The sequence below is a fragment of the Pholis gunnellus genome (genome assembly GCF_910591455.1).
Source record: "Pholis gunnellus genome assembly, chromosome: 1".
Classification (NCBI taxonomy): Eukaryota; Metazoa; Chordata; class Actinopteri; order Perciformes; family Pholidae; genus Pholis; species Pholis gunnellus.
The window spans coordinates 17,301,494-17,373,421 of NC_136528.1; the positions used below are offsets into that span (position 1 = coordinate 17,301,494).

Genomic DNA, 71,928 nt, shown 5'->3' on the forward strand with positions numbered 1-71,928 from the left:
ATATTTATTCATAATATGACAAATTCATACAGTATGAAACTTCCTGGAACTGTTGGGCAGAGACAGGATTAATGAGTACTTACAAGGTGTGTAATTTAATTTAGAAAGTTTTATATTCACTCCAGACAGTGGCTATATGTACTGTGACCAGTTCCGTGGCTCTAATTAATTTACTCTATGGTTAGTATCTGATGCATGCATTTGAAATGACACACGCTGTCTTCAGTGACATTACCAGAAGGATGAGATGTTTGACCCCTGGTGGATATACAGGATCCTGTGAAGACACACGGATACAAAAAATGAATACATTGGTACTTACAAGTTTTACACATAATTAAACTTGTTGTTGTTGTTTGTGTTTTTTTTAAGAAACACTGGTGTTTTTTTGTATTTTTACTCGTCTGATAATCTTTTTCTGCCTTTTGTTGGTTTTAGGGGTTTTTCAACACGTAAACAGTGAAGACGGATCGCAGAACTCAAGCTTTATATTTGATTAGTTTTCTGATTCACCATCTGGTTTAAATATATTAATTGTAGATCTGGGCCCTGTTCCTCGTACGTGGCTAACTGAGTTAGCCGGATAATTTTCAGGATGAGATTACATAAGTGAGGCTTTTCGGTTCCTCGAAGCAAGTTTGGAAAAATCACCATAGCAACACATCCATAAGCCTGAACCTGCTCCAGAGCAGGCTTGAGCTAGATCCGCTGGATAAACTGCCACTCCCCCGGGGAAAAGTGTCAGCTCCCTTCCTCAGAGATCCATCGATGAGGAAGCGATATTAGTCAGATTAGCGTTTTATAGGGAGAGAGTTCTTCGAGATCGCCAAGATCCGTTATCACATCATGATGACTTCATGTACGAGCGCTATCGATTCTGCCGACAAGGAATCATTTATTTAAAGACCTTCTCGAGCCGTACATTGAACACCACACGCCATCTACTGTCTCACAGACTGGATGCAGCCTCGCGCTTTTTTGCGAGTGCTTCATGTTTGTACAGTGTCGGTGATGCGGAGAACATCGGGAAAGCCGTTGCATGCCGTGTTGTTCATAAAGTTTATTTGGCGCTTAATAAACTTATGGATGTGTTCATTACATCACCATGGCACATGTTGTATTGACTCACGATTCTGAATAATGTTTTTGTGCTTAGTGTTTACTTGCTCCCGTGTCCTCTTGATGGCTGGTTGAACTACATGATGGTTGAAAGCACTCATAATGATATGACAGTATTATTAGTACACCATAGCATTTTGTCTCTCATAGTTGAGGTATACCTATGATGAAAATTACAGGCCTCTCTCATCTTTTTAAGTGGGAGAACTTGCACAATTGGTGGCTGACTAAATACTTTTTTTCCCCACTGTACATGCCTACACAAGAGCAACAGACAGCTCTCACTGACATCATTGCACACCTTGAGAAACAGCACACACCACGTGCACCCAACATGCACACTTATGCTAAATTCTCTGATGGTTCATTCAAAAACATGCCTTTGACCACAGTTGTAGTTAGCGGAGTAGCATTGTCATTTCTTGTTGATTCAGGGGCTACTCATTCGGTTATCCAACAAAAGTTCTTCCCTCATCAAAAGATGAGCGGCAGATATGTGTATTCTCAAGGGGCTTCAGGTTTAACTGTAACTGAAAAATTCACGGTTCCACTGACAAGTGTTCACATTGACGAAACAGATCCTATTCCCGAGGTCAGAGTAAAACACTCTTTTTACTGTCTCCACTGTGTCCAATAAATCTGATGGGGAGGGATTTGATGTGTTCTTTGGGGATAAGTTTACTCTCTACATCAACAGGACTACAGGTAGTCAGACAAAGACAGGGGTTAACTATGACTTACCTACAGACTGACTCAGACCCACTTTTTGTGTATCAGTGGAAAATCCCCTGCATACAAGCCTTTCAACTCACTCAGACTGTTACGAGCTGTGTGTCTCCACACGCTCAGCGCATGCGTTCAGACCATCTGCACTGCACATCACATCTTTCACGCGGTCCAGACAAACCATAAGACAAAATGTTTTTTGCTGATTTAAATGACAAACTCGTCTGTTGCACGTTGTTCTGGTCTACACATAAATCTGCTGTGTCTGTCTCTCTCACTCCAGGGCAGCAGCCTTCCTTCCTGATGGCTGACTCTTACCCACACATCTCACTGTCGAAAGCCTCGACTGATCAATGGAGAGACTTGGGTCCCTTTGTCGCCACCTGTGAACGTTTGACTGACTGGCAGTCAACAGCAGATCTGGCAGTTTTAAAATCAAGATCTACGGGTTTCTTTAAGCGCTCCTGTGTTCTTACAACACCGGCATTGCGCTCTGTCTATGTTTTTGACACAGATCATTCAAATGATGAACACACTGACACATTTGTGACTGACGTCTCCTCTATTTCTCCTGCCCTCGGCTCCGTTCCAGCGTCGTTATGGGCAGTGCATAAATATAATGTGGGACTCATCAACAACTGTCAACCTGTCGTCATCACTCCAAGGTCTGATTTCCGACCTCACAAACATCAGTATCCACTGCGACAAGAGGCCGTTGACGGTATCACACCAGTTTTTGACTCACTGCTTAAAGCAGGTGTCATTATTCCATGTCCTGACCTCTTGGACACCCCTCTGATCAACTGCAACATGATAATGTATGTAGATGGGTCTGCCTCTCGCGATCCATCAACTGGGGAAAGTAATGTGGGTTATGCTGTTGTCTCGGACTCTGCTGTGCTGTCTTCAGGTCCTCTGCCATGTCACCTCTCTCATCGCACTAACCAAAGCATGTAAACTCGCGGAAGGTAAAACTGTCACAGTTCACACTGACTCTCGCTATGCATTTGGGGTGGTCCATGACTTTGGCGCTCTTTGGAAACATAGGAATTTCCTTAAGTCTGACGGTAAGCCAGTCTTGCACCACACACTCATTGCTGAACTGTTAGAATCCATTTTGCTGCCTTCAGCTATTGCTGTGTGCAAATGTGCAGCACACACGTCTAACACAGATAACGTGTCATGAGGAAATGCTCGTGCAGACACAGCCGCAAAGGCCGCTGCACGACTTCCTGTCTCCACTTCCTCTGCTCTCATGTTTTCATGTGTCTCACACCCTTCTTCTCTTACAGCAATGCAGTCTCTCTCTACAACAGAGGAAAAGTGCCGTTGGTCAGCATCAGGTTGTACCTACACGGACGGACATTGGTTGGGCCCTGATGCTAAACCTTGTCTGCCCTCGCATTACTTCGGTCACTATGCTAAGTTGACTCATGGGTTAGACCATGGGTGTGACCCTGGATGACCAACTGTCATTCACAGCAAGTATTGCATCGGTTACACGCTCCTGCAGATTCCTGCTGTAAAACTTCAGGAGGATTCGCCCCTTCCTCACTGATGAGACGGCGCAGGTGCTAATCCAGGCTCTTGTCATCTCCCGCCTGGACTACTGCAACTCTCTACTTGCCGGAGCCCCGGCGTCGGCCATCAGACCGCTGGAGCTTGTCCAGAAAGCTGCAGCTCGCCTGGTGTTCAATCGCCCCAAGTTCTCCCACACAACTTCCCTTCTCCGTTCTCTACACTGGCTCCCTGTAAGCGCTCGCATCCAGTTTAAGACTCTGGTGCTAGCCTACAGGGCAGTGAAAGGAACAGCTCCGGCCTATCTCCAGGCCATGGCCAAGCCCTACACCCCCGCCCGACCACTTCGCTCTGCTGCTTTGGGGCGATTGGTTAATTGCCTCGTCGCTCAGAGGTCCCTGCGGCCGATTGACCCGGTCGCGGCCTTTTTCTGTCCTGGCGCCACAGTGGTGGAATGAACTCCCCACTGACATCAGGACAGCAGAGTCACTGCCCATCTTTCGGCGCAGGTTGAAAACTAAAAAAATATTTCTGATTCATTCTTGTTACATACGTATGCTTTAGTACATTCAATAAATTAAAAATCTGTGATTCTATATTGAAATACTGTTTATGTGAAAATTCATTCTAACTAAATAAAAGTTCATAATTTATGTAATGCCCCCTGTTGCTGGTGTTTTTTAGGTCAGTGTGTTCTGAGTGACATGCATGTTTTCTGAATGAGAATTTGTTGCCAGTGATCGGTGGAACGAGCTTATTTTGAGACGTGTATGAAGTGTTTTGTTGGTCTGAGTGAGTTTTGGAGGTTAGATTAACTGTTTGGCCAAAATGAATCTTGGTAATGCAGACTGTATGAAGAGTTTTGCAAATGTGGTTTCAGTATTGAACACTGCTTGTTAGCAATTGAAAAAAACTGTAATGAACAGCACTGAATACGTTTCCCATATCTGACTCAGGCTCAACGGTAAATGTGCACATTCTATATATATCCTTTGGACATTAATTTTTACATCCCCTGGATTGAAATGGAGAGAATAAAACACATTGCCTTCACTAACGTTACTATGTTGTGGGTGGAACATTACTTGAATTCTACTCTTCCTGTGGTTCAGTGTTAATTATTTAGTGTATTTTGACACTATGTTCTCTATGTGATACAACTGCTCCTTCTTTCAAGAATAAATATCCTGATTATTGATTTCACACTTGGTGTCGAGTAGAATTTTTCAGCCTTTTATTTCCTTGATAGTAGGTTGTGGTGTAAAGTAAATAAAAGTCTTACCCAGAAAAGATGAGAAGACCGGCAAGACCTCCCAAAATACAGTTCCTTGTGATGAAGTGCAACATATCAACTCTGTGGATAATTTATAATCTATGTTTGAAACAATATTGAACAACAGAAAAACAAAATAAGAGACTAAACTAAGAGCACTGTCCATACGCTTATTCCTGTAGTGTAAAATAGCAGACAGTAGAGTTGGTGTTTACGACACCTGTTACGACAGAGGGCGAGGTTCTACTGAGCATGAAGGAAGATCAACGGTGTGACGACTCTCATGAATGTAATTTCCCTTCCTGTTTTATTTTTTTATTCACTTACACATGTTTACTCAGTTACTTTACTGCCTTTGTCTAGTTTCCTTTGTCTAGCATATTCCATTGTTCCATATTGTTTGTCCGTGCACAGAAAACCCCCCTAGTGGTGAGATAGTGACACCTGCTGGCCGTTTTAACTATAACACACGTTACAAAATAAAATTAGTTCGTAAAAAATACACTTATCTCACATTTGCGTACAAGTGCTTTGACAATAAATACAGTTAAGCATCTAACTAAATGTGTAGGAAGTTTGAATGTGTATAAATGTGTGTTTATGGCAGCATGTGAGTGGTTTATAACTAGAAAAGGTCAAATTTCAAAAGAAGCGTGCGTCAGCAGGGCAATATACCAGCCTAAAGAATGTCGTATTCAGCCAGGAGCAATAGAAAGTTCAAATTTCATGTCTGTTCAGTTGCAAAATTACATTTCTTTGTGTTAAATAAAAAAATTATAATTTCTATACTCTATTTAGCTATGAAAATAGATAAAAACTCATTTAAGACAAGAGACAAATGTCAGCCTGTGGTCATAACTGATTTTTCCATATTCAGAGAACTCGTTTGTTCATTAACATTTCCTCCACTTTGTACAGGGCTATTGAACCTGGATAGATGATATATTCACAGCAATGTAGTATCGCTGTCCCAGTTGTATAAACCGATAAATACAGACATTTAAAAAAAAGACGGATTTAATTGACAGACTGATTCTACCTGGTCACATGCAATCCTTTTCATTTATTTGTGGTTCATTGGTATTGCTTGTACTCTTCATTTATTTTCTGTTTAGTAGTTTACTTATGTAGTTAGTTTAATAAATATTTCATTTATAAAGAACTTGATCATTTGATTTGTGTGTATATAAAGTAACAGGTCCCTGTAGCTACACCTTGAGAAGAACTCCGTACCAACCCTGAGATAATGTTAAACTCTGTTAGTTAAACTAAATGTGTTTTATGGCGTAAACTGAGTACCATCATTGTTTTATACTACTTTATGGGTTTATAAATCTTTATGCATAAAACACATCTTGATATTAATTAATTCTTATTTATTTAATGTGCTACCAGCAACAATACACAAATCTAATCTAATCCAAACTAATCGAATATAACTTTTGACCCATTTTTACTCCTCATTGTTATGTCACTGTGACCCTGCTTGATCTTTGTTCGTGCTCAGTATTAACCCATAAATACATAAATGAAAGGAATAATACTAAAACACATTGCTGTAAATATATCAGAGTAACCAAAAGAACCTTGCAGGTTCCCGTGGATCCTGGTTATACCTGGACCATGGTCCTGCCTCCTCCCGTGGTTCTGTCATATGCATTGAATGTGGTATAACTCTGTTATGCTGTTCATTCTGTACACATTATAAAGCCTTTACTAATAACACAACCAGTAGATCATTCTGATGTGTTAATGTTGCTGTCACAGAGATGACAGTTGTGATGTCACCTTTTTCTTTTATTAATTTAAATTGAAATAAGGCATCCATGTAAAGGATTTCTGTGTGAATTCGTGTATATTGTGCTGCGTAAATTATAAAAAAAAGAATGTGTTACTGCAAGTAAACAGGAAGTCCTCTGTAGCGTAGGCCGTCTCATTTCGGTCTAGCCCAGTGATTTTCTGTGCCGTGGGGAAATGTCCAATTTCACTTAATGAGTCCAAAAAAACATTATTTAGTTGTTGCAAATACCTTGCCATTGTTGAGCATCTGAGCTGCAATGTCTGGCTATGTAATAATACTCTTCCATGCCAGTGGGTGGCAGTAGGTAGCGCAATAATGACCTTGTTCTTTTAAGACAGTAGAATTAAATGACGCGCGGGAGAGGTTGCGGTGACAAGACGAACAGCAATGGGGAAATATTTGAAAAGGAAAAATGCAGACTCTGAACTGGGCCCTGGACAAAATAACCCAGATGAAAAACCTAGTAAGGATCAACGCATTGAGAGACTTGTCATTAAATTGTCAGCATATATCCGGTCCTTGACGGCCCGCCAGAAAATATCATTGTTTATCATAACTGGCCCGCAACACCACAGAGCTCCGGGACGAAAAGTGGCGATGTTAGCTGGCTTTTTGTGCAACATAACGAAGCATCTCACTGCGCTAAACCTCCAGCTTCAGGGACGTGTGATCACAGACATGTGTGATGCAGTAAAAGTCTCCACCGCTGTGTTCCCGACTGCGCATTTTGCTGATAACTGGGCGCACTTGGCACGGAGTTCATTCGGCGATTCAGAAATTTATATTTTAACTGCTCAATCCGTTTGCAGTTGAAGTGGAAAGAGCACCTGTGCACATCCAAATGGAGCTGATAGACCTCCAGTGTAATGACACACTCAAGGCAAAGTTTGACTCTGTGGGCGCTGCACAGTTTCCAAGCTTCATCCCCGAAACTCCGCCTACATGCTGCTCAAATGCTCTGCATGTTTGGAAGCACATACCTGTGTGAGCAGCTTTTCTCTGTGATGAAGATGAACAAAAATCCACACAGGAGTCGTCTCACTGATGCACACCTTCACTGCACATTGAGGGTTTCCACAGAACCTAACCCCAGATATTAATAAACTGGCCAAAAAAATATGCCAAACATCTGGCTCTGGTAGCCTATGTATGCATAAAATAATGTAGCCTACCTAAACATGTATTCTTTTTGCACTTTGTCTAATAACCCTTCTATCCTGTTTATTAAATGGTAATTTATTTGGCCCTCTCTGAGATTGAGTTTGACACCATGGCATATATGCCGTATTATGCTAAAAGGTGTCATTTTGTAACATTTTTGGTTGTTGGTGTACCGCGGGATCTTTTTAATGTAAAAAGCGTGCCGCGGCTCTAAAAAGGTTGAAAAACACTGGTCTAGCCTACGCGGTCCTCAAAGGACGCGGCCCACGTAGACCGCGAAGGCTGGGTCCTCCGAAGGATGCAGCCCCTGAATTGAGACAGACAGCTTGTGTCTGTGCTGTGGGCGACCTGACAAAGTTTTATACAGCTGGGCTCGTCAGCTGTTCGTCATTGGCAGGGTTACTGTGAAGGCAGAGACGTGTAGTTATATTTTTCTTTACATATCCCAGTGGGTTTATTGCATTTGTGCGTGTGGGCAAAACAGCAGCAGGCCCTGGTCGGATCCCGAAAGACAAGCCACTACTCTTCTTCTCCTCTGCACTGCTTCCTCCATGGAGGAGGAACTCGCTCAGTTAAGAGACTTGGTCACACAGCTGCAAGCTGAGAATCGATGGATGCGTCAGGAAAAGGGAGTCAACCAGCCTCGGGCCAGCGACTCATCAAGTTCTTCTAAACATGGGCACCCTTCGGTCCAAGCTCCATTAACAGAGAGACTGATATATTTCCCCAGAGACAGGGAGTGCCCCATGTTTAGGGGTAGGATGGGTCTAAGCATTGTTGAGTGGGTCGAAGAGGTCCACTCTTGTATACATGCTCGGCATCTGTCCCCAGCTGAACAAGCACTTTTCATATATGATCATTTCGAGGGAGAGGCAAGGGAAGAGGTTAAGGACCGGTCTCAGGAGGAAAGGGAAGATCCTGACCAGATTCTGGCTATACTGAAAGAATTGTATGTGCGGCGAGAGGACGATGCAGATATAGTTTACTTGGATATTAACCAATCGTCAGAGCACAACAACGCCACCTTAGGAATTTCACCTATAGATTAAGGTTTGCCCATATCAAGGACTCAAAAGACACTCAGGTTCATTATACAGATTAGGCGGAGACGTGGTTTCAAAACAAAACAATTAATCTTTACTATACAGACGATGGTTCACAGATCATTTAAAACAACCTACTCATAAATGAGCCGGTATTTATTCATAAAAGGGGGTGTAGGGCTGTGGCTTAGCAGTGGGTGAGGTGGACCAGCAGGTGAGGATCCCAAAAGAGAAGGCACCCCGATCACACGTGTACACAACACTCACACACACAACCACACGTGAGGGTTTCGAACCAGGGGTACACCGAACCACACAGCACATAAAGGGAGACACCACCACCCGGAGTCACCAACCCCACCACCTCATATTGAGAAAGGTCCAAAGTTAGCATCCTATGCTGATTTACGGAAAGGGTTCATAAAGGGCTCAAAATGTCTGCGAGAGAGCCCTCAAACACTCGATGATTTGACAGTGGTCATCCCTAAACCCTCACGGACTTCGCGGGAGCGCGCCTCAAAGTCTGTGAGTCCGTAAGGGTGGAGATTGGGATTGGGCCATTGAGTGTTTGAGGGCTCTCTGGCAGACATTTTGAGCCCTTCATGAACCCTTTCCATACTTTGCCAAAGGGAATTACCCACAAATCATTGCAATGTGACGTTAAACACGGGGTAACCAGTGGACGCATGAAGACGTAAAAAAAAAGGTAAACAAAGAGGACGGCTCACGTGTGTTCAGCCTGTCATATTAAATTGACTCAGAACATGAAGGATTAAAGATGGAACATAAAAACATCCCCATTCCTATTTACACTATTTCAAGCCCTCACAGTCTTTCACACTCAATCACTTACCAGGTGACGTCAGTAAGTCCTTGAGGGTTCAGGGTTTGAGGGTGTAGGGTGGACACTGGGATTGGGCCAGTGACCCCTGCCCGAAACCCTCACGGACTTCGCGGGAGCGCGCCTCAAATTCCATGAGTCCGAAAGGATTGAGATTGGGATTTGGCCATATAGTTAAACATTAGCCTCCACCCCACAAACCACAAGATACCACATTATCCTTTGTAACCATTTTTATTCAGATACTCCTCTCAACGCAAAATAAACAAGAAATCAAGAAAAATGTGATTACATTTCCAGCCATCAACAGATAATACAATACACACAACGTGATGCCCTACAAAATATAAAAAGAAAATGAATGCAATAAAAAGGCAATATACTGTAAATCCCCACAAAAATATATGCAGATGCACTAAAACAACAGTGTTGTTGCACAAAGTTTACCATCAAAGTCCAGAGTATGTGCACACCTTTAAAAAAGAAAGAAAACAGTTGATACAAAGTGAAAGCTGCAACAGATGCTGAGGTGGTCTGACACCGATAAACAAATAACTGACATGGTGAGGTGAGGTGAAGAACTCCACAAAACAAAGCACATTGTAATACCTGCAGTTCAATTTACCTTGGTTAAACTGTTATTTGGGGGAGACATCTGCCAACCAAAAATACTAAAAAATGTGGTTTGGTTTAAGTTTATTGAAATCCACTTATTTTGATTTAATAATAGATTTGAGTACAGAATAGACAAAGCAACCTATAATAAATATCCCCAGCTATCATTTTTAAATGTAGTTTCATAGTCTTAATGTCATTGACTTGACATCAGTGTCCACCATTGGGCCGCACTTCTGCATAGTTCTTGACCAACTGAGAGATCCTGACGACTTTAATCTCTGACGGTATTGCATCATAGTCTGACCACAGGTACTCTGCAGACAGCACCTTGGTTGGCTTGTTGTACAGCAGGTACCTGCAACACAGAGAGACAGGTAAGCAATGTATATTCAATATCCATGTGTCTAATACTCAAGATGAGATTCTTCAAAAGTCTAATGAATAAAAGAAATGTGATGAAGACTGGCAGATAAAAAAAACATCAGAAATGAGCATATGAGCAGGTTGGACTCTCTTGAAACTTGTTCCTTAAAAATAAGAACAGTAAATTCATTGAAAATGAGGGGATAAATTGGGACACATGTACCTGTTGAGGTGACTCTCTTCCTGCCAAACAGCTTCGATGTTATTCTTAGCATCTTCCTCCGACTGTGTGTAACAGTATCTGATGAAACAAAAGAAGTAGAAGAAGAGTCACTGTAGAGTTTTATTTTGTTTTAAAATACATTTTAACAAAACTTGGTAAATTAGTCATGGCAATCATCTCAAAAACCTATAAGAGGCTTAAATAATGGTCACATAGGTGGCGAAAGCTCAGAAAGTATATTTTTAATATATATAATATATATATATATGTATATATTTGTAATTGTGATTTATGTTTATAACAATACTCCAGATGTTAAGGGCAATGGGTTTTACCCACCCAGTGTCTAAATGTGTACCTTAATGTCAGCTCTGTCCAATCATTACTCTCTATCAGTACACTGTCCTTTAATTTAAAAAGCAAAATGAAAATAACTTTAAAAATAATTAGATTTTGGTTACTTGACGAGCTTATACATGTCCTCCAGGTATCCACACCAGATAGCAGCAGTGTAATAGTAGTCTCCTGCATCAGCAGGAATGAAGGCCTTGGATTCGGGCCGGCGCTCATAAGGAAACTCATTCCTATTTGAATGCTGAGAAAAAATAAACATTTTGAATTATGGAATAGGAATGAGAGCCTATTGCTGTTACCTGTGACGGCAGTCAATGCTGTGGCTGATCCTGCATAACACATGGTGTAATCGGTGAATCAATGAAAACATACAACAAATCGATCACATAACCTTATTATTAAGATAAAATGATAAAAACTTCCATTAACTTGGCATGCATATAAGGTAGGAAACGGAGTAAAACCTTGTAGCCACGGTGAAGCACAGCAGTCAGCCGACTGAAAGTCTCGGCTCCAACCCTGTTGTGAAAGATACTGTCGATGTCCATCATATAAAGATAGTCTGCTTCATTACGGATCTGAAAACATTACAGTTGAGATGTGAGATTGACTGCACCACGCAGAGACTCAACTGCGTGACCAAAACATTTGATTTAAGAGAACCATATTATATTTTGTGCCCCTCAGTGAGGGATGGCACTAATGACAGAGCTGTTCATGAATCCATATGTTGTTGTTTTTCTTTTGTAAGAACTAGTATGATCATTAAACAACTAAGCTATGAAAATTTGAAAGCAATAGCTACTGACTGCAACCATTTTGTGCATTTCACTTCTTACCTGTTTGTCGATGGTGAGGGTGGCCCATTTCATCCTACCAAGCACTACTTCCTGCCAGCGCTTGGCACTAGGGACAGTGATAACTGAGATATTCCGGCCCTTACCCAGTTTAATCTGACAAACACAGACAAACACACAATACTTACATGTGTATTTGTGTACATTTATTTTTGGTTTGAGTCTCATAAATATGAATAGTTAATCAATATGAAAACACCAGTCTTAACCTTTAAAGTGGCTTATTTGTCCAACGGTTTCTGGATCACAACAAAGTAACAGTGAACTAAAAACGTTATTTTGCAGCACAGAATTTATTGTTAAATGGGTATCAGTTAAGCTGTGTAGCAGCCATGCACAACACTAATTTAAACATAGTAAGAAACAAAAACTCACTGGGGGGACATCTCCTTTGTTGTCTGTGAAGATGTAATAAGTGACCCTGAAGTCAACAAGAAAGTGCTTTTCAGCCGACTCCAGGAAGCCCTTTAGGAAACGTGTGTATCTGTTTGGAAGGAAAGAAGCGAGCCGTAAAGATTAACAATTAGAAAAGGCAAAACAAGAAAAACAACACCATGCAAAAGATAGTAGTATTTACAGTATGTGAAGTAGCTTTACATTTTCAGATTTAGATGTTATATTTCAGCCTGAAGCAATGGGTCATGTCAAACCTCACTCCTATAATATCCTGTGAGAATATCCTGTGTACCTACTTGCCAACAGCAAATAACACCACAGCAACTCTTGGGTCCATTTTCTTATAGATTGAATCGATAACCACTGGATCAAAGGTTCCCTCCCAAACCAGAGGAGCATTCCAGTTTGTCACTGAGTTCACATCAGTACGTCTTGGGAGAACAAATACATTGTGGATTCAGACTTTTGTAAGCATTTCCAGGTCTTAGTCCAGCTATGATCAGTAGTTTGTCTCTGTATGTTCAATATTCAATAAGTTGTGGTAGAAGATAAATTATCACTTTACATCTCAGCATATATACAATTCATTAAAACATGCAAAATGTTGGGTTTCACCAGTTACAATCACATAAAATGGCAGAACATTTTAATAAAGTGAAGTCTGATCTTTGACTTTGTGAAGGAGATATGTTCATCATTGATTATTCTATCAAATGTTATCATGTATACATTTTACACAGGAGAATAATGTGATGTGTGTTTTTATTAGCTTACCCGATCTGTGCTGGCTGAGGATATGTAAGTCTGGAAAAAAGAGCAAAGATTAATTTCAATGTATCTTTACTATTCCAAAGACGACATAAATACAGTACAACAAATACAAAAGATCAATACAACAAAGATAAACATCAAAAACAACCATAAGGAAACAATACCAGAGGACCAGATACTAAAGATATACATTGTCATGTCATGGTGCTGTGTCAAACCAACTGATGTGTGCTGTGATTCCAAACTCCTGATGAGCATGCTGCAATGTTTTTGTTGTGAGGTAAAAGTACTAACCACTAATCTTGTGTTGTCCTTGTAAAATAATACCCAATAATGTGTTTCACTGCTGTGTTGACTGTGGGAATTAGCAATTGTTGATTACGGTTGATTACAGTTAAAGCCTAAAGTCCCAGTGTAGTCATTGTCTACTCTGGGGCATAAAACTATCACTGAAAATATGAATCTGAGCTGATGTGAATGTAGCACAATTAAATCTGTGTTATTAGAAATAAAAACTACGTTTGTACCTTGACGTGAAAATATCTAGTTCGAAGTTGATCTGCATTTTTTCCTTCCTTATGTATTTACATAATCCCAGCCAATATTCTTAGGTACAGCCACACAACAAGCAATGATCTTGATTTATTTACTTAAGTGGGAATAGCCATGAGAAGTAAACCATAACACTACAGGTGTTGTGGGTTGTGTTGGACCACATCAACCCTTCTTTCAAAAGTTTCCCGGGACATCAATTGAAGAATGAGACTTTTACAGTCTCAGGCCAACCTGATAAAGAGGAATTGCTCATCCACTATACCTCTGAAGTAGTAAGTGCAGTAGCAGTAACAGTAATCATGTATGTTTATACATATGTACTGGTCGATTCTGATACTATATATCCTGGTCTCTGACTGTACTTTATATCTGACTGTACTATTTTAATTGTATGTTTTACAACATGTATTTATATTGTGTTTTGTCATTTCTGTGGATAGAAAGGACAAAACATGCCAAGGCGTCAGCTAATGGGGATCCAGTTAATAAAAAATAAACAATAATTAATCACCCCACTATTTAAACTATCTTTGAGGAAACCACAGGTGTGGCATGCGGTTTGAAATAATTATCTTCACAAGCAACATTTTCAGAAATGTGGCTTGCAGAAAATACTAGTTTTGCTTGATCTACATAATACAATTAATTTGACTTTACTTGCAAATGTGTTTTTTTTTATATACAATAAAATAAGTATAGTTAGATTACATTACAATACAGTCATTTAGCAGACGCTTTTATCCAAAGCGACTTACAATAAGTGTATTCAACATCGGTATTCAAGAGAACTACTAGTCACCAGAAGTCATGAGTGCATAACCTTTGCTAAACAAATATTTAAGAGCATAAACCAGAGCAAATATACAGTGCAGAAACAGAGTTACATTGAGTTACAATCTCGAAGATCTTTTGTTCCCTTTGGCCGCACCTAAATAAGCTGTTTTTGCAGTTCACTTCCCAGAAAGAACGTTTTTTTCAGGGCCATGACGTGAACCAGAGTCTTATCAAGTGTAAATGGAAAGCCGTCTTTGAGCGGGCAGTTTTCTCTCTGTTGGTGAAAAGAAAAGTTCATCCTCACCCAGATTCCATTTTGAGTTCGCCGATCTTCCAGCTGCCATTGTCCGGGCAAAGACTTAAAAAATAAACACACAATATATATTCATAATATTAGATATTCATACAGTATGAAACTTCCTAGCAGTATGAAACTTCCTAGCAGGATATTTTTATTGCATACCAGCAGCAGAGGCGCGATAAGTTTAACATATTGTTACGGCAAATACCAGCAAAGGCTGGAAAGCATGTTTCTCTTTCATATTCTTTGTCATCTATTTCGAGTTACAATATCGAAAATTTCTGTTTTGTTCACCTTGGCAGCACCTATGTAAATAAGCTGCTGTGTAAATAAGCTGCTGTTTTGGTTGGTGAAAAGAAAAGTTCATCCTCACCCAGTTTGCTCTTTGTGGTCTTCGATCCTCATGCTGCCTTTGTCTGGGCAACGACTTAAAAAAGAAACACACAATATGTATTCATAATATGACAAATTCATACAGTATGAAACTTCCTGGAACTGTTGGGCAGAGACAGGATTAATGAGTACTTACAAGGTGTGTAATTTAATTTAGAAAGTTTTAAATTCACTCCAGCCAGTGGCTATGTGTACTGTGACCAGTTCGGTGGCTCTAATTAATTTACTCTATGGTTAGTATCTGATGCATGCATTTGAAATGACACACGCTGTCTTCAGCAACATTACCAGAAGGATGAGATGTTTGACCCCTGGTGGATATACAAGACCCTGTGAAGACACACGGATACAAAAATGAATACATTGGTACTTACAAGTTTTACACATAATTAAACTTCTTGTTGTTGTTTGTATTTTTTTTAAGAAACACTGATGTTTTTCTTTTTTTTTCACTCGTCTGATAATCTTTTACTGCCTTTTGTTAGTTTTAGGGCTTTTTCAACACGTAAACAGTGAAGACGGATCGCAGAACTCAAGCTTTATATTTGATTAGTTTTCTGATTCACCATCTGGTTTAAATATATTAATTGTAGGTCTGAACAACAAAAGGACTACAAACAACGTTCTTCTTATATTAGAAAGATTTGTCTTTTCATGATCTGATATTTCCCTCAATAACTTTTATTATGGATACAATTAAAGTCAGAGAGAGCTGGAGAGACATAACACTTTTTACATACTTTATTATCATTTCATTCAGTCACGTGAGGCTGATCATTCCTGAGTGTCAGGTTTGATGAGTTATATAATTTAAGAGAAACCATAATCATATTCTGGGTTATTTAATAATGATGTCACAATCACAATTTCAAAACTTACAGATGCCAATATGTCTTAAATAAGTCATACTGCGCTTATAAACAGAAAACGGTTTGTTAAAGAGATAACAGGCTACAGAAAACACTTCTACTCTGACAGTGATGATATGTCAGAGTACTGGTATTACCGGTGCGAAAAAAAAATGGCGTGACGCTGCACGGTTTATTGCAATCAAATCACAGCAAAATCTGTTTGTTTTGTGTTCATACAGCAGTGAATACACCTCGATACAATTCACGGAGCTCCTCCGGACTTATGAACCAGACAAGACGGCGTTTAGTTTCCCGGGACATCTGGGACTTCCACAACAAGTACTAAGCATAAATACAGGTTATGTTTTCCATGGGTAATGGGGGACCGTTGAACGGCTTTTAGGGCGATAAGCCACGACCCCTCTCCGGCGCGTCTAGCGCAAATGACCACAAATAGTTGCAGGAGGTAGCCTACTGCAGGGGGGTCGTGACATTTTTGGTTGATTAGACAATTTTTCATATTTTTTTCCACACATTTAAATGTCTTTAAATAATACACATGTTACGTGTTGTGTGTTCTCCCCTCCTGCCCTTCCTTCTTTCTCTCTCCCTCAGTCCTATCATGTCAATCAGTTGACTGGGTTCCACCTGGAAGGGCCGGCCGTGCTGCTCGGTGGGTTGCACCAACTGCAGGCTGGCCAATCGGCAGAGGGGGAGCCAAGACTAAAAACAGGAAGCCTCAGCATTTCAGCTGGTCTTAATACTGTTTTCTGTCGTTGCTGAGCGTTAGACTTCATGTTAATGTTTGTTGAGAGTTTGCGGCCAGTAGTTGAGTAACTACACGTAGTTGATTTCCTGTGTCGACATACACTAGGCTTATTGTTCGTTGCCCCATCTGTTTTTGGTTTTGGTCAGGTACATTTAGAGAAGATAGAGAAGCCATTTTTTTATTTTCAAAGGTAGATAGTTGGGCTTAGTTTTGGTTATATTGATTTAAATTGTTTGGCCCGACCACACCTGTCCCATCCTCTCCCACTCGGTTTAAAACTCACTTTTGTAAAAATGGTTGTGAGTGAAATAAATATTAGTTATGGTTAAATTCCATGTTGGTTTATTTGTGTTTTGTGCTCGTCCCTAATCATCCCCTGGACCAGAAGAAATAGGGACGTAACAATACACATTAACATGAATCAAACATATTGTAGCGAATGGATAAATGGAGGCAGAAGATGTTGTCTTTCAGTCAGAATTGCACACATTCAGCGACACACAAGAGCTATCTCAAGCTTGTCCCAGGTTCACTCACAGCGCGAGACGAGCCTGGACCTGTCCTTCAAGCCTCCCGCACACAAAGAGGAGGGCCCGCCCCTATCGCTGCTGTGCTAATCACGAGGCCGCGTGTTACGTGCTGGCTCTGTCAGGTTCGCTGTGATTTACCGAGAGCCTATTCAGTCAGCAGCTGACGAAGATCCCAGACACAACTTCGCCCAAAAATCCTTGTGCAATCATTTTTGCAAGATATACCTGGCTAAAACACTGCAGCTCCTATCCACAACAGCCAACTACTGAGGCCAGTATATTATTATGCCAAGTGAATGGACATTGCTATGAGCGAAAATGGATCGTTTTGTAACTCGACCAAAAAACATGAATCTGTCCATTATTTTAATAGTTCAGTATTGTATGCAAGATAACGGGTATGTTTATGCATAGCAGTGGCACTAATAGGCCATCACTAATTTGTTGTTTCCACATTTATGTTTAAAATAGAAATGTCAATTTGAACTTCATGCAATTAATGTTGATATTGGTATCGGTTGACAATGTATGTTTTTAAATGGCAGTGGCACGGCCACCCTACTCACTGTATCTTGCACATGTTTAAAATAAAAACATGAATATATGAACCTGTGTTATTGAATAGCTTAGTAGTGAATGCAAAATAACAAGGTATGTTTATACATGGCACTAGGCCCAGTTTAATATAAACATGTTTTATACTATATATATATATATAGTAGAGGGTCCCTGCTCCACCTATCAGTTTGGGGGTCCTTGGCCTGAAAAATGTTGAAGACCCCTGGTCTAATACATTCTGATTCTACCACTTTGTTATCCATTAAGGAAATGTAAGTCTGGTAAATAATTAACAGCACTGAATAAGTTTCCCATATCTGACTCAGGCTCATTCCATATATAGCCTTTGGACATTAATTTTTACATCCCCTGGATTGAAATGGAGAGAATAAAACACATTGCCTTCAGTAACGTTACTATGTTGTGGGTGGAACATTACTTGAATTCTACTCTTCCTGTGGTTCAGTGTTAATTATTTAGTGTATTTTGACACTATGTTCTCTATGTGATACAACTCTGCTCCTTCTTGCAAGAATAAATATCCTGATTATTGATTTCACACTTGGTGTCGAGTAGAATTTTTCAGCCTTTTATTTCCTTGATAGTAAGTTGTGGTGTAAAGTAAATAAAAGTCTTACCCAGAAAAGATGAGAAGACCGGCAAGACCTCCCAAAATACAGTTCCTTGTAATGTAGCGCAACATATCAACTCTTTGGATCATTTATAATCTGTTTGCAACAATATTAAACAACAGAAAAACAAAATAAGAGACTAAAAAACTAAGAGCACTGTCCATACGCTTATTCCTGTAGTGTAGCAGACAGTAGAGTTGGTGTTTATATAACCTGTTACCACAGAGGGGGAGGTTCTACTGAGCATGAAGGAAGATCAACGGTGTGATATCATAAATGTAATTCCCCTCCCTGTTTTATTTTGTCATTCACTTCCCCATGCAAACTCAGTTACTTTACTGCCTTTGTTTAGTTTTTCACCTATTTTGCATTTGCTCATCAGATACTCCCTGTTCTTAAACAAAAGCTGTACCAGTTGTCAGATTGTCTGAGTCATTTCGTTAGACGAGTTCTCCAGTGCAAGTTTATATCCTTTCCATTCCTTAAACCGTTTTTTGTGCTCCTGTGATAGCTTGTAGTGTTGTTAATCTTTTGGATCTTTGGATCATTTAATATGTGAATTCTGCTTGATTCCTATCCTGCTTTGTTTGTTTTTGAACTGAGCCTCAGTAAAACTTAGATTTTTTGCAACTTTATTCTCTGGTCTGTTCACTGCGTTTGAGTCGTACTCTGTTCATCACAAACAGGGTCTTAAAAGGTAACATAACAATGAGGAGTAAGAATGGGTCAATTGTTAATAAAATACAGAAAATTAGATTAGACATTATTGCTATTGCTTTGCGTACAAGTGCTTTGACAATGAAATACATACAATCTAACCAAATGTGCAGAAAGTTTGAATGTGTATAAATGTGCACTCTAAACAATTTCACCGTAAAATAACAGTAACTTACTGGCAGCAGGGACGCCAGTAATTTACAGGGTTTTTTTTACGGTGAAGCGACCGTAATTTATTTTTACAGTATTTACCATATACTGGATTACGGTATGTGATAGTAGGATAACTGGGTTTTACGGTGATTTTACAGTATATGCCAGAATATTACCGTTTATTTACAAAGGATAATGAAACCCAATACTTTTGCATTTAATTCCCAACAAATAAAAGAATAACAATAGACATTCAATACATAATTGTTGCAGTTCAATACATACATACAATACAAGACAAATAGTAAAGGGACATTTGTATTACATCACAAAACTCACAATGTACTGCATGTTTAGAAGAAAACAAATAAAATCATAAAATCTTCAATAACCGGCTTAACTGAACTCATGATAACCTCAGGCCAGTAGCCCCAAGATCAAAAAGTGGCCGATGGTATGTTACTGTTGTTTAGCGGTAGGTACCTATCCCTGGAGTTGTATGCTGTTGTTCAGCGGTAGGTACCTATCCCTGGAGTTGTATGCTGTTGTTCAGCGGTAGGTACCTATCCCTGGAGTTGTATGCTGTTGTTCAGCGGTAGGTACCTATCCCTAGAGTGGTATGTGATGAAGAATACACATTGGGGCTAGACTTCCTAACCAAATGACGCCTATGTGCTACTTCAGGCCCCTGCTGTGTTGGCCCCTTGATTGACCCAATGCCAACTGTATGTCCTTCCTGCAAGTCTGAATGTGAATGCCCCCTTCCTGCCCTTTTGTCATAGTCCCCCCTTACCTCTGTCTTCTAGTATTTACATACAGTCTAACCACTGCTCTGGCTCCCTGTATAAGATGCTTCTTTCTTCATTTGTTCGGGGTCAACCTACCGGGACAGATCTACTCTGTGTCGGTGAGGTCACCAGTTTGCCGGCATACTATAATGAACTCACAACACCACAGCAACTTCTGAACTGGACTTGAATGATTTCAACAATTTGGTGCCGTGACCCGGATGGCAACAGACTTCCATGGAGCCTCCTCTTTCCAGACCAGCAGCACACCAGTGACTAGAGATTCCAAATTATTCTAGAGGTAAGAGGTGCTTTTGAAAACCTAATTATTGTTGCTATATGCTGTGGAGGTCTGTCAAGTTTATATCCTTGCGATTCCTGAAACCAGTTTTTGTGCTCCTGTGATAGTTTTTAGTGTTGTTAATCTTTTGGATCATTTAATATGCGCTTGGTTCCGCTTGGTGCCTGTCCTACTTTGTTTGTTTTTTGAACAAAGCCTCAGTAAAAACTTAGACCTATCCCTGGAGAGTTATGTTACTGTTGTTCAGTGGGAGGTACCTATCCCTGGAGTGGTATGCTGCTGTTGTTCAACAGGTCTTATTATTTTTGGTTCTCTCTTCTTCTCCTTCAGTCTTTTATTTTACCTTTTGTTATTATAAGAGCTTTGTTAGAAAAGCCAAAGTACATAGTGGGTTCCTGACTGGAAATCCAAAGTTGACCCACAAAGTCCTTACAACTCTGATGGCAGAGGTTTCAGCTATCCTAAATGCAAGACCACTCGTATCTGTCTCTTGCGACCCAGAAGCACCTTTTATTTTGACCCCTTCTACTCTTCTCACTCAGAAAAAAGGAGTCCCTGAAGTTCCTCCTGGAGATTTCACCAACAGTGTGAAATGTTCCAACACCAGTGGAAGAGAGTTCAGCTCTTGGCTGACATCTCTTGGGCTTGATGGCGGAAAGAGTACCTGAGCACGCTTCAAAGCCGCCGGAAATGGTTTCACAACTGGCCAAACCTTAAGTAGGGAGATGTTGTTCTGATGAAGGACAATCTAGCAAAAAGGAATGAATGGCCGATGGGTGTTATTGTGAAGGCTCTACCAAGTGAAGACCAAAAGTAGAGATCAAAGTAGTCAGAAACAAAGTAATTAAAACCTTCTTCAGACCTATCACAGAGTGTATACTCCTTCTGTCCCCAGAAGACTAGATTGGTTGGCATCACCACTGATGCCGGGCGGGAGTGTAATAACTTGTATTTTATTTGCGCAATTACTGTCACCTAGTGTTAAATTAAGGTGTTACGGTTATTCCCCAGTGTTCACCTACTATGTGTGGCACATTTGACAGGAAGTAGCGTTGTATTCCTTTTCCTGGTTTTGTAACAAGATGGCTGTTGTACTCAAGTAATTGTGCAATATTATCTTCATCCATCCTGCATTTTCTAGCCCTCTGAGTGGCAATGCCAGTGAGTATAATTTACTTTTATAGCTTTAAGTATTTCTGAGGGTTTGTTGTCAGTAGAAAGAGGTTCATGACATGTGCAACATGTAACTGATCGAATATGGGTAGATGGCACAATAATTTGTTTCCATTATTTTGTATCTGTTTAGTGAAATGAATAAATTACTGTTTTGTAGTTTCACACTTCATATTAAACCTGTCCAAATACAACACGCTGGTCCGTTCCATGGAGGAAGAGTATGATGAAGAGTTTAGCTGGCTGAAAAGCCCAATACAGGACACAGAGTCGACATTAGGTCTGAGCAGAACAGATTGTATCTATTTTATCTCGTCCATTTTCTTGCTTGGATATATGAAAGGCTTTTAAAATCACAAAAAAGTTATTTAGTATTTGCTGATGTGCCCTGAAACTGATATTATGGCCATACAGAGTATATATCCTACATACAGTATATATGAATGGCATACCACTCTGATTCAACGGCATATACCACTAATATGAACTTTCAGGCGGCACCTACCTTCAGGAAACGGTGTGCTGTTGGAAAAGTACTGGCATATCACTCTAGGGATAGGTACCTAACCCTGAACAACAGTAGCATACCATCGGCCACTTTACGATCTCGGCGTCACTCCCTCAGACACTGAATTAAAATAGTATCAAGAAGAGTGTAATAGAACTGCATCACAGTCTAGCTTGTTAACAAGTCTTATACACATTTATAGTTAATTTCAACTGCATGAACTCACACATGAATGAAAACAATAAAGAGAGAGAACACCTTAAAAAAGGACTTGACTGCAGAGTCTGGCTGGTATCCTCAATCTCTGATGACGAGTGACTGTAAACAAACAAAATAAAAACTTTAGAAACACAATGTTCTGAACTTCTATTTTGTACAGGGCTATTGAACCTGGATAGATGATATATTCACAGCAATGTATCTTAGTATCGGCTGTCCCAGTTGTATAAACCGATAAATACAGACATTTTAAAAAATGACGGATTTAATTGATAGACTGATTCTACCTGGTCACATGCAATCCTTTTCACAGAGGATGCTGTATGTGTACAGAAAGCCCTCTGAGGCAAATTTGTAATTTGTGATTTTGGACTGTACAAAAATAAATTGAATTTAATTTAATTGAAAGACAATTTTTCCTCTGTAGTCCCTGGACAATTGTTGCATATAGTCACTCTAAAAATATAAGATCATAATGTTCAAAAAGCTATTGAAAACATTTTATAAGTATACAGAGATATATGTCAAAGAGAATATTAATATAAAGATGTCTTACAGTACACATACGTATTTGTTTCAGTAACAAAGTAGTTACTTCTGTTACTTCTTGTTTTAGTTCTGTGATGAAATGGCTGAGCCTGTGTGGTTTTCACGTAACTTCCTAACACAACATAACTTCTCTGCCTGTGCATAGTGTGAGAACACAAGATGTCACACAGGCCTTCTGTAATAAAAAAACAAAAATAAAATGCAGAAAGTAGGTCTTCCTTTGACACCTTTTCAATTGCAAGTGAGTCATATTGGTTTTGGACACCAACAGAAAGAGGGTGTCCCAAAATATGAGTGTAACATGTCCCTGTTACCATGGGGTTCTTAGAGGCACAATGACGCCAGCACAGTCAGAGAGCGGTTCTTAATGTTTTTATTTATTCACCGCTCACGCTGGTCTCGGCCGGGCGCTCTGCCGCCGTGGGTTCCAGCGCCCAGCTGTGAGCGATCCTGCCCGTCGGTCTCTCGCTCCCAGCGTCGCTCGGCCCGCCTGTGTGAGACCCCCGCCTCCGTCCCAACTGATCGTTTTAACGGGGAAAGATACAATTAGTAATTGCCTACAGCTGAGGCTGATTACTCCTCTTACCGGCCCCGTTCCCTGAACCACTCCGTCCCCACACTCAGTCCCCTCTGCAGCTGAGCCCAACCACGCCCACGCCACCACAATGAGTTTTCTTCTCTTTGTTTTTATTGTACATATTACTTGTTTGGCCTTATCCTTGAATGACTTTACTTTGTATTTCATGCAGGTACTTGATGGTGATGATGTCAGTCCAACAGTGAGCTTATTTTAAAACAGTAAACTAAATACGACAGGACCCGGATCTGTGTGGGGGCGCATGTTTGTCACTGTGTCCGGTTCCGTTCCGGTTCCGGTTCACTGTGCCATATCATGCATCCTCTACAAATATTGTATCTTTTTTTTATTCAATTGGACATACATTGTGTTCCCTTGAAATTGTTTTGTTTTGTCTTACATCCATTTTGTTCGAATTTTCTTACATTTTCCTTTCGAAAGTTTCAGCAGTGCTGTGCACACCACTCTATTGCCCATTTATTATGTGTGAAGCCTTGTGACTCTCATGTATATGATCTTATAAAATTATGTTAGGACATTATACAATGTCATTCATTATTGGCTTATCTTCTTTCTCTTCTTTCCTGTTTTTATATCATGTTTATGCTGTCTACACTGATGTTGTGCCGACTGTCTTTATGTGCAGCAGCGTGCATAAAGACCTTTGTTGGAGTCAAATGTACATTTTACTTTACTTCAAGCATGTATTTTTGTGAATGTACACAATGCTGCCATAGGCCTTCTTTGTTCTTATGAGTTTAATATACCCTGTTAAACTACAACTTTTTAAACATGAAAACACACTGTTGAGTTTGACAGCTGTGAATATGGTAATAAGCCATGACTTTACCATCAAAGCTGGGTTCCTGTAAAGCCTTAATTTGCTTTATACTATGTTTATTGTTAATCGATTTTTTAAAGATTTTGCATGGATTTTGAGAAGGATGAATACACCCAAATTGAGTCTCAAGCTTTCTCCCATACAAGTGGATTATCCCAATATGCATTGTCTCAGTATATCAATAGTGCCTCTACTGGCACTCTATATCTGATTCATTGGCACCAATATCGCGCATGTTCTGTTGTGATACTAAGAAATACTAACTTAGAGAAAACATTTGTACTAAATTGTTTGTTGTGCCAATGCATCCGTTCACAAGTTTATAGCACTTCAATATTCAAATCATAGACCATTTACACTTTGTTACACACTTGCTTCATATTGACTATCTATAAAACTATTACTGATGGCAAAACAGAGTGAACTGAATTATAAGTTACTGTGGGATCTTTAAGCATGCCCCCTTAACAAAAAAGATATATGAAAATTTTTTTTTTGTAAATACAGCAAACAATTTGGGTAAGCCTTTTCAATGTTTCAGTGAAAATTGTTTAATGAGTGAATTTGGTAACTAATGGATATTGCTTACAATAAGGTTATGTAAAAACAACAAACTAAGTTTCCAAATGACCTGTGCGCCATCTGCTGGGAAGTTAGTTATCGTTGTTACCGTGTCGATGTCGACGGCAATACATGTGTTTAAAGAGCATTGTGGTTTGTACTATAATGAGTGTATCAAATGATAATAAGTTGAGCTTGTTTGGGTGAGCTGTCATCAGCACCACTCACATTTTTACAATAAGTATTGTTATAAAATAATTCATTATTTGTCAAATAAAAACAACAATTAATTGTATTATTCCTTTTAGTTATTCTACGGAGTGAACAATTCGCAGTAATTCATTTTGGACAGTAGCGTCTTACGTAAGCCTAACTAAGGTTCTTGCTTGTCTATCGCTTCTATTTCTATGTCTGGCTCGTGAGCACACTTCCTCGCGAGTCGCAACCTTGCGCGTTCCTTTCCATCCGCGTGCCCGTGGGTTGTGCTGCGTGTCTACACTGAGGGGTTCCAACAGGGGAGAAAAATGCCGACAAAAATCATCTTTGAAACTGAAGATCAAGCCATGGATGACGGCGTGGACACTGTCGCGGAGGCTAAACCCAGAAAGGTGAGCAGCGTGACTCTCGTCGCCCTGGACAGACTAAAATAACCGTTTAGCTCGTCCTACGTCTCGTCCCCGGCGACTCCATTTTTTAACAACATGTGGCTCAACGTGCTAGCCCTCGTTTAACCGGCCAACTAACTGTTAGGAAACCAACGTAAGATAGGCTTATGGAGCGATACTAGTAGTGAAATGTTATAAACACAGTGTAGTGTGACAGTGTATGAATTAAGAAAATGTACGCGATCCACTGCTAAGTTATTGTTAGCATGCATTGTTATCTTAGCCCAGCTAGCCCCGCAAGTGAGCTGATCTGTAGATCACATGGACGTACGGGTGGGACAACGTGGACGCCTTTTAACACCAACTCTGACTGTGTTCGCGCTGTGGGCACGGCCTGATGACGTTTTATACAGCTGGGCTCGTCAGCTGTTCGTCAAGCAGACAAAACAACCGTCTTAAAAGAGTGAAGATTTCAGCCCTGTTGGATTTTCTTCGAGATTGCCACTTTAATTACAGCTGCTACTAATGTTAACTCAAGCTCACTTACAGTAAGAGGAACTCTAGTTGGGATTGTCTCCAATAATTATCTTTGATAAATAAATGTGCACGCTACTTTATATAGTGTCAGAACTTATGAAAAATAGTTATATTTACATACAATGTCCTATGAATCACCATATGATGTGATTGGAGAATGATGATCATTAAATTAGCTTATTACTTGTATTGTATTATGTGGTAACAGGTGGAAATGTTGACACATGTATCTCTAGTGTATGTGGCCATATTTCTCAATTAATCTGCTCTTATTCCATTAACGTGCTTATTACATAGTTTAGCTGCAAAAGTACCAAACTGGATATAGCGCTCTCTGAAATACACGGTATTCTTTATTTGAGACTTCCTCCGTCGCTTCACAGGAGTGAAACCAGCTTTGATATTAACCGCCCATCTCTAATTAGACCGCACCTAACCTTAATCAAACGTCACAATTGAAATTGCAACACGATGAGATAACTCCAATTTAGATTTTACTCAAGCAGCCAACATTTTTCTCTCTTAAAACGTTGAGTAGCTGCACTGTATTTGCACAGGTTTAACTGAATCCTATTTGTCTTTATTAACCAGACCAAAGAGGGCAAGAAGCTGAAAACCAAGAAGAAGTTGGAGGACCAGGAAGAGCAGGAGGACCCAGACTGTGAACCTCCGGCACCAAAAAAAAAAAAAAAAAAAGACAAGATTGCGGTGGACCAAGTGACCGACTTCATAGAGGCAGACATGAACGGCGTCAGTTATGGTGTTGACACACCAGAGAAAAAAAAGAAGAAGCAAAAAAAAGCAACGGCAGAGGCTGAAACAAACGGACATTCCATCCCAGACACCCCCGCACAGACACCGGCCCAGTCAAGTGAAGACTCTGCCAGCGACGGCGAGAAAGAAACGGTACGACTCACGGACTGATGTTTTAGTTTCGTTCCTCTCAAGAGGAGTTGAACATTTGTGTTGTTGCTGAATGTGTGATGACTCAGCGATGTGGTGTTTAGAATAAGTGGTGAAGTGTGACCATGAAAACTGTTACTGAATACTTCTTACATTTTAGTTTAATTATATCGAGGAATTGGCCATTCTTTAGTCTTTTATGTCCTCCTTTTACTCGAAGCGTAGCTGCTCGTATGACATGTCGGATAAAAGTTGAGGCGGTGCAGTTAGTGTTTGTTACCAACAGCGGGCTGGCCTGCAATATGGGAAGCTCCCAGAACATCGTGAACATATTTTAGGATTAAGTAACAAAACAACCACGACGCAACTGCAAAGCAACTTCTTTCACCACTCGGCACGTTTTCAAGCAGCTACAAGTTTCTCAAATGAAATTGCTCCGGTTAATTTAAATTGCCTGTTGTCCTATCGTCTGACTTTGTTTATCTGTTTAGGAGAAAACAACAGAGCAGAAGGAAGGGGCCTTCTCCAACTTCAGGATCTCCCAATTCACCATTGACAAACTAAAAGGTAAACATCAAATATTTACATTTTCATACCTTAGTTTTTACCAGAGGTGAACTGATGCTTATAACATATTAATTGTTTCTGAACTGCTTTTTTAATTATAGAATACACATGTTTTTTAATATTGAAATAAATGACTAATTCATACAGACAACACTTTTTGTACTGAAAATGTACTTTGGAGTGATAACTGAGCTTTGGTGCTGCTGCACGGCTTTGGGGCGTCATAAAAAAACATCTTCTGCTCCTCACTCTCTGTCACCACTCTCCCATTTTCTCAGCCCGGGGAGCCACTTACCTGTTTGACATTCAGGTGAAGACATTCAATTCTGTATATGATGGCGAGGACGTCATTGCCCAAGCCCGAACAGGAACAGGAAAGACTTTCTCGTTTGCCATCCCTTTGGTGGAGAAGCTCCAGACAGAGTCGGTGGCGTTCACCAGAGGCCGGGCTCCCAAGGTACACACACACACACACACACACACGGAACCACCTTCTCACCGATCACTAAAATAACCAGCATCAGTCAAGAGTCCCACTATTCATTTGTTCTCTGACTACGTTTGTGTGTGACTGAGTGTCTTTTCTGTCTGGCTGTAGGTCTTGGTGTTAACTCCAACCAGAGAGTTAGCTATCCAGGTCGCAAAGGACTTCAAAGACATCACCAGGAAGCTGGCTCTCACCTGTTTCTATGGAGGCAGCTCATACAACCCACAGCGTAATTATTTTAAGAGTCCATTTATTTACATTGATGGCTTCTTTATGTTTGATGTTATTAAAATGCATAACATGACCATGTAAATACCAGCTCCTTATTTGTATTTTGATGTGGTTTTTCCCTTTCTGTCTAGTTGATGCGATCCGTAGTGGAATCGATATTTTGGTCGGCACCCCCGGACGCATCAAAGACCACCTGCAGAACAATAAACTCGACCTCTCTCAACTGAAACATGTTGTCCTGGATGAAGTAGACCAAATGTTAGACATGGGATTTGCAGAGCAGGTTGAAGAGATTTTGTCTTCATCATATGAGAAAGGTAACGTGAATCTGTGTTGTTGTTGCGTATATATAGGTGTCCTTGCTTTCTGTGTGTTTGTGTTCATATTTATGTATGTGTATATGGTTGAGTGTTAGGATTTTGATTTGTGTATCATATATGTAACAGGGCTCCAGACTAACTTTTAGTCTTCACTTACTTTACTCCTTTTTTTCGTCCTAATTTCACAATAATCGCATAATAATGATCATCATACACTTCCACACTGACGACATGGTGTGTGTGTGTGTGTGCGTCTTTTCGGCAGTATGAATTGCAAGCCTGTAATTTCAAACTATTGCATGAATGCGTCCACGTGATTTTTTTAAGCCCACACACTCAAAAAATTAAAAAAGATTGCAGTCTGGAGCGCTGTGTTAAAGTAGATTTAAAGATTGGTATAGAGTGGTCATGTATGTAACAGTGTGTGTGTGTGTGTGTGTGTGTGTGTGCTCCTCTCCAGACTCCGACTCCAACCCACAGACTCTTCTGTTTTCGGCCACCTGCCCTCCCTGGGTTTACGAGGTTGCTAAAAAATACATGAGACCAGAGTGCAAACATGTCGATCTGATCGGCAAGAAAACACAGAGAGCTGCAACAACTGTAGAAGTAAGTGTGTGTGCCTGTGCGGGTGTTGGCAGTTGCAATTTAACAAGCTTTCTAGCATTCTTAATTCTTAGGCTTAGAGCTTTTAAAGTTGCCTGTAAGCAGGGACAGTTACAGTAGTTGAGACTGTAAAATACGTTTGCATATATCTCCATCAGGAAAGCCCAGAAAGTAGAAAAATTGCTGTATTTGTCATCATCAACACCAATGGAATTGTAATCAAGTTAAAGTCTGCCAGCTGTATACATGAAACAGTCTCTTCTGTCACTCCCTGGCTTCTCTCACCTTGTGTCCGTCTCTTCGTAGCATCTGGCCATAGCGTGCCACTGGTCACAGCGTGCAGCTGTAATAGGAGATGTGATCCAGGTTTACAGCGGCAGCCACGGCAGGACCATCGTGTTCTCTGAGACAAAGAAAGATGTCAACGAACTTACCGTGAATGCATCCATCAAACAGGTAGACACGCTCGCACGTGCAACAGTTTACAGAATATCCAATTGATACAGCAGCAGTACAAACTGCTATGAAGAAGCAAGGAAATGTGTAGTGTTAATTTTCTTTGTATGTATCTTGTCAGAGTGCCCAGTGCCTCCATGGTGATATTGTTCAGAAACAGAGAGAGTTGACGCTGAAGGGCTTCAGGAATGGGGCGTTTGAGGTTCTGGTTGCCACCAACGTTGCAGCCCGTGGATTAGACATCCCTGAAGTCGACCTGGTGGTCCAGTGTTCTCCACCCAAGGTGAGATGCGTTGCCAATAGTAAGAATTTAGCAGTGAGAGTTTATCTCTGCATTTATCGAATGTGCCATTTCTATGTAAAAGTTATATTTTAGATCTACCGTCTCTGAAAATGTTTCTGTCTCTGTGGATGGTGTCAGGATGTGGAGTCATACATCCATCGTTCAGGACGTACGGGCCGAGCCGGCAGACCTGGAGTCTGCATCTGTTTCTACCAGAGGAAAGAGGAGGACCAGCTGCGCTACGTAGAACACAAAGCAGTACGTGTCCTTTTTTTTTTTAAAGATTCAGTCCAAGTGGAAGGGGACGAAAGGGCAAAGAACAGCGACAAGTTGAATTGTTTGAGGAGCTGTGAGAAAATATACAAAACATAGCTTGCAGTCACATATGTGCTACACATGGTATGGAATAAGGACAAGAAGGAAGGGGAGAATCAAAAGTAGTACATAAAAGAAGAAGAGGACGAGTTGAGGGTGGTGCAGCTGCGCTACATAGCAGCCAGACTGAAAGCCACCTCATCCCTGTAGTCTGAAATGGTGTTTTTAAAATTGCACAATTTTATTGACAAAGAAATTCCGACATTCAGTGCAACCTGTTTGACTGTACTTCAGGTGGTTCCATATTGAGTGTCAACTAAAATGCATTGTGTTTGGTGGTTTTCCAGGGTATCACATTCAAACGAGTTGGCGTTCCCACTGCCAACGATATCATCAAGTCCTCAAGCAAGGATGCCGTCAGGTAGATCATCATAGTGAGAGCCGAGTGTAACCATATGTATTTTGTTTTGGATGTATGAAGCTACTGTTGTTGATTACTGTTTGAAACTTTGGACTGTGTCAGCCACATCATTTGGTTCATGAGCTCAATTTAGAGGCATGCTCAATGCAAACAAAATGTATTAAAGCAAGCAATGAAGTTTTGGATTGTTATGATTTTTTTTCTTCTGTATTGTGTCTAGGTATCTGGACTCTGTTCCAATTACAGCCATCGCGTACTTCAGAGCGTCGGCTGAGAAACTGATTGGGGAGAGAGGAGCGGTCGATGCTCTCGCTGCTGCCCTCGCACATATTTCTGGAGCCACAAGTCTCGAGCAGAGGTCACTGCTCAACTCTGATGCTGTAAGTTTGCTTTTATACTCGTTATAAACAACCTATACATAACACACAAATATAGTCACAAACAAAGACACACACAAACGCGTACATTATAGTAACACATCTGGGCACACTGCTGTGTAACGCACTAAAAACATTGCAAGGGTTTCACAAGAACTGCAGGATGATTTAAACCGCAGCCGTCCTTGGACACACACACACACACACACACACGTGTGTTATTATTCTAGGTGCTGTATAACCCGAATTCCACCTAACTGGTTGTTTGTGTTTGTTTTTGCAGGGTTTCACCACTGTGCAGATGGTGTGTTCCCAGGAGATGCATAATCTGGGTTACGCCTGGAGATCCATCAAAGAGCAGCTCGGAGAAGAGTTTGAGAACCAAATTCAACGAATGACCTTCCTCAAAGGCAAAACAGTACGTAAACACACACATGTGTACATATGGGAGGTGCTGCTGGGGCTTTTAGTTGGGGCAACTATTTATTCACAGCAAGTAAACAACAAAACATCTGTTGCCAGAGTAAGTGTGTGAAACCTTTGTGTAGGTGTGACCTGACCTGTTGTGGTGCTTATTCTGATAGCACAGCACTCACCATCTCACCCTTTATTGTGTTTGTTACAGGGAGTTTGTTTTGATGTCCCAGCTGACAAAGTCAAGGAGGTTCTGGTGAGAACAACTGCAAAAACTCAAAGTCAAGATAAATAATCTAACATATAACATGTTTGTTGCTGAAGTTGACAATCCTGCTAACATCCTTTTCACCCCACTTGATCCTTCAACAGGAGGGCTGGAAGGACGGTCGGCGTTGGCAGCTGACTGTAGCCACAGAGCTCCCAGAACTGGAGGAGAAGCAGTTCAGTGGTGGTGGTGGTGGAGGAGGAGGAGGAGGAGGAGGGTTCAGAGGTGGGAGAGGGCGTGGTGGAGGGGGGTATGGTGGCCGTAGTAACGGGTTTCGGAGCGGTGGCTATGGCGGTGGCGGCGGCGGCGGCGGTGGCTATGGCGGTGGCGGTCGCGGTGGCTTTGGCGAAAAAAGAGGGACACACAAACGCAACTTCAGTGACGCTTTTGATTATTGAAGTGCCAACCTGTGGACTGATAAGACTGCCTGCCACTCATCTGGGCTGGCAGGGTTTTTATTGGCTGTGAGTGAGTGGAATCAATTTCCATCATCAGCTTCCAGATATTCAGAAGTTTCATATACAGTACATTAAATGACCAACATCCCCTCTTTCAAAATAAAGTTCCGTGATATCTGAGTAAATTACATTTATTTCTAGCCATTTCCTGCTGGTTTGAGATCAGACTTTTCTGTGTGCAGTTTATTTACACAGGACCACTGGCACTGTGTGTGCTTCTTTTAGTGACACATAAGTGGAAACTCAAGAAGTGACATTACTACATATATTAGTGCATCATTCAGTTGCTATGTCTTGAATGGCATAGGATCAAAACCATTGGGATAATCAATCTATAGTAAAAGTGTAGCATTACATAATGACTGAAAACTCAATCAATGTGTCATTCATTGAGTTTTATGTAAAAGTGTTTTTGTACTGGGTGTTTGGGGAACACTGGCAGTAATCAGACTTGAGCCTTTGTCCAGAAATGGAAGGTACCTCATTCTGACCGAACAACTTGTAAACATGCTACTTGTTACATGACTACACTCTGAGTAGTACTACAAAGGTGCACACAACCTTTACGGTTGTGCTCAGTGTCGGGTTGCTGCCTCACCGTCAGCTGAAACTCTTCCCCAAAATATATTGGATGATTGCTTTGCAATTGCCTCTATTTAAGAACTGTATCTACTGCTTCCATTCATTTGAATGAAATGACTTCTTCATTAAAAAAAGGTCAACTCCGGTTGTGTTTATTCTTTTTAAAGGGGTGTGAAATAAGCATGTATAGATTTGAATGTGAACTGATTTTGGGAGCCTGATGCTTAACGTTTAACTTCAGCTTGCCTTTAAGAAAATATACAGTAGGTGCAAACTGGATCACTAACAGTTTAGTGCTATTAGGTTGAGACTGCCAGACTGAGGAGAAGCTATAAACTGCTTCACCTGACGTCCAATAAGCACATTTCTGTAACAATTAGAAACATTTATTTGAAATCTTTATCATATTGAGCATGTTAATGAAATGAGATGTGTTGGCTGCTGATATCTTTATTTTACAATACAAGGAGACTGTCCACTTATTTCATTTAATCACTTCAGTAGTTTCCCAGGGACTTTACTAAAATCTTTGCAAGAACATGTTATCCTTGTAAAGTGCATTGTTACAATGATACCGTCTTGACAACATTTTAAAAAGCAAACTGTAAATTCCATCAGACTTTAAAATTTTAACAAAAAAAATGTTTGAAGTATTCCTTACAATATTTCATGTGCAAATGTTGCATTTACAAATCTTCGAAGGACTGTCACTGTTTCTTAGGAGCAACACATTCAAGTATTTTATTATTTTAACTTGAATTGACAAGGAGCTCATAAAAACATTTACTTGGACAAATGGAAATGATTTGCTTCCATCTACATCTAGCTCATTGTGATTAATAACAGGTTTTGGTGCAGACACATAACAACAACAAAATCAACAAATTACACAGATTTTTCTGTAGAATCAGGTTGTGTCCTCTACAAGGATTTTTTTTCAAATCTGCCTAAATGATTGTAGACTTCAATGAGATGTGCGGTCTGTACCACATAACACCGTCTATCTTCAGACCCTCGATTTGGATCAGGACCTGATGCATTCAACCACACTTCAAATACAATAAATATAAGTCTTAAGAGCGGATACATTCAAACAAAACACTTGATCATTAGGAAACACTATCTAAGAACCCATTATATAGAACATGAGCTCACATCTTAACAATTATTCAGTTTAAGTTGTTGAACAAAGCCTATTTAATCTGTTATAAATGATTTCCCCTGTGCCACTTGCTTGGAGGCAAAACAGCTGCTGCAGAATAGCTGAAGATGAGACGATTTCCTGTGACACCAAGATTAAGACATCGCCTGTGTACAAGGACTCTATACTGTTCAATCATTAACTTCTACTGTATTTAGTGCAATGTCATAGCTAAATGGGGAGTGACATGTTGGCACTGGTGATGCCAATGTGTGCTGGTGGCTGGGTTTCACTGGTTCCAGTTGGTTGTTGTGGTCTACAGGTCATCACTGGTAAACTCAAGTCCCTTGGCACTGTGGTTCTCCAGAGTCAAGCCATCCTCATCATCCTCATCATCCTCCAAGGTGACACACAAAAAATACATGTAAATGAAGGGACTTATCCTAACAGAGTTTCTGTGTTCCAATATTTTGTCTCTGGCTTTAAATGTTACACCTTTTTCTTGGCCATGTTTGTTGCATCTAGCTTTTTTACAATCACAAAACCAATCATCAAACATGGGCGTCTGCGGTAAGGACTCAGCCTTGATTCATGGTGCACATGCTCTACCAGGTGAACTACTGGGGCGCCCAATCAGCACACATTTTGATTATTGAAAAATATAGTTAAAATACTGAGTCTAAACCTTTTAAAAAGCTGCTTTGTCTGCAGAAGATTTGAGCCTTGTAAAACTTGAATACTACATCCCTCCAAATTATGCTTTATAAAACATTGTAATATTACAAATATATATATATATATATATATTGCATTTTGTAGTCTTGTGCCTACCTGCCCAGGAACTGCAGGTGGAAAGTGTCTGACGTTACATCAGTGGAATGTACCAAAGTAGATTTAGTCATTAGAGATAGATATTGTACTTTTAAGTCAACTAGGCTCACCTGACAGCTGTTGTTTGTGTTAAGAGTCCGATTTAAAAAAATAATAATTATAAAATGAAATCTTTATGTCATGACCCTTTGTGGAGGGCCTGATTTCCCAGGTTGTAGACCACGAAACAAAATTATGGAATTGTATATTAAGTAGTTATAACTCTCATTGGGATTAATTATAAATCAATCTTCAATACTTTTTTAAAATGTCATATTTTCAGTGTCATTCTCAATTGTCAGATGTTCCTTGAATATTCTCAGTTTTCCATTCAATCAATCTATCTATTTTTTTTTTTTATTAAGTTTCTTACAATTAGCAAAACAGCGCCCTCTGGATTACAATGTGGTAAATGTCGATGAGCTGGTGTGGTGACAGATGGTATTACACTGTTAGAGGCGATTGTGTCTGCCGGCAGAAACTAACGCAGGTGAAGTTCACGTCCCTTAATTAGGACCTTCACGCCACTGGGACCGAGTGAGCACCAAGACACGCGTGAATAATGTGAAGGGAGGCGACTGCCTGTGGCCCTCTTTCACTCAATTATAGTTTAGAAAGTTAGCAAGTTCGTTTAAATGAAACAGGGTAGTTAGCAACTTCTGAAACTGCAACTAAAGGTTACGCCGGAGTAAACAAAGACGAAGAAGTCGGAGCACATGGCAGGAAATACTTGTACACAATATATCAGACAAGAAGTACAGCGGGGAAGCATCTGAACACACAGCGGTGTTCTTCAAACACAGGGGAGTCAAACACGTCCTCTGAATGAACGTAACTTTACTGTTGTAACAGTTATACAGTTGTCTTAGCATATGGCTTGTAATGGGTTGAGCTGTTTTGTGTGCCATCATGGTCAAGGCTTCTGAAGTTTGACATCGCAAGTCCCCTGTTTGACTGTGTGATCCGTGACTGTCTGTAGCCTGTGCAGAAGTCCGGTAGTTGCTTATTGGATTGTTACCACCTTTTCCGTTTGAGCTGTGCTCATGGGTAACGAGCTTTAATAACCCATGGAATACTGCATTTTTATGGAGCCATCTGTTATGTGTTGGTGGGGGTCATGTGTGGAATCTCCTGCTGCTCAATTGATTTGTAGTTGGCACAATACCAGAATTTAACAATTTATGAAATGTATATGCTGTAAAAGTCTATCCTTATTCCCTTTGCCCTTTATTTGCAGCTAGATTAAAAGCTCTGCAATTCAGCCCATACAAGTGTTTTCCATCGATTAAACATGCGTTAAAAATGTATATCACACATGCATTGTTTTATTGTAATTGAAACATCATTTTGTTGTCATAACACCATCCTCCCTTTGTAAAAACTGGAGAATGTGTTTTAGTGTGGCGTGTAGTAATGTACATTTTGTACGTTATAAAGTAAAATGCATCAGTCTGGTGAACTTTAAAAGCAAAAAGAAGAGGCTAACGTTATATTTATTATTAGCTTCACTTTTACCAGCTGCAGCATTAAGGTTATGAAAACATTAATGCATCAATAATCCAATGATATTATTTTATATATTACTCTGAAATAGGCCATTATGCACAATATGTACTTTTACTTTTGGTCCTTAAAATATATTTTGACAACAAAATATTTTTAACTTTTACTTCAGTCAAATTTAAATGTGGGACTTTTACGCCCATCACTCAGCAGTCTCATGGAATAAATCAGTTCCATTTAATGTATCAATCCACGCTATTACCATTTCTGACTGGGGTCCAGGCTGTGATTTTAGGGGTACCCATTATATTACTGTTACATGCCACCACCCCATATGTTTGGTTCTCCAGAAGACGAACAATGGATAACACACATAAGAATACTTATTCAGTGTTAACCTACATGCTGCCCGTGAATAACTTTAAATCACACTTTAATATCCAGCTGTATATGTGTTTAGAACTTATTACCCGTATATACAGTGATTAATCAAGGCTCCCAGTCTGTCTGTGAGCTTGCCTGTTTCACAACAGACAGATTCCCGTCGCTCATGTCTCGCTTCCAATGGCAGTTAGGAATAAAAGAATTGTGGGGTGACATTACTCTGATTTGTTGAGTGAGTATCTTGATGGCATCTGGAAGGAAGGCCAAGCTGCAGCACATGAAAAATTAACTCGCTTGACATAATTATTTACGAGACTGTCAATCAAATTCGTTTTAGCCTACTTATTCATTGAAGGTGGCAGAACACCGTTCCAGATGGTTACGGCCCACTGTAACCCCTGATTTTACTGAAGTGAAAGTTCTCGGTACTCCTTTCACCACTATGCTCTATATGCTAAATCATATCGACGGTATATGACGGTAGCGTTGGGAGCAACTGGGCGCGTTGCTCCCCGCAGTGAGAAGAGGGCACAGTAAGCACTACGTCCCTGTGAAGTGCTGAGGGGAGCGGTGAAGCTCACGCATGGAGCCACGAGCCACTCTCACTCCGGGCCTTTCCAAGCGCATTTCAAGACCACCCGTTGAGAAGTGTTCAAATATTTTCGGTTCATCTTGAAATCGGCACGTGTCAAATTAGACCGTGGTGGGCCGTCACATTCTAATTTGTGTGTGTTTTGAGTGTTGTTACTTACATATTCTTTCGGTTTGTAGTCTTTCTCTGTGCTGCGATAGGACACCACATGGATCAGAGTGTAGACTCTGCAGAGAGAGAGGCACAAAGATCAAACACACGTAGGGAGTATTGGAATAGGAATATTAGGAAATGGATGTACAGTAGTTCCAAGAAAATCAGCAGTAATTCTAATTTTCCATAAAGGCAGGTATCTACGAATAAGAAATGTCCTGCTCATGTCTGATATTACAGCCGCAAAAAAGTAAAAACTGAACATGAATGACAATGTAGTGGATGTGCGGCACATACAGAAGTTTGTTTGTGTGTTTGTGTACCTGTGATATAACATGGCCAGAAACTGGATAATAAGAAGAATAGCAAAAGACAACAGGAACATCAAACTCACAGGCTCCACCTATCAACACAAAATGACAGTAATGGTGATTACTTTGAGCAGGAGTTACAGCAGTAGTGACACGCATTCAAAAAGGTGCTACAAGTCTGTCTGTCTGTCTGTCTGTCTGTCTGTCTGTCTGTCTGTCTGTCTGTCTGTCTGTCTGTCTGTCTGTCTGTCCCGACCTTGAGGGGTACATCAGATTCAGTTCCGTTCGGAAAGTATTTCGGGATCTTGATGCTGATGATATCACTTCCAATGGCCTGCAGGAAGAAGGTAGCAACCACCCACAGCACGTTGATGATGAAATACAGGAACACAGCCTTTGGGAAGGAAGGAGAATTTCATGATACTTTGAAGTCTTCATACCAGTTACTAATAACATGTCAATGTCCCCTTAGATGCCATTGGAACTATTTGTATCCTAAAACCTTTCAATCTAAATATTTAGTGATAAACAGAAACATGTATCAATTAGAATCATGTTAATACCACTTATATACTTTCAAACATAGTCATTTAATACAAATTGCATTTTGACTCAACTTGACAGCATACTTTCCAAGCAACTGATCTTAAAAGCAAGACAACCCAGCCATTATAAAGTGTTTGCACTTTAAATAATTCACTTATTGCTCCTTATTCATATCATTGGCAGAAAGCTCGATACACATCATAACAATTAATCATAGCAGTGTTGCACAACACATGATAGTAATTCAGTCGTTACTTGAGACATGTTTGATTGGAGTATTTGCAGTAGAGCGAGTGACAGACTGATATCAGAGTTTCTGGCCCGAAGCTAACGTGAGTGGGAGTAATGAACACAATATGTTTGTTTTGTGGGTGGAACTGGTCCCCATCTGTAGATATGCACTTTTTAATGATACAGCACAATTTTATAATTCATAGCAAATTATTGCATGGACCCCCTTGGCAGAGTGACACAAACCCCTGGGGCCCCCGGAGCCCACTTTGAGAATCACTGGCATAAACCATTTCTCAGAGCCATCTGCTTTTGTTTTTTGCAAAGCATTACAGCTGCAAGTTGTTGCTCCACATGACTTTCCATTTCGTTTGTATCTGCGTCCTCACGAGACCACATGTATTGCTCCCTCTGGCACGGTAAACAATATCCTGTAGTGTGTGATGGGTCATGATTTTCACATCTTGTAGTGTGTGCATGTTTGACATCAGAGAGAAGAATGTCCGTGAAGTTTCTCTACTTATCTCTGTGAATCAACCCGATATCAAAATCAGTTATGATTTTATAACTTGTGTAGTCTGAACCCAGCATAAGAAAGTTAGCTAATTCTAATTCCAGCATGAGATAAATCAGCTGTGGCGCTCGAGGTATCATTATTACATATGCAATTAAAGATAGCTGACCTTGTTGCGTAGTGACTTTAGTTCTTTGGTGACTTCCTCCAGATGTGCTTTAGTGTCAACAATAGGCTTCAAGTAGCGCTCAATTAGCTTGTCCCAGAAGTCCTGTTCACCCTAAAAACACACACAAGTATGTATTTACACACCTGACTTCATACCTGTAAGGTGTTTCTTCTCACAGAGCCAGGGGTTGAATCGGCATCTTACCTCATCAAGTTTTTTCACTTGCGGGGCGGTGAGTGTTTTCTTGATTGCTGCGCTTACTCTTTTCCCCAATTTCTCCATTTGACTGGTTATAAGGATACGGCGAGACTGTGAGACACAGAAAGCCCATTAGTGAGTCAGTGATCATCCATAATTCATCTTCTTCTTTTATTGTTTTTTTAAGTTTACATTTCTGGCTTTATTATACAGTCCGAGATTGCGACAATATAGAAGTCGTGAAATGGAAGCATTTGAATGTGATATAATACAATTATACATTGTAATGAATAGTTAATGTGTTATTATTATTACATGCTCTTCCAGTGCATATTCTAACTCCTCCAGCTGGCTTTCTGACAGAACATCTTCAGGCCCCACTCCACTTAGCTCTCCATTAAGAGTGTCTGTTAACATTAAGACCAACTCCTCACACACGTCATCCTCATTTTTGTTACGGAGTGTGTATCTGTGGACAAAGAATCCACAAAAACAAAACTCTTATTATACAATTGCAATGGACACAAACAAGTTTATTCATTTGTTTTCAGTTCAATTCAATGTTCACTTCGTGCAAACATTGCCACAGTTTTTGTGGACATTGTGAGAAAAGCCTTTGTGATAAAGGACCTGCATCAATTGTACATTTATCTCCTTAATGTTGATTATTTACCGTATCTGTTCCTGTAGATTTCTCTTCATGTTGGCATAAGTCAGCTTCTTCAAAAATTCTGCTTTCACCGGCGTTACCCAGTCTACACGAACATGCACACACACACACACACACACACACACACACACACCATTAACGTCATTATAGTATGCTATACATACTATGTTTTGCGTACATACAGAACACATAATATTCAGGACAAATACACTGTTAAAGTGCTTCTCACCGCTGACAGGAAGCTCTGTTTCGTCTGGGTCAGCAATCATTAAGTCGTCATCATCCTCAACGTCATCTTCGTCGTATACACTTGGTGATATGCTTTTTTTGTTGACACTGTCATCACTACACGCAGGCACACACACACATTTTTGTGAATATTGCATATTGTTTGCACAATCCAAGTGTGTATTTGCCTTTGTCACAAGTCAGCAGTATGTGGAGGTGAGTTTGTATGCATGGAAGTGTTAATAATCTCACGAGTGACAGCTGATTAACTTAGTGGCAGTACAGGTTGCTGATGGCTGATTGACTGGAATATTTAGTGACGGAATAGATTATTGACAAACAATAGAAAAAGAGAAGAAAGAAAAGACAAATGCATACCTGCTGTAGGAAGCAGTGTCATTGCCTTTTCCTCCCATCCCATTGTGTTTGTCAGTCGGAGGGTTCTCAGCTCCCTCCACAGCTTTTTCTGTCTTTGTATCAACTTTGGCTTCAGGCTCCATCTGTTGAATCAATGAGTCCTGGTTGGTGATAGGAAGGGGAGGAGCTTGCTGTCCAGTCTGGGCTGCCATCTGTCGAAGCATCAGATTCTCTGTTTCCTGTGTTACCTGTAAAGCAACAAGATAACATGAATGATTCTGTCCTTCTATTTATGCCCTGGAAGTGTTGCCTGTGGTTTGGGAACAGTACCTGTAACTTCATGTCCCAGCAGCAAAATGTACAGTTTCTGTCACACAGGATGCTATGGTTCTTCTTCTCTACTCCTTCTCCCCTGACAGACAAACAGAATGATGGACAGTGAGAACAGACATACTCTCATTAATATACAGACCGATACAGTGATTATTAAGAATGCAGATCGGCATAAATAACTCCACTGGTCTGTATTATGGATACGTGAATCATTAAGCAACAATAGCCTGCTCCCACCATGACCCAAACCAGATAAGCAGTGGAAAAAATGACTGGATGACTGGATGGATTTAATTATCATATTAAATTCTACATAATTGTAATGTTTTACGTCTTGCTTTTTTAAATTTGATCTTTTTCTTTGAGTGGACAAGTCAAGGTTAATTATCTTTGACGTAAACCCATGTTTTCCTGTTTCATGTTTTTCATATTCCTGTGTACTTCTCTAGTAGCTTATAAATGCCATACAAATGGAGGTTGATTGATGAAATTATTTCTGTATCACATCTATTTTTAGTTTGTTGATATTCGGGGAGAATTCTTCCCTCTTTGGAGTTTGTATGCATAATGACCAACTTCACAATATTGAATGAATTGATTATAGTGACACTTTCTCTATTATTGCAGCCTGTGCTACGAGCAGGAAATACTACTTTGTCTACAACAGTGTTTTACATTCCTCCTGACAGTTATCTTCACTAACACAACTAACACCGCTGAAGTCACAACTCAGGTCCGGTAGATTGGCTTTAGATCAATGGATGATTAGATTTGAAAGTTAGGGGGATTGCTGACTGCTTATCTTTGCTTAATATCATTGTAAATTAAGAATGAAGTTATCAGAAGATTGGTCCATTACTTGTTGGTTTCCCTTGTGCCCCATGTCACAATGTGCATGTTAACCAGTGAGTAGATGGTCAGTAGGAGGTATCCACTGGGGATGCAGATGAAATACATCAGACCATAGATGATCATTCCTGGAAGAGAAGACTACATAACATAACTGAACATAAAGCTGTTTACATAACAGGATATAACACAACATAACACTGTTAACATCATAGTGAATAATGATGGTTACAAATTTGAGAATGATGATTAAAATAAAATAATATAACTATACCCCATTCCTCTGGGTGTAGCATTGCTGTCACTGCATACATGATTGCCATTGAAACCAAAAACAAGCCAGTGGGGGTCAGGAAGGTGCCCTGAATCACCATGTCACCTAAAAGCAGAACGAGAATGTCAGGGTTTTAAATAATTGACTAAATCATAATTTGAAAAAAAAGTACGAGGTCACAAAGAGTTTTTACCCACCAATGATGGAAAAGAAGGATGCAGTCATGAGGAACGCATACAGAATACTCATAATGGCAGCAATGGTTATCTGGTGATTAGCCTTGGCTACAAAACAGATGATCATGTAGAACACAGGAGGAACGCTTGCGACGATGATGGAATATGTACCGGCCATTTTGAAGACAAATTGGAAAGCACCTGTGAAAAGACAGAGAGAGAGGGGGGGGGGGTCAATACAAAAAGATTACTAATAAAGATCTGCAAGGCAAAGTGGGTATCCTAGTAGTCATCATTACAGTTTTTCTATACTATATACAGTCTGTTTTTATTCAGGCCAAGTCCATGGGTGTTTTATAAATACTGGATACATGCTGGCCCATTCATTCCAATGAAAATGTAAAAATAACTGTCCGAGTAAAATAATCGGATCATAAATTTAAGACCCAAATCTTACAATGTTACTGTTCCCACGATCTATATTTACAAACCAACTAATCAGAATGACAAGAAATGACACGCAATACACTAGTAGGCTAGCGTAACTCGTAACTTGTTTGAGGGCTGGGCAATGTATCGTAATTATAGCGATATCGTCTCTTAGATTTTGGATATCGTAATATAGCACAAGTGTTGTCTTTTACTTTGTTTTAAAGGCAGCATTTGCCTTTCCCCACTTAGTCATATCAAATTTCTGATGATTATTTATCAAAATTTTTATTGTGTAAATATTTTGTGAAAGCACCAATAGTCAACCCCACAATATTGTCATAATATCGCTATCAAGGTATCAAATATATTGTAATATTTGATTTTCTCCATATCGCCCAGTGTTGTCTATGAACGACTGCACTTACAGAGCATAACATCAATAACATTATTTTCAGTTTTAAGTTCATATGAATGCAGAAAGACTCTGAACTAATTGATGCATATGATACCGGTAAAGAAATGGAGATAAGAGATGCACGGACACAGGGAGAAGAGAAGAACATGTTTGCTCCACTGCAATCATTCGACAACCCCCAAAAAGGAAGGGCTTGTAGTGTATTAAAGTAAACCTGAACCTACCTGCTATCATGAGAGTCACAGAGGCTGGACCAAGGATAGAGGAACCAACGGTGAACATCTGGTAGAAGATGTAAGGCCTGGAGATGGACGAGTTTCTCTTCACCGTCTCTTCACCACTGTGATTTAAGTCCGAACAACAGAAAGTGTTATAACGATACAATGCACATGTCATAGTGTTATAGTAAACAGCTGATTTATAGATGTATAGCCTGTAGATATCACTCTGAAACACAGGAACTAAATCAGTTAAGTTAGAAAGTGCCATGCTAAGAACGTAAACTCCACTTAAATATTGATTATAATCCTAATAGCAGTAGTAATAGTTAACCCTAACCTGTGCAGAAGGTCCAGTGTATTAGCCAGTGTAGATGGTCCCCATCGTCTCCTCTGGTTATAAAACTCTTTAAACTCTTGTGGTGAGTTGGTGTATGCATCTGATGCAGCGTTGTATTCGACACGCCACCCTTGTTGCAGTAACAAAGTACACAACCAGCGATCCTCCCCTAGACACACACATGCACACACGAGACACAGAAGAGAGATGGACGTGAACAGTCAAAACAGAATGTTAAAGAGACTAAATTAAGCGAGGGAGAACTGGTTGGTGCTCCTCCCAACCGACCTTGGTCATATTGCACATATTCCGAAGCTCTGGTTGCAGTAGTTGTGTATCTCTTCATTACGTTGTCATCCATTAAGGCTGATGCTCGAAACAGACTGAAACATCCTGGACTGCACAGTACGGAGCCAAACACGTGCTCTGCTGTCTTCTGTAGCCAATGGCCCACTGCATACTCAAACTTCTGGTACCACACCATGGGACCTGGGAGGGCAGCAGGCGAGGAGATGGCCACAGAGACAAATTAATCATTGAAAAAAAGAAGGAAATAAATGAGAGAAATGAGAGACAATCCTTCACAAATGCTCATTTCTTAAATGATTTCTTTCTACTCAGTCGTGTTGAGGGTTATTGAAGTTGGAGTCTATCCCAGCATATGTCGTGTGTATACTTTACAACCCCACTCCTACCTTGAGACAAATTAGCTTCATATAACCCATCTTTGCAAGATACGGATGAATAATACGGTGTTTAAATAATCCATCCAATGACTTTGTAATATTTGCCATTTAACGGCATGGATTTCGGTGGCTTCCCCCCCCACAACTGTTACAAATCCACTTTGCTATGCCCCACTGTGTTGAATGGACCCAGTGTAAACTACAGTGGTTACTCAGCACTGGCTCCACGTTCCAGCTGCACAGGACAAGCAGCTTAAAGTAAAATCAGGGTTCAAAATGAACCTTGATTGATCAAAGTACTATACCTTCTGCTAAAAAGGCCATTACGATGTCCACTCACCCATTCCAGTAGGATGGATTCTACCACATGCTGCACCTACGTTTTTGTACATCCTCAACCTGTCAATGAAAATAGTCTTTTTAATTACTATGTTTAAAAAGGGTTTATATACAGTAATGACTGGAAAAAAACAATGGTTGACCTGTCTACAAGCAGAATCACAGCTTTAGGTTGGAAGTCTGTGTCTCCGTCCAGAGCCAGGATGTAGGTGTTGTCGTCTGAGATGAACTTCCTCTTGTAGTCATTGTCGTGCTGAGGCAACAGATAAATCTCTCCATACATGGAGACCATGCTCTCTCTGCATGGGTTATTCTGGCGCTGGAAAAAAAACAGATAGATATTTTACACATTGACATTTTTTTATACGCATACTGTCAAAATAGTAATATGTACACTTTTTACACAAAATATAAAAAGTCTTACTGTGATCTTCTGAGGGTTCTTGACGATGTAGCCCTTCCAGCCGAGTAGATAGTACATATACATGATCTGAAAGTCATAAACCGTAAGACCGACGTTTAAAAACATAGGTGCAATTTAAATAGTGTATTTGTTCCCCAAAACCTTTAACACAGGTGACTTGTCAATTACTCATTTGGTTCATCTAAGAGACATGATGAAATTGTGGTGAAAAGAGCAGACAAGACTAGACAAGACAGTATAGCTAATTATATCACAGAGAATGATTACTATTCTGATAATTTGTCAAGTAAATGGTTTCAGTATCTGAAATGTGAGGATTTGCTGCTTTTCTCTGCCATATATGTGAGTGAGAATTGAAAATCTTTGGGCTTCGGACAATGTTCAATAAGTCACTGGTTTTGCTGATGTGGCTTTAGGGTATGACAGCCATACAGTGTGTATGACGAGTGAGCAAGTAACATTTTCTTCAATTTTGTCTGTTTGTCGGAGATTACTGGGCACTAAGCACTACATTAGAGGTCGCAGACATTTCTTTTAGTAATGCCCTAAGTCATTTCCATGCAGTTCTAACTGGGACCTAGCTGGTCCAAGTCTTTTACTGTTGGCCACAGCATAGCGTCTCGTACCATGACACCTTTAGGACAAAAACACCACGACTACACCATACCTGGGACCATCTTTTCTTGTTCTTGATGAGAATTTTGTCTTTTAGATGAATATAGAGCATGTTGCCTTCAGGCAGAATAAATATCAGCCTGCCACCGTAGGGGGTTTCAATGATCGACACATCATCGGGTTCTTTGTTGGTAAACACCCTGGATGGATGGATGGATGGATAGATGGATGGTTAGGAAGATAGATGGATGGATGGATACATTTAAAGATAGATAGTAGATCGATGGATAATCTCACCTATAAACCTCTATGACAACATGGATCAAGTCAGTAACGTAGGAGTTAACCATCCTCTTTCCTGTGTCCTTTTCAGTCATGAAGGCATCATCTACATAAATGTGACACTCAAAGTCAAAACAGTCCTTATGGTTCTCCTTTGGATCACCTCGGTAGCGGTCCAGCCTGAAACAACAACAACAGCAAACAACTGTATCAATACCGCAAAAGCCTATTTACTCAAGTGTTTACTGTACTTCTGTTGTACAAGATGTACTGATACACCTCGGAGTACACTTCTGCATCGCTGCAGCGAGGTGAGAAGTTAAACCGGTGGAGGTGAATAAAAACAAGTTTTAGTTGCTGTTCACTCGCTCTTTAAAGGGATGTGAAACAGGAATGAAACCCATGTTGTGTATTTGATACCTGGACACCTAGGTGTCTGCGGTGACAGTGTCTCTAACCTGAACTTGGAGGTGAGAATTTTAAGCATTTCATCATAGGTCTCATGCCACATGGTGGCACAAAGATAGATCACACAGTTCTGCATCTCTTCGTGGCTGTGAGGGAGAGAAGAGGGGGGAAGGGAAGGGAGAGGTTTTCAACAGAAGCGTTAAACATTTCATGTTGTGACCATGCACATCTCTCAACAGTCTGTTGATTCTAAATCATCATCACATTTCTTTCATCACAACAATGTCTGTGTGCATCATCACACAGAGGTATCAAAATCTCCAAAAGTATGCTTCAAAAGCTAATCTACTCATGACGACATCTTTTAAATTCATTAGGCCGTGGGATAAGGGATATCTGTACTTCTACTGCATCCGCACACAATTATCACCCTAATATGATGTTTGATTTACCTGCTTAAAATATGACCATAATAAAATAACCAGAGAAACCCTCTCACCTCTCTTGGTTTCGGGCTCGTGGCACCTTCATCTTGGTGTTGAGCAGCAGAGACAGGTCGATGAAAGCAGATTCATAGAGTCGACGAACAAAGAGCTGGGAGGTTCTCTCTATACGCTGGACCTGAGACACGGTGAACCATAGAGGCATTTAGGTCCACGTCTTTCTGCTTAACCTCAAGCAAATTGTGCCATGTAATGTTGGAATGTAGCTTTAGATGACATGGATGCTTGAAACTAACTCAGGACTCATTGACTTACTGCTATCTAGCCATGCAGATAGGTGCCTACATGTTGTGCTGCTAGAATTAGTAAAATAGTAGTTCCAATGAATACTGTTCTTTGGCTCATCAGGGTTAACATTGACATTTTTTCTGGGGTCAGATGTTGCTGCTGACTTTGGCAAAATGTATTTTTTCAATGCTGTAAGCAACACAAAGGTAATTGCATTCACCTGGATCTTCCATACATAGTAGGTACATGTGACGAAGCCCGACCACATACACACTCCCTCCAGTGCCAGCATTCCAAAAGGCCATTGCAAGTAGTAGCTGTCAATCAAATAGTCGATAATCATTTCGGGAAAAATATACATAGATTGAATGTGTGTATAGATTCCTCTACATATGTTACTTTGGATGATATGTCATTTCAGGACATCGCTTAAACCTGATGCAAACACACGGACGTACCTGTTGAGTGACGTTCGACAAATGCTTCTTGTGATTTCCAGTATAACCACAGGGGTGGTGTTCTTCTGACTCAAGTAGAACAAGCTTTCACAAAACTCTGCAATGGAAACAAAGCTTAATGTTTTAGGAAATTAGTAATAAGTGAAGTTATGTTTCTTACTCTTATCACACACAGCTTTCAGGGAAGTATGCATTTCACCACATGACCATAGGAAGGCATATGTTTCAACATTCTGATGCATGACTAAAATAATTAAATTAAACTAACTTCACACAAAAGTACGTTTAAGCGGAGCACAATCAATTCTCAAAGTGTTAAGAGGATAAACACACCTGTGATGCTCCCGTGCTCTCCATGGTCCAAAGTCTGTGCCTGTGTTATGAAAAGTATCAGTCCCAACAGCAGCACTGCAGGTCCTGTGCAACATACTGGCAGCGCAAAGCTCATCCTGACTGCATGAATCTTACAGGCCACCACCCCGAACCAGTGGCAGGCTGCTGAGCAGAAGGCCTGAGACGGGGAGGCAAAGGAATAGAAATGACTGCCAGGGGCGCAAAATTCAATTTTTCAATGAAGCCGGTTACTTTAGATTACACTTGTAAATGAGTGCCAGTAAGATCTGATTCTGATTTCTGATTGAGTTAAACCTGCTGGAATTATTAAGAATCAACGGGCGACATAGTCGATCTTAAAAGCTGTAAACTCCTTTGTCTAGATTAGAACAGGAAATGAATGTAAAGGATACAGGAGGCCATTAATAAGAGATGAAGTGGTCAAATCAAGTTAGAAATAACGTAATATATTAGAAGAGTGTGTCCCTTCACTAAAACAGTGTAAAAGTTTTTGCACCTGCTTTTATCAGATGTTGAAATTGATACGCATTTTTGTCTGCCGCATTGGTCCGTCAGTATTGTATACATTTCTTCTTTAAAAATTTGAAACCTCTAAATATTGCATGAGCTCAAACACGTTTTTTTTTTACACTTTTCTTAAATTTTACTTGTGCAAAACCTTCATTAGATGTAGAAAAATGACCATTTAGCACCTAAAGACGAGCTGCAGATCTTTTAAGTGGAAAGATCCCGAGGGGAGCAGAGGAAAAGACCCATGGCTGACACAGTCCATGTATACCTAGCGCCCATCTGTTTGTTTTGCTGTCTTCCTCCCACTTACCTGTAAGAAAAACAGCACCAGGCCTATTTGCAGTAATTCCCAGTCCTCATCCTGCAGGTTAAAGTCTGACCAGATGATGGACTCCTCAATCAGCACATGGTAGAGCAGGTATACCGCTCCTGCAACAGAACACATGCTATCACTGACGTAAAAGAGACAATCTCATGTTAAAAAATAACACACAAGTACAATCTAAAAAGAGCACTATGTGCTTTGATAGTTAAACATGAAATAGTGTACTGATTTGAAATTTGATTTGAAATTCAAGGAAGCATAAGGAAAGTAGCTGTTGTATAGAAAGGAATAGAAGTGTTTTGTTGAGAAGAATAGACGGCATCGCCCGACAAAATTGAAAACAAGTGAAGACTTCATCACAGCTGGAGAACTTCCTCTGCAAACCATCTGCACCTCTAACAGAAATCTGTTTGTTCTCCGGTGTGAATGTTGGAAGTGAGATGTTGAGAAAACTCGGCAACACACAGTGATGTTGTTATTCATGATACAATTCAAGAGTATCCTGTTGATACAGACATTGATGGAAGATAATTACCTATCACTATTATCCTCAGAATGCTGCTGATGACAAACACAAAGTCCCTGAAACCATCCAATTCTGACAGTGTTCCCTGCAGGGAGAAAGAAAGAGATGAGAAAAGCCTCCCTGAACATGTCAAGTCAATAACACTGCTTATCAAATATGCACTAGAAACGGCCCAAAACAGAAGCTCTATCAGAACACATGGAAAAATACCTGCCACAGCTGGTCAAGTGGGCAGTACAATTACATAAAATGACACAGTTACAACAATTAAAATAAGATTTAATGTTTAAGGTTAGGTGTCAGTGGGGAATTTCAGCTTAAATAACTAAATTGTAGTCTGCAGTGGAGTTAATGTAAGCGGTGAATTCTAGTTTGTGGGCTGATATAAATTAATAAATAAAAAAAAGTTGCAGTGAAGATCAATAGAAGCACATAATAGAAAAAACATTATACCTGCATGGTATTAGTAGCTTGTAGCGGATTTTCCCACCAGCAGAGGGAGATGAGGAGTGAAGAGAAAATTCCAATTCCAACGTAGATAAAGCAGTCGTTACCCTGCAGATCCACGTATGATGATACACGGACATAGTAGTCAACTCCCAGGAGACAGTAACCTGTTAGTTAGTTAGTGAAGTAATTAAGCTGTTAGTTTGTAGCTCTGATTCTCAATCATGCAAGCAATTGAACCCTTCGCTAAGCCTTGCCCCCGCTGCTACCCCGTCAGGCTGCCAGAGCCACCATTGGAACACACACTCACTGTCACTGACTGCACTCCCTGAATAACTAGAAGTTTTTTGGAAAAACTGAAAACCAATTTCAGAGAGAAGCAGACAGACTGGTCTACAATATGCATTTTAAGGATATATTTAGAATGCCAAACTGATTCAGCACCGAAAACGGGTTAAAAAACAGAAAGTCAGCAGCCTGCAGATCAGAGCAAATGGCCTTCTGTTTCCATCGCCAGTTACTAAGTAAAGTCCTGTAGGCCTTTATGCCTCGTTACAACCATTAACATGTAAAAGCAGCATGTGTATACATTCATAATACCTTCAGTAGCTTGTGTAGCATAGTGTTAATGATGATTAGTGATGTGTTAATGTAATCTGCACAGGTTTTTAGGTAGAAACACAACGTTTAGAAACGTATACCTCCTTCCAACCTCTAGGGGTAAGGAGTATCACAAGTACACAACGTTTTCACCGTGGCTAGCGCAAAATCCACAAAGCCGACCTGAAGACGATCTGAAGCGCCTACATGAGACTCTACGGAGCACAGCCATTGGTCGGAGATGTGATTTGCCAGTTTGCGTTCGAGGGGCGGTACGTAGGGTCAATTACTCAAAAAATGCAACATTGAAGTAGTTGTCGGTTATGAATTAAACAGATACTAGTGATACAAATATCATGTTAAAAAAAGAGACAGGCAGACGGACAGTGATGCGTTTAGAAAGCAAACATAAAGAGAGAGTTACCAGCAACTGTGAGGATGAGGGAGCAGATTGGGAACAGGATTTTCCATGTTTCTCTCTGTAGTCTGTATACTATCTGCAGAATGGCAGAAATAATGCAGACTCCTCCGCTGATGAAGAGGTTTGTCAACACATCAAACTCAGGCATTACAACTAGCACCAGGATAGAAGTACCAAGAGACACCAGACACTCGATGGCACAGACCTGGAAATGACACAAAAACACACATTATAAGTATCTGGTGGTGAAAATATCAAGATATAGATTGACATACATCATTTTTGAAAATCATGCTGCTGCCTGGTTTAGCTTGATCAGGAAATCCAACTCTCTGGGTCACCTAGATTTATTGAATGTATTAATTGTGGCAGTGAGTTTTGAAAACCACAAGAAGCGTTAATCTCAATGTGCACAAAATGACCTTTAAGTTTTTAAAAGTTGTGTATCGCTGCGTTTAAGATTAAGTTCAGCTAAATATTCCCTGAATTGCCTTCCTCATAGAGATTAATAATCTCAACAGCCGAGTACAGCCATAAATAATGAATGCAAACAAATATTGCTGCAATAGCCTTGTAATATTGTCTTACCATGTAAGATTGCAAACAAAGATTTATGATATACATTTTTCCACTGTCTTATTCATTGTAATTACAACCAAAGCAGAATATATAATAGATGAATATGCTTTAGAAAAACGTACAAATGCCATGGTCTTCATGTTGGGTTGTACAAAGCTCTTGAAGGCACACCTCCACAGTGACTTCAGGAACACCAGGACGTTTGGGCAGACCAGGCAGAAAACTAGCATCAGCATGTAAAACTGTTTCTCCTTTGGGCTGCGCAGGGAGGTCGGACTGGACATGGTTGACAACACCAAGAGAGAGCCCTGATTGAGCACAGACCAAGTGAGTGTTAAAGAAGAGTTGAGACACAATAGCTAAAGTAAAGTAACAATGTACTAGTTTTATTAATTAATGTACATCTTTCTTTTTTATTTAGAGTGAGATTGTAGAGAGACCCTAAAAACCTTTGTTACAGTAAAGTGCTGTGTGTAGCAGTACTTCCATTCTGTAAATATAGAGACGATAAACTATAGTAACCGCTTCCTGATTACCTTTATGGGACGCCTCCTTGATTTATTGCACTCACACCAATAAGGAAGTTCATCAGGTTGAACAATAATCAATTTGCTTTTTTTATTCATTCATTCATTCATCCCCTCAACCTTTATTTATACTCATGAGATCATTATTTACAATGGCATTGAGTCCATCACATACACGGAGAAAAGCAACACAAAACGACGACAAGTGTGATGTACAAACAGAGAAGAGGCAGTGCCTTTATGAAAACAGTAAAAAGCCATTCAAAGTTTTTGATGTGGGGAAATAATTTGAACATTCAGATATTTAAGATGCTAAATAATGGAGAGTTATGTAGAAAAATCCCTTGAATTTGGAATTATGACTTTGATCACGCAGGAAAACCGAGACAGTGATATTTAGGGAATGCATTGTTTTATGACTGAGGCTATTCATGTGATTCGTCATCAAGACAGAGCGATAAAGACGAGGCCAAAGGAGGAAGATGAAATATTGAAATAGGGGCAGAAGCAGATGATGCAAACGCATGCACATACTGCAGAGTTAAATATTGATAGAGAGCAAATGAAGATGACACTGCAAAGAGGGAGGCAGAGGTACACAAAGAGACAGAGAGGTACGGACAACAGAGTCTGTAGCCCTACCGTAGCATAGCATAGCATAGCATTAATATCGTTGATGTTACTTTGTGGGACAGTCAGACGGAGACAGATAGGACACTGACGTTTTTGGAAACTATTAATGTTTGAAATGTTTATACCTGATTAATATAACATTACGTATGCAGTTTATTTAGATTCCCAACTTTATTTCAATTTTCTAGTCTCCAAAGGTTTGTTATATATTTCCCAGGAACAACAACTGTAAGATGTCGGCTACACGAAGGGATACTGTTGAAGAAAGGCATCATTTAGACCAACACTATATATTCAAATTAAGTTTCAATTCATATAACAACCTTTTCCACCTGTCAAAATATTAAACACAAAGAGCTTCAAACACTGCTGCCAGCAAGAGTTGTACATACAAGTATTTGAATAATCACATGCTGCATATGCATATGTAACAGTAGTACCTACAGAAACTGAAATGAAGAAAACCCAAAGTTTTAATGGACAAGTGATCAAATCCAATCGGAACAATTCAGAGCACTCTCGTGCTTATTTTCAGTATGCTAAATAAATGCTGCATGTAATACATTGAATCGCAGATAGAGACATCAACCATTAAAATAGAACTATGTATTTGAAAGGCTTTCTTGCTTCGGCTAGAAAAGATAAGACAGTAGTTGAACCTAATACAGAGAAGGCATACATATACATTTTTCAGTCTGTTTGTGAAAGAAACATCCTTTTATCAAAGACGATGGTAATGATTTTAGCTCGAGGCTTCACATTTAGTGCCAGGGACTCTACGGTGATGCTTCTTTCTCTGGACCCCACATGTTGAAGAGATGAATAACCTTTAACAGACAGACATACAGATTATCCTACCTTAGCAATGACGGCGCTGGCCAAGACGGCTAAACCAACGATGGCAGCCACCAGGTACTGGGCTAGCTGGAAACATCTTCTCTTGCTTTCCTTCTCAGCTCCGATTGGGTTGAGCTGGAATGGATCCCACGTGTCCCTGAGACACACATGAAAACACGTTCATCGGTAGACTTAAGCTCTCATCACGGCTATCTCATGTTTTAAGGCCACAATCCATCCCAAGTCACTTGACCACGATGGTAGAACACCAGTGGGAACCATTGAATTATAAACCGATGCTGGACTTTGAAACATGTTTTAATTACAAGATTTAGTCGGAGGAAACAGAATGCTGTGTAACCTGAATGTGCTCGTGTCGTGCCCTAAAGTTGGAGGTCAGGATGCCTAAAGGAAAGCGACTGTAAAGATGTGGCAGTGAAGAAGGGTTCGACACACGGGAGAAGTCATAAACAAGAGGACGCATTGACCCGTCACAAGGAAGCTATTGAGACAAAATAAAGATGTTTATTATCATACAATGATGATAATCCAGACGATTTTGCTATCTGTCATGATCAGGGTGTGTGTGAATTGGAAGCTTGTTATGTCTTCAGATGGACCTGGACCTTCAATAGATAATTCTAATTCTTTTATTAGTCTAAATTACACTGTAGACGTTCTCAGAGGAGTCAGAATTATTTGCTACAGTTTGAGTTGACATTTGAGTTTCTATCGTTCTCTGTGTCGTCCCTCACTGCTGCCCGATCAGTGCCTAGTACAGAATAATTATCAGGATGTGGTTTGTCTTCCTGGAATTGACGACTCCTCGTGATCTTTGACATAACTATCAGAAGTACCAGCGAGTCCACAGCCACGCTGGCAGAAAGTGTATTTGGGAGATGAGGGTGACACATTCTCTTCTTTCACGAGGTATATAAATACGTAGTCACTACACATCAATCATCAGTAGCCATGAAAAGCTGCTGATTGTAGAAGAGCAAAGATGCTTTTAAAAAATAAAAAATTACAATTAGGTGTTGTTATGTTTTTTAAATTCTGGGCCAGTACACATCTCAGAACAGAGCATATTGGTTCAACTTGCCTACATTTCAATTGTTGACCCTCTGGTGATCTTGCAACACACTTATATAACTCATCACAGTTGCATAACACTGAACGCAGTCATTTACTAGTATTCTCAGACTTCAGATATTTTTTCACACATAGTATTTGCTTTTTTGAAGTTCAGAGTTTTTAAAATCATGGTTTGTTGATGAAAATATAAGTGGTTTTCCTCTAAAACGTCCTTCTAATCATATAGAGGATAGCAGAACATCAATTAAGTCTATTTAAAACAAACAGAAACAACCCTGATTGTTTTGACCTGAGACACCAACATGCAGAATGTGATTAAAACTGTGCTGCGTATTTAACGTTTTAAATGGAGCAGCGTTCCCCTAACAGCAGTCAGTATCTGCGGGGATGATATCAGCCACAGCTATAAAGAGAAGCTCAGCAGTGCACAGGGGAAATTAACTGTTTCCTCAAACTGTAATTTATACCAAATAGCAACCTGCTAATACAATACGTTATGATATATCAACTTAATGATAATATCCATTACCAATATCTCGCTAACTATTGACCTCCTGGCAATGATTAAGATGTCGATAGATTTTGATGGTGTGCCTACAGGGAGGACGTGGAGTGGCTGAATGCTGTGTTGAACGCATTTCTCTCTAAATCAGTCCGACTAATACAGACAATCGCACAACCTTTGAACGTGACCGCATGATGAACTTTCCTTCGGTATCTTTGTTGGTGAGGGGATTCCCTGCGCTGTCCTCACTCAAATAAGGAAATTCTTTCTCTTTCACGTCCAGTAAGTTGTTGCGGTTAAGCAAATATCGAAGCTCGTGACCTTTACCTCTTCTTTACAACTATTGTACACAAATGATGGCAGTAAAAAGCATTTCCATGTTGGACCGTCTGGACAGACCAATGGACATTTCTGACTAAAAACCTGAGATGTGAACAAATCCAAATGTCTTTGTATCCATTATGAACGGATGATGCATCTGCGGCATTTGTTTGAATTTGTGCAGTACCATTTCTAATATTATAGTTTGACTTAGATATTCAGATATTAAGTGAGGTTCATCTTAAATGACTTATTATGAGTTTTCACTAAAGTTGACAGGATACAGCTTCTTTGATGTGGTATTTTAACCTTGTGATCTATTAATTATAGCGGGTTAGGGCTAGCTTTAGCTATTTTGATCATTTAAATTAACTATTGTAATAATGGATTCATAAGTTAAGTCATGAATCAAACAAGTATACAAAACATTCCTTTGATCCGACTCTTTCTTTATTTTCAATGATCTCTACAATGTCTAAAGCCATCTCGTACACGGACCGCTGCGGACACCACAAACGCGTAGTATTTGTACTGGTACTACTTTCTTACTCATTTAGTCTGTGCATTAGTTTGCTAAGTAACCACCTGTAGCATAGTCAGCGCACCCTCCTGTATGCGGATGCGGACATTTAGGTTGAACTAGTTTTTGTGTAGGTCCAGGCTACTTCCAGTATTAATCCGAATGCAAGAAAGAATACAAATTATTGTGACCCCCAGAGAAGAAGATGGATTTCTGCTGCCTAAAAAGAAAATGTCTGCAACATACGTTTTTTTCCCCCCAATTACAGACAGGCTAAATATGAAACTTTGGTAGCTGGGCTCAGTGTGCTGCTATATGATCCCCTGTCTCTCCTTAAATACAACAGAAATGAAACATTCAAAAAGCGACACACACGGTAGGTTAGTCTTTACCTGTGCCTTCCCTCTCTTTTCTTTCCTCTGAATTTGATTTCCTCCATCATGCTTGTCTACTCCACTCCTTGTGATGGCCACTGTAGAATCTGTTTCAAAGAGGAAAAATATTCAAACAGGAAGTTTTTTTCCGATGGATTACCGACAGTATAATATGAATTTTAAAGTGAAACATTAATACGGCAAGTAACGGAATGAATAGATTAGAAGACAATATATTTTCTTTAAATCATGGTCAGTATTGATCATTTAAATCATGTTTACATATAAGAAAACTGAAGATATTTACCTTGATATATTTAATTCTTCTGTTGATTAGATCTTTATCCTCAGGTCTTCAGTAATCCACCCGTAGCTTCATTTCTTCTCACTCACTCTCGGCTCACAAAATTTCCCTCAAACTTAAATATCAGCAACTTTCTAACCGCAGGAAAGTATTTAGAATGAAACCTTTTGAAAGATTTGAAAAGTTTCTTATTGTCGAGTGCACTGGAAACCAACTGTGTCAAAGTCCTTTGTTCGTCTGCATCTGTTTATCACTACCTTATGGAGGAGACTCCCATATCAGTCAAGTCCTGCCCCCGTGTGTGTGTGTGTGTGTGTTCTGATGATCATAGCTTATGAAAGCTATGCAAACCAGAAGGTGCGTGTGCAGGTTTGACAGATATTGAAAGGTACCCATGAGCATAAGATACCGTAACCACCCAACATGAGTAATGTACGTGATTTGTGTGTGTGTGTGTGTGTGTGTGTGTGTGTGTGTGCGTGTGTGTGTGTGTGTGTGAGAGAGTGTGGCGTGACTAATCAGAGTTTATCACTGACTAAAATTTCAAGTCATATATCCAGTTTTTATGAGTGTCAATAAAATGTTACAAAGGTCATTTACACTGAAACACACATACAGACGTGGAGACTCTCTCTCTCTCTCTGTCTCTCTCTCTCTCTTTCTCTCCCAATTGTTTTCACAGTATCAAACTACAAATTGATTGATAGGAATTCATAAAATACACAAAAACAGTAATATTAGCAATAACACTACTATGTCAAGATAATTACTAATCACATTTAGTAATGTTTTGAATATGTGTTCCTCTTTTTGTGACATGCAGTTACATGTTGTGCAATCTCGAAACCCATCGGCTATCGGCCTGATGACGGGTAATCCTCTGGGGGCGAGGGGCTATATTTCTGGGCTTCCTGTGTAGCCAGCCGATATCCAGGATAATAATTCATTTTCTGTGCGCTTCTCCTTCTTGCAGTCCGATTAGCAACGTGAAATGCGAGACTAGAGTTGAGCGATGGAGCGTACAACGGGGTTGTTTCACAAGTCGTGAGTTTACATTGAAATTTGAGCTAAATCTTTGTCCGATGATAGTTGGTGGGTTCCCAGATTTCATTTTGGCCAATACGTTCCACTTGTTGTGCTGTCCACACGGACTGTTTCCAGCAGTGCCGGTCTTTGGTTGAACAGCATTGGGTGTATTGGTTAGGGTCGGTCTCTCTCTCTCTCTCTCTCTCTCTCTCTCATATATATATTAATATATATATATATTAATATATATATTAATAAACTAAGGCCAACATTTATCATAGTGTTCTGTACTAAAGATAACGCTGTGTGGAGGGTGCACTGGAGTTGTTTTGGGAGAGTCTTACATATAGTCGGCCTACTTTGTATTCAGTACCACCGTTGTTATATACAAAAACATATTTTGATATAATACCATCCCTATGTATCACTGTAAGATGTCCAATATAGTGTTTTGGATTGAGCTTTGTGTACTGGTGTACATATGAAATATGCTTTATAATTGATGAGCAATGGCCCAATAGAGGCCTGAGATGACGACGTTTATCTTTTCTTTATCTCACTTTGGTTGTAAAGTGTATGACCCAGCCAGCACCATGGCAACCATTACGCAGTTGTTGTTGTTGTTGTTTTTGACTGTACCTCAACACAGTTTTATGGTCACAGGGTTATTAATGTGGATGGGCTTTTTTCCCCATAGAGTACAGCATGTATATCACTTTTTGTAAACATAGTCAGGTTGATCCATTTCTTGTAGGCTGTACATCATTCCAACATGTAAAACAACATTTGCAACATTTTTGCTGGATTCTGCACCAAACAAAATAAATATGTAAATATGGCTCGTCATGTAATTTGAAACATTAGATCACCCGGTAGATCACTCGGTAGATAACCTGGTAGATCTCCCGGTAGATCTCCCGGTAGAGCTTCCGGTAGAGCTCCTGGTAGAGTGGTCACATCGCGTACCAAGCTGAGTCCTGACTGCAATGGCACGGGTTTGAGTCCTTCCTGTGAACCTGCTGCATTTCTTTCCCACTTTCCAAGAAAGGCAAAAATATGAATCTTAAAAAAAGAAGATACCAATAGGTTGTATTGCAATTTCAATACCATTTTGATTATTTGTGCAGTACTCATTTTGGCTGTATGTCAAATGCATTAGCAATTGCTCCAGCACAAAAACAACCCTCAGCTAATCAGTTTGTGTCATGTGCTGACCTTGTTGGCCGGTGAAACATTTTGAGAGTGACTGTTACCACTGGGTGTCAGTACAGGGCTTTGATTTTAGCCCATGCCTATGCTTGAAGGATTTTTCACAGTTTTTTGGTGTGTTTGTGTGTGTGTGTGTGTGTGTGTGTGTGAGAAAGGAAACAGGCTATGCACAAGAGTTTTTGTTTGTGTACATACGCACTTCATTTGTGTTTTAAGTAGTGTGTGTACACAGTCAGTGTGTGCATGTGTGTGCATCTTAACGTGTGCGTGTGATCATTTGTGTCGGTGTGTGTGCGTGTGTGCTGGGCTCAAAAGAATGTAACTGTCAGGATGTGGACTCTCATTAAGATGCTCTGCCGGTGCATACATAATAAACTGACCATATGGTCAACATGGCGGTTCTGTATCCCCCCCCCACCTTCGGTGGTTGGGTTTGAGAATAGCACCACAATAAAAACACACAGTAACCAGAGAGCAAGGCAGGAGAGAGAGCACAATGTAGGGGTTTAATTTGGAGAAGCAAGATCATTTACAAGGTAAAACTCCCCCAAAAATTGCTCATTATAGGATAACAGAACATATACCAGACAAGAGTTTGGCTTCTATCATTTCTCAGTAGCAGTGATCCCAGCTCGACAGTCTTCGTCCATGATCTGTGAAATGTTGTTCACATCACACTGTAATGTCACTGAGGGCATTGTTACTGCTATTCACAGCTGATGCCTTTCAGAGCTATAGAAAGGTCAGTAGCTACCCATCCCTAGCTCTGATTTGGACACGCTGAAATGTTCCATGCCAAACTGTAATTAGCAGCTATATGGACTCTGTGTTGAGATCCTGCTGTAGATACTTGGAAAGGCTACTGTGTGGTGTTTCTCATTAATTATTGGCTGTTCAGAGCCTGTAAAACGGCAAGGGAAGAGCGGAGTCATGAATGAAATGAACTGAACTAAACTCTCTAGATTGGCTGGGAATATCTGGTGGGAACCACTATCCTCTTCATTAAAGATATAATAGTTTAAATAATTTAGAATTTTAATTGTGAATCAAATGACACACTGTACTGTGCAAAGGTTTCTGGGACTGCCCATTCTGCAGCTTTGCCACTTTCATCTGATTGTTTCTGGTGTGAATTTGAGTCACCTTATATAAGGATAGCTCACAAGCTCCCGTAGCCGATTGTGCAATACCTGTCCATAAAAGGCTGCAGAGCTGCAGTAAATGAGGGTTTGGTGAAAAATGTTCACAAGCCTCGGGGCCTTACCGGTAGAAATTCTTCTCAGCAGTCAGCCGGACAAAGGACCGCAGTGGGATGTTGCTCTGTTTCTGTTTGATGTGTAATTAATTTGGTACATTATCCATAAGAACTTGATAAATAGACATACTGGGGCTTGTTGCTGTACGTTTGTTTTAGACTCTGCTTTCTTCCCTCTGGCAGTCAGAATGTATATCTTTGAAACTAGCACTGCTGCGTACTGGAGAAAAACATTTAGCTTCCAAATGTTTCAGGGGGAAGATTGTAATGCCTTGTAGCAGCTTGCCAATTTACGGCACTATGGTGCATCTCCTGGACCTTCATTGAATAAAAAAAATGTTTGGAAACATATATTATTTTTAAATTAGCAAGGTTAATATTATATACTTGGTGGGTAAAATGTTTAATGTGCAATAAAAAGTAGATTTTAAAGTTTGACGATGCCTAAAGGCCTGAAACGCACAATATGGTATTTTTCCAGCCTGGGGCTCAACAATATTTGCCCATTGACTCATGTTATGAGTCGTACCTGCGCAGTTTGCTCTTTTTCAACACAAGAGATAGTAGTTTGTTGGGGAGCAATTTATCTTCATGCTGTTGATTTGCACACCACCAACCACTGGGTTGTAGCAGAGGCAGAGAGGCTCAAAGTACATCCTGATGAACAATGAATGAGTTGCTGTTGAGCGTAGAGTCAAAGACGTCGCAACAGACCGTATAATTATAGCTAGCAAGAGAAGAGAAAGAAAATTCAGTTCAATCACTACAAATGGCATTTGACAGAGGAAGAGAAGCTCGGAGTCAAAAAGCTTGGACCCGATCAGCCGGATAATAAAGTGAATAAGTTGTATCAACATGTGGAAAAAACATCCTATGCCAGTTTAGGTACAGAGGCGCACAGAGTTAGTACATTCGCTAATACTTCAAATTAGTTTAAAGTGGCAAAGCAAAGTCACAAAAAATAATGACAATGTCTTACTTTCTGCACATTTATATAGACATTTTTCACTTATTTTTGTTTTTCCCAACGAAAAATGTAGTATAAAAGACAAGTATTTTAAAGAATTTGCACCAATTGAAGTATCTTAACTTACCTTAACTAAGCATGTTTACTTATAACACATACTCGGCAAATACAAAATAAAGGCCTTTTCATTCATTCAAATACACTGCTGTGATACCTCAGTAGATGTTTGCCTGATTGTTTTTTGTGAAGCCCCCCCTGGAGATGAACCCAGCAGCCCCCACTGGTAATGCCACTGAGCAGGATGAACATGAAAGGGAATATTGCTGATCAGTACATTAAGGAAAGAATTTTTGAAAAGTGTGCACAGCAAGAGCTCTATACCATATGCACTAATTGTGCTGAGTGAAAATATTTGTCAGTATCAATTGAGGTAAGCCCCCCTTCAGTCACACACACACACACACATACGGCTGATTCATCCATTGGCCACCCTTGTGACTAAGTTAAAGTCATATAAAACACTTCCTACAAACTGTGCCACTAATTGCAAGGTCAAATGTAAAGTCGCTCTCCATCTGGTTTGAACAAAAATAGTTGAAACTGTTTGAATCCAGTTTTCCTCTGACATTTTAGAGGATGTACATAGGTGTCTCATTTTATTACCATCTTCTGCTGGAACAGTTTGATGTCTACGGTCTGCCAAAGCAAATGGCAGAGCCTCTATATATAGACGTGCTACTATAGGACACAAAGACGTTCTCGGCTGAAACTGAAAGGAGGAAGAGTGCTGTTAGGGTAAATGTTGAGAAACATCATATTCATCAACGTGTTTTTAGATCTGCATTCTGAAAATGTGGCCGTATGTAGCTTGAAACCAAATGAGGATCAGGACAGTCTGCTGTCGGGCATGGTTTTACTTGACTTGAAATGGCATTTGTTACACTTCCAAATCCCAAATATAGGAGAGGAATTGGTCGAGACATTGACGGAATAAAATTACCCACAATCATGATAATAGAATAGCAATGAAGAGATGCGGTGAAATCTTCATGACTGAATTCTATTTTCTGTGCAATCTAAGGGTGCAGGATGGCGAGTAAAATAAGCCGAAGAATGATTTCTATACAAGGATCAGCGCCACGCTTCTCCACCAGGTCCACAAGATGAATCTGGGAGGAGGAAGTGTGAAGAAAATCACAAAATAATTCCTATTACATAATACACGAAAGGAAAAGCCGAAAGATCAGTCATGTTGGCCAAATAGTTAACAAAGAGCTCTACAATGAATCCTACCATTGTGAACATTTTCAAGTTCAGTTACGTAAGGCTGTAGTATCGTGATTGTTTCTTATAAAATTGATTTGTTTTAAAATTCTCTTCTAACATTTGGTGTATCCATTTCTGTAACTTGTTGGACAAAATATAAGATACACTTGTGAACCTATTAAACACCAATAAAATTGCACCCTCAAAAATGATCTTGGCAATCAAGCAACACTCTTCTGGCTCATGCTGTAAGTGTTTTATTTGCTGTGGAAGTGCAGAAAGTTCTTTCTGTTCCGTCTAAAGAAGTCAGTACTGTGGCTCGGTAACTCACCTAAACCACAGCCCAAAATACACATGATTGAATTTCTCCACTCAATGGCACAGTAGACAGTGTTTCTCCCCTTTTTATGATATGGTTTCAAAGTCAAGAAATAAAAAAAGGAGTCTAATTCCAGGGACCATAAAGCAGGAAACTTACCCTTTTATTCCCCGGCCACAAATACGAGACACTGTCACAGTCGGACTGAATTTTAGAAAAGATTAGCATCCGACTGCCTAGCAGAGATAAACCGTCTTAAATTGCTCTTGTGCATTAATTAAAAACATTCCGCAATGATTTTTAACATGCATACATCTGTGTCTTGTAATGTGCGGAAACATCGGTCGACAATATTTTGCCATTCGTAAACGTTACTTGGATTTATGAGATTGTTCCCGTCCTCCTTGAAAATGCCAATGTGATCTCACCTTCTTACGTCACTCTAAATTATACGGCCGACAAGGTCAGGTGGTCCAGTGGGTCTTTTATTAATTGCAGGTTCGGTAGTTCAATCTCCAGCTCCTGACTGCACATCGGAGTCTCCTTGAGCAAGAAACGGCACCCCGATGTGCTCTGAATGAGCAGGTCGGTGGTATCGCCATATTTGTGAGGGAGAACTGCCCTCTTGAGTTAGTGACTTACTGTACATGGAAGTCACACACAGGCTTTGGATTTAACGTGCAACTCGTCATTTTTGACTTCAGACCGTCTCAGACATTACTCAGACTAGATTGTAAATTATCAGTGAGTCCAAAGATTTCAAAGTCATCTTCAGCAACACAGGGGCAAAGTTGTTTTCATTTTCAGCACGAGCCACACAGCAATTTAACAGAGCAGGGTTGTTACGCAACATAGCATTACAAAATATTGTGCAAGAAACACTATTACCAATTGATTTCATGAAAATAGTAAGATTCCTTCTTCAAAAGGTCAGCATTACTAGCAGCCTTGAGCCAACGTGTCTGCTGTTCTTTTGCTGTATCATCAGAAGTGTTAGCTTGGCTCAGTGTATGTAAATTGTGTGTGCAACATATTTTTTTCTTCTTCTACACATTGTATTTGTTTGAAGTTGTGTCTCAGGTCATAAGACAGGATAGCTTTGCACCTGCAATCATGTAGTGTTTCTAGCACACACTGAACAGCTTTTTCCCAGATACTGATGGTATTGGTGGTTACACCAGCAGTATTGTAAGTAGGGCTGGGTACTTAAACCCGGTATTAAATGGGCCTGAGGGCTACATTGTTGAAGACCGGAGTATTGATAAGCTCTGACGTTTCCGGTTCTTTTATTGGTACTTCTTAATGTTTTAGTGTAATTTATTATCACGCTGCAGCATCTCCTCCGCTCTGTGTGTCAGGGCTGAGCTCCTTCACACACACACACACACACACACACACACACACACACACACACACACACACACACACACACACACACACACACACACACACACACACACACACACACACACACACACACACACGGAGCCAAGCCAGCGAACAGCAGAGCAGAGTCGCTGGAGTGAACTCAAAGATTACTTGAGTTGATGACTACTGCAACGTGCATTAAAGCGTGAGTAGTACCTGCAGGTAGTGATTCACATCAGCAAAGGGGGAAGACAGAGGACTTTACTGTTGTTGCTCTGGAAAAAACATTTTGTTATATTTAAAATATAAATAAATTCTAATCCTGTTCTGACTTTATTCTTTTTCTTTTTTTTTTAAATAACATATTAAAAAACATATTTAGTAATAAAAAAGAGAGGATCGCAAGAATACCCGACCAATATGGATTGTCGATGAGAGAAGCAGTACCGATAAAATTCTAACGAAACCCATCCCTCGTTGTAGCGAGACGGATCGAAAGTTCAAAAGATGAAATTACTTTTGAAGTTACTTTTCTCTACTTTCGCACCACCGACTTGACTTTGTGTCTCTAAAAGCGTAATACTAAAATGAATGGCATAGATTGAGTGCAAAGCTTTTCCACGTAAATTGCGGCATTGTCTTTGTATAAACGATGGCCTTCCGGACGGCGGACATTTCTTTCTTGCTGATCAAATACAGATACTAGAGAGCTTCGTCAGGAAGACGGGGATTTTAATTTAACATACATTCTTTTCGTATCAGCTTTATTTAAGAGAGCAGAAGGGTTGGACATTTAATTTCAGAGGGACATGTAAAACAAATACTTCATAGTAAATGAAAGCCCTTTTCAGGATAATGAGGCAGGAGAAATTGAAATTAGGGAAAATAGATGGAAACTGCGTATGTTTTTTCTCGAAGGACTTAGACATTGAGATTTACTTTCTGCTTTTACTCGCGTACTTTTCATACCAATTTAAAAATGATGCTCCTCAGACTTATAGTGCACTAGTAGGTGTGTGTGTGTGTCAGTGTGTGTATAAAATGTCAGCAGTCATTATTGTGATTGAGCTCCTGATGAAAATAATCAAATTCAAGGAGCTCACAGAGAGCGACATCTTCATTGTTCTCATCTTCTCTTCTCTCTCAGCATGAAGTGAGGTTTCACTTAATTCACTGTAAAGCGGCTCATTGCTACACCATACCATTAGAAACGATGCAAATGTTAAATTAACCATTTTATTCAACAAATAGTTATACATCCATGCTTTTATTCTTCCACCAAACAGTGTAGCTCTTAAATAACGTTTTATTTGATAAGGGTGCACCAGGAACAACTTAATAACTCCTAACCCAAGCAGACGTGCTCCATTGGAGCTGCTTAGTGGCCAACAGTAGAAGAAGAAGAAGAAGGAGTAACTGTGAGGTGTCGCTGCTCTTGGAAAAGGGCAAAATGTTACGGTGCCGTATCTCTTGTTAATATGTCCCAGGTGTGTCGTCGGGTATCTTACAACAGATTAAGTGTGTAAACTGGGCCGCTGAGAACAGAGGACAGAACCTCTGCTTTTTATAACAAAGGCCCTTCAAATGTCATGTAGCGCTGTGTGTTCAGTCGATGAACTCTACTGATCGAGTCATGAAGCTCTGAGCGCTGCCCCGGTCTCATTGTGTCTACTCTGACTATCATTTGCAATTCTATCAAGTCCCAAAGAGACATATTCCACTCTCTGTTCACCTCAGGACAGAATCACATTAAAATATTGTTGGTGTCCTGCAGAGAGAGATGCTGGAGGTGTGTGTGTGTGGGTGTGTGTGTGTGTGTGTGTGTGTGTGTGTTTGTGTTACAGCTGTGTTACAGCTGTAATAAAAAACAACACGCCAGATGGCATCGGCTTCTTTGTTCTGCTTTGTTTTCTTGCTCACTCACCTGTCTGTGTCTCTTGTCTTTTGGAATCATGTTTTGTTTCCAGAATACATTTAAATGTAGTTGTATGTTCTTTTTGATTCATTTTGATCAAAGATATCATGAGTTGTAATATAGACCAATAGGATATTCACGCTGCACACCCTGAACTAGTCAATCTTTTGCTTGCTATCTGCTTGTACTGTATAGCTCTTTCTCTCTTTGTACTCCAGAAGTCGTTATGACGTTAAGATACACAACAAGGGTTAGGTGGGTGCATTTTGTTAAAGAAGATGAAAAAAAATGAGCTATTTCACCTTTTGTGGTGAATTGTCACCTAACTGCAGAGAGTCAGCATTACTCCGTGTTGTAGAGGTGAATAGATCTTATAGATCTATTTTAAGTGACATCTCTTTTGACTGGAAATCATTCTGTATAATGTCATAAGTGAATTGGTTCGGCCAATAGAAGTTATGGAGTTGACAGGAAGTGTGATTTGTGATAAATATTTTAAAATCATTTAAAGTCATTGTATGATTGTAAATCCTGAAATTGACTGATTTACTATCCTTAGAACATTGGTATTGAATCTGCAAACTGTTTTTCTTTGTCAGTCTGCCTTCACAAATCTTCATTAAAAACATCTGCATCTTCGACCCACTGGCTGGACAGCACACCATAGGAGAGATATGAAAACACAGGTTGAAGAGTAATTTCCACTATAGTTTCAAATTTTGTTCGGAAAATGTTTTTTTTGCTAAACATTTTGACATATTTTGACAAATAACAATAAAAACATACAAAAGAACACATGTAATTATTAAGAAACATGTTAATTTAAAACAGCTACATATTTGTTGTATGAATTTAAATATTCAGAGTGTTCATGTGATGAACCAAGAAAGCTATATTCAATTACATTTCTTGAATATCCATCTATCCTTTTTCTATTATACCAATGTACTGCACAGGGCCAAAAAAGACTGAAGCCAATCCAAACATGCAATGGAAAGTGACAGGACAGGTCACACACATATTTAGATAATAACCACGTAGAGTGAGGAAGGGAGGGAGATAAACTGACACAGAGAAGGAGAGAGAGATAATGAGGCAAAGGGAGAGAGAAGAGTTGCTCCAGCAAACGGGGGAAATTAAAGAGGAAGCAAGAATTGAAAGGATAAAGAGAGAGAAGGAGCAATTAAGGACAGGTGATAAGAAATGAGGAAAAAAAGAGGACTAATTGAAAGCAGGTGAGAGACAAAAGTATGGATTTGAGTTAGTGGAAAGCGTGTTTGAGAGACAAAAAGAGACGGTGTGAGAGGGAGATAGGGTAGCAAAACAAATTAAGAGAGGAGGGGGGAAAAGGGATGGAAGGCTGAAAAGTGGCAGAACCAAAGAATGAAATCAGATGGAAAGGCCTCTCTTGCTCATCCAGGCTGAAAGTGGAATCACAGTTACAAGCTTCTGGCTTCAGTCAACCATGTTTTGTATATGCGCGTGTGTTTTTCACTCGGCAATGATACAGGAACAGAGGCACAGCACCATATGTTCATATTGTTCTGCCTTGTACTTCTCTGGAGTGCACACATCTTCTCACACATGCTGAAATGAACCGGGCTAGTGTGCGAAGGTTAATCTTGACTGGTAATTGTACCCAATAAACACGTTTGGATAGAATATTTTGCAAATTCATCAAGTCACACAAAATCTATTTTTGTAAGAGCACTGTAGTAAAACGCAGTCCGCGCTGCTACTCGGGTGATGAAATGTATGTTGAAGGACTGAATGTAGGGGAGGTTTGTGCTCTGTTGCAGTTTCAATTATTAAAGGACCTCTTTGTATTAACACAGTTTATTTGTGACCACTTGCAGTCAGCTGATGTGGTGCTTGGATTTGCAAACGATCTCATCCGTCATAATGATTCTCACAGAAAAGCACCATGAGGTGTCAGGGAATGATGTATAGGACAGGGCACAGGTCCACTATACAGAGGCTGGCACTCCTGCCAGACACAGCAACCACACAATAGGGGCCTGTAGTTGATGCTGAGGCAGGAGACCGTGCACTGTGCACAGGCCCAGATGTCCACTCCTAAGTAGCACAGCACAACATCTGTAGGGTGAGATTTATTACGGGAGCTTTCAGAGTCATGATGAAATGTATTTAGTCAATGAGAGTTCATAAAGAAACCAGGTGGAAGAGATGGGAACCAAATTGAGATGTTTTGCGGTTTAATGTTATTCAAGTTTATTCTAGTTTAAGCAGCAAGAATGACATAGTTGCAGGTTAAAACCTCTTGAACCCTCAGCCTTTTTTTAGGCCTCTTCTCGAAAATTGTAACCCATACAAAAGAGACTACAATTCTGTAACTACAAGGTCTATTTTAAAAATGTTGATGCTTGAATAACACTAGGGATTGTGAGATTTGATGAGATGAGTAAATATTGTGTATATGTTACTGGTTAATAGTAGCTGAAGACTGAACACAGCAAACACAGCAAAAAGTTTGTCTGAAGAAAAAGCACTGTAATTTATTAAATGAGGCCCTGACTAGCCTAAAAACATTCCCAATTCACAGCACAAAGGGTGCAGGTGCCTCACAAAAATATTTGGTGTAAATAAAGTGAAGCAAACCCCAGTTATAGGTGTCTAGTTCTCATTTTCGAACCAGAATTTGCAGCTGTTCCATTGTACTTTTATATACTATGTAACTATATATTTCACTTTGTTTATCACTCAATCTACAATCTATCCTAACAGAGCTGTTTGGCATCATTTTGACCCATTTTGACCTCTCATATCTCTCCTTGATGCATTTTCCTCGTCTCTGTCTGTGTGTATGGAGCGATTGCTCAGGCTCTGCCAGGCGGATCTTGTCATGTGACCACTCGTTAGATCCGGGTGCTTATTTGGAACACACTCGTGTGTTTCACGAAGTGTTTGACAGAATTTTCAGCTAATAAAACTCCAAAACCGTGCCGCGGTCAGCCCCCAAGCCCCAAGCCCCCTGTATGATTCGCCGCCGGCATTCTGACCACCATTTTGGCTCAGATGAACGGAGAAACGCCATTTTAAGTTCCAAACGTACTCACTTAGCAGACGAACACATTACTCATACGGAATAATTGTGGATTTCACCGTTTTCGACTCACGATATGATGCAGTTCTAATATTTCGCAGTGTGGGAGTTGTGCTTTCTGTGGCTTGTTGGCTGTAACTCCTGAACGCTTTGACGGAGAGTAATTTGGAAGCTACCGTTGAACTCTGTGTGAAATGCTAGTCCAGTTAGCTGTGTGATATGCTAAGCGGGAAGCAATGGCCCCGGTTTTCGAAGCATTCTCTTAGTTGTTGGCTTGCCGTCTGTGGCGTAAAATGCATGATATTGTGGCGAATCTTCTTTGTCAGTTAGTAGAATAGTTTATAATGGTGTTTGCAGTGTGTAAAATGGTTTAGATGATTAAATTAAGGAGGCTTTTTTCGATAAAATAAAAATAAATTTCTTTTTTTAATTTCTTTATGAACTTTGATTTCTACGACGCTCTCTTCGATTAAATATCTCGCTCTCAACCCCAAATGGGGCTCGCTCGGGTCCAAGAGGTTGTAGAGCTAATGTGGGCTCTACAGTTAACCTTTAGCTTTATCAGCACACGATTTATAATCGTGGCGTCTCGGTTATCAGCTGGTCTACAAAATCTGTGAGCATCAACATACTGAAAATATGGAAAACACTGTATATTCAAAATACTGTAACAGTTTGTAAATTTGACCGTTGCCTAGTGTACTTCACCTCTAACAGTGAGCAGTGACTAGTCACAGTATGAATCATGTGATGAAGATGGTGATACAGATGACAGAGCGATGAAACATGGCTTGAGGGAAAGTTTGGTCAACCTCTTTTGTGATATTTTTGGGAAGCAATGTCACAGGTGCAAAGTGCAGTCAAGCGCAGAGATCACACAGGGCATGGCGTCCACGTCTGGCAGTTTTGAGGCCAGAGGCTTGTGGTTCACCTCTGATGCAAGAAGAAACTAAGTGGGTTTTGAGGAATAACTCTAGAGACTGGCATGAATCCATAAAAGCAACTCACTGACTCCCAGCCACGAGGTAATGGCTGTTAAAAAGAGGAAGACGAAGAGTGTCTTCTCTTTTTAGAAATCATTTTGAAATGTATCACATCATATTTGTTTGTGTGAGAGGACACAAAAAGGCTGAGAGTGGGATGAGTGAATGTGCCATTTTCAGCTTTATAAAGGTCATTCCCTCCACTGTGGCAGCTGATGCAGCTCCGCGCCTTAATGATCGGAGGCAACAAAATGTTCAGGGTTGGCATCTGCTAATGTCAATTTGTAAACAAGATTTACAGCCCAAATAACCTAAATAATCCACAGACGTGAGTAGGTGCTTCCTGATAGTGATACGTCCACACTGTAGAGGATCGTAGGGACGTTTTAGCTGCCACTTCTTGCAGCTCTAGAGTGTGGACACATTTCTATCGTCTCGCTAATCACCTGAACTTAGAAAAGCCCACTTTTTAATCCACTCTCCTATGGTAATTAGGGTTAAATGTACTATCGCACAGGTTTGATTCCCACATAGACCTACACTCTATTCTGATTTATCTCGACACCTGTGTCCCTCTCTCTGGCTCTCACTCTGTGTCTCTGAGATAGACGTAGAGTAATTGAGTTGTGGTCTGCTAACTGTCTTTCACAGTGTAATTCAATCTGAGTGCCGTCCAATTACAATAATGTGTAATCTGATTTCCGTCACTGTGGGCATTATCAATTTATTATTACAGTAATGCAACACCTGGAAAGCCTCTCTCTCTGTGTGTGTGTGTGTGTGTGTGTGTGTGTGTGTGTGTGTGTGTGGGAGGGAGGGAGGGGGGTGTATACAGAGCGGTATACAGACAGCGAGAGAGAGAGAGAGTTTTTGTACTCGTGGAAGAGAACTTGATTAATTTCATTGGACTTGATCCCCCCCCCAAACAAATCCAATATAACTGTCTGCTAGCTACTTCTACAGCAATCCCAACGGTGTGTGTGTTTGTGTCTATTTGTGTGTGTTTGTGCTCACTTGCCTTTTCCTTTGGATGTCTGCGTGCTCCTGTATGTTTGTTTTTTGTGATGATAGCCAATAGGTTAAAGTGTGGGTCAAGGTGACTTAGTGAATGAAAACAAGCTAATTAGCTGCTAACCTAATTAGCTTGTCTAACAATGCAGGTAAAAGAAAAGGCAACATTCACCCCTCCCTATGCCTCCCTCCTCCAATTCCTTAATGAAATATGTGTCTCCTCTCTCTCTCCTTTCTTCTCCTTATCATAATCAGTCTCTTCTGGGCATAGACTCAGAGTTTAACCTCCGCAAAGTCAATTTACCTTCCTACCTCTGTCTCTCTTCTTTCCTCTCCTGTTTTCTCTCTCTACTCCTGTCCTCAGCACACCCCCATTTTTCTCCGTCTCACTTTTTTTCTTTCCTGTTTCTCGTCTCCCCTGTAACCTCCCCTGACCTCTGCCTCACTCAGTGGGGGTGCTGCTCTCCCCCCTGGGGTCCAAGTGGAGGTGATACGATGCTAAATCTCTTTCCCCCTTCAGTGCTGCTCCGGTGGAATTTTAATAATGACCAAATACTAAGAGAACACCTGACAAATGTATTGGTAGTAGTCATTTAGTTAGTAATAGCTGCATTTGCACCTTTGAAACAGTTCACTTTAGTTGAGCTGTAGAGCTGCTATGAAATACAGAATGGTTGACAAATTTAAGAGACACTGGAATGCTTGGATTAGCAGATCTAGCTGCAGTACAGTCAAGCAACTAATACTATTATTAATGAACTAACTAATTACTATTAATGATGAATCTGCAACATATTTCATTACAGCAAAATGACAAAAGATATCTGGCTCCAGCTTCTCAACTGTGGATTTGATCAGTGATTCAAGAAATATATTATTTATATATATATATATCTATATATATAGCAAAGTTTAATAAAGCACAGTAGTATTGATTTTTATTAAAGTTGTCTGTCTATGCACTTTCTCTTGGTGCTGCGTCTGAATGTTATTAATCAATCAATCAATCTACCTTGTCCTATTGCGGCGCTTTCAAACAGAGACGGGGCGTCTGACAAAAAGATCCGCTCATGACGTGTCGCTCTGTGCATTGCTGCGGCGCTCGTGGTCAGTTAGGATACAATGCCATTCACATAATATGCAGAAATAGTTATTCAAATAATGTGTTTTTTTAGGACG

The 71,928-nt window shown here is 40.1% G+C and overlaps 4 protein-coding genes across 4 annotated transcripts in view; 1 reads left to right on the plus strand and 3 right to left on the minus strand.

The window, feature by feature from the left end:
- The window catches only part of LOC306701072 (globoside alpha-1,3-N-acetylgalactosaminyltransferase 1-like), a 12,011-nt gene extending 7,092 nt beyond the window's left edge, over positions 1-4,919 (minus strand). The window contains exons 1-2 of the mRNA XM_079166307.1: positions 4,646-4,919; positions 236-277 (exon numbers count right to left, since the gene is read on the minus strand). Coding sequence (XP_079022433.1) covers positions 236-277; positions 4,646-4,710 — 107 coding nt within the window. The 5' untranslated portion in view covers positions 4,711-4,919. The remainder of the gene's footprint in view (positions 1-235; positions 278-4,645) is intronic.
- Positions 4,920-9,703: 4,784 nt separating this feature from the next.
- LOC306714245 (globoside alpha-1,3-N-acetylgalactosaminyltransferase 1-like) lies at positions 9,704-18,616 on the minus strand. Its single transcript, XM_079184216.1, has 12 exons — positions 18,434-18,616; positions 15,376-15,417; positions 15,068-15,121; positions 14,698-14,751; positions 13,068-13,097; positions 12,590-12,724; positions 12,273-12,381; positions 11,880-11,993; positions 11,505-11,618; positions 11,148-11,281; positions 10,687-10,764; positions 9,704-10,455 (listed from the first exon to the last, which is right to left on the minus strand). Exons 1-12 carry the CDS (start codon positions 18,514-18,516, stop codon positions 10,308-10,310), a joined length of 1,095 nt encoding a protein of 364 aa, XP_079040342.1. The 5' UTR covers positions 18,517-18,616; the 3' UTR covers positions 9,704-10,307.
- A 6,707-nt stretch (positions 18,617-25,323) lies between these two features.
- ddx21 (DEAD (Asp-Glu-Ala-Asp) box helicase 21) lies at positions 25,324-32,786 on the plus strand. Its single transcript, XM_079161786.1, has 15 exons — positions 25,324-25,422; positions 26,548-26,862; positions 27,351-27,426; positions 27,705-27,883; positions 28,025-28,142; positions 28,276-28,461; positions 28,925-29,070; positions 29,374-29,523; positions 29,645-29,806; positions 29,945-30,064; positions 30,469-30,542; positions 30,763-30,922; positions 31,203-31,337; positions 31,545-31,589; positions 31,706-32,786. The coding sequence occupies exons 1-15, from the start codon at positions 25,339-25,341 to the stop codon at positions 31,997-31,999; spliced, it is 2,244 nt and encodes a 747-aa protein (XP_079017912.1). The 5' UTR covers positions 25,324-25,338; the 3' UTR covers positions 32,000-32,786.
- A 325-nt stretch (positions 32,787-33,111) lies between these two features.
- Positions 33,112-56,710, minus strand: chs1 (chitin synthase 1). The gene is made up of 35 exons (XM_079158914.1): positions 56,370-56,710; positions 56,081-56,169; positions 53,269-53,404; positions 51,373-51,558; positions 50,675-50,876; positions 49,657-49,817; positions 49,213-49,288; positions 48,663-48,781; positions 47,822-47,999; positions 47,489-47,585; positions 47,251-47,347; positions 46,799-46,920; positions 46,350-46,445; positions 45,907-46,071; positions 45,662-45,809; positions 44,995-45,060; positions 44,714-44,889; positions 44,572-44,630; positions 43,834-44,034; positions 43,546-43,714; positions 43,212-43,327; positions 42,162-42,341; positions 41,965-42,069; positions 41,701-41,818; positions 40,839-40,920; positions 40,530-40,756; positions 40,153-40,268; positions 39,927-40,008; positions 39,569-39,722; positions 39,260-39,364; positions 39,056-39,166; positions 37,852-37,989; positions 37,608-37,687; positions 37,292-37,358; positions 33,112-34,179 (listed from the first exon to the last, which is right to left on the minus strand). Exons 2-35 carry the CDS (start codon positions 56,128-56,130, stop codon positions 34,099-34,101), a joined length of 4,266 nt encoding a protein of 1,421 aa, XP_079015040.1. The 5' UTR covers positions 56,131-56,169; positions 56,370-56,710; the 3' UTR covers positions 33,112-34,098.
- Between the last annotated feature and the right edge of the window lie 15,218 nt (positions 56,711-71,928).

What these genes read in the sequence shown, in the direction of transcription:
- LOC306714245 (XM_079184216.1), bottom strand. Translation starts at nt 18,516, where the DNA reads ATGATCCAAAGAGTTGATATGTTGCGCTACATTACAAGGAACTGTATT. An exon ending in GACCACAAAGAGCAAACTGG is followed by an intron (nt 14,752 to 15,067) that starts GTGAGGATGAAC and finishes TTATTTTTTAAG; the next exon opens with TCTTTGCCCGGACAATGGCA. An exon ending in GAACTCAAAATGGAATCTGG is followed by an intron (nt 13,098 to 14,697) that starts GTGAGGATGAAC and finishes TCTTTTTTCCAG; the next exon opens with ACTTACATATCCTCAGCCAG.
- ddx21 (XM_079161786.1), top strand. Translation starts at nt 25,339, where the DNA reads ATGCCGACAAAAATCATCTTTGAAACTGAAGATCAAGCCATGGATGAC. An exon ending in CAGCTCATACAACCCACAGC is followed by an intron (nt 28,143 to 28,275) that starts GTAATTATTTTA and finishes CTTTCTGTCTAG; the next exon opens with TTGATGCGATCCGTAGTGGA. An exon ending in GCTACGTAGAACACAAAGCA is followed by an intron (nt 30,065 to 30,468) that starts GTACGTGTCCTT and finishes GTGGTTTTCCAG; the next exon opens with GGTATCACATTCAAACGAGT.
- chs1 (XM_079158914.1), bottom strand. Translation starts at nt 56,130, where the DNA reads ATGATGGAGGAAATCAAATTCAGAGGAAAGAAAAGAGAGGGAAGGCAC. An exon ending in CCTCATCCTCACAGTTGCTG is followed by an intron (nt 49,818 to 50,674) that starts GTAACTCTCTCT and finishes ACTAACTAACAG; the next exon opens with GTTACTGTCTCCTGGGAGTT. An exon ending in ATCCTTCTTTTCCATCATTG is followed by an intron (nt 42,070 to 42,161) that starts GTGGGTAAAAAC and finishes TTCTGCTTTTAG; the next exon opens with GTGACATGGTGATTCAGGGC.